The sequence below is a fragment of the Cajanus cajan genome, chromosome 6 (genome assembly GCF_000230855.2).
Source record: "Cajanus cajan strain Asha chromosome 6, NIPB_CcT2T_4, whole genome shotgun sequence".
NCBI lineage: Eukaryota > Viridiplantae > Streptophyta > Magnoliopsida > Fabales > Fabaceae > Cajanus > Cajanus cajan.
The window spans coordinates 46843305-46915393 of NC_138522.1; the positions used below are offsets into that span (position 1 = coordinate 46843305).

Genomic DNA, 72089 nt, shown 5'->3' on the forward strand with positions numbered 1-72089 from the left:
TAAAAAGTCTGTGATGGAATGATGGATGAACATTAAATCAAAGGGATGTCAGAATTCTGGTGATAATCATTATACGTTTAAATACTTTTTTCATTCATGTGAATTTATTATTATTTTTAATTTAATATCAGGCATATATTGTATATATCAAAGTGATTTTTTTTCTTTTTGAAGTGGTAAAAGGAAAGTACATCAAAACGAAATAAAGATACCCCGTAACAAGAATGAAATCAAGCGTAAAGATGATTCAGACAGAATTCAGTTTGTTTTACTAGTGGGTTAATTGGCGTACAAGTCTTGAGCACCAAGTCAACACGTAAGATAAATTGGATCTGACTAATCCCCTCAAAAAATGAATTTTGGGGTTCCCTTCTGGATCTGACTAATCCCCTCCCAAATAAATCTTATCTTCCATCTTCAATCGTAATTTTTGGAGTACATGCTATCTTTAAAGACTCCTTCTCTCTCATTCTAATTCTATTAGTTTTTTTTTTCTTAATTCAAATAAAAGCCCTTGATGACGTTGGTGGAAAGATTGCTATTTGCGCTTAATGATGGTTGGTATTGACTAATGCTCAACAAATTTCTACAATCTCGTTCGCAGATAACTTTACATATGATCTCAACCAAACAAACAACCAATATCATAAGACTTAATTAAAAGAGAAAATAGTCAAATACATCCCCCCAAAACAACATTAATAACATCCTACATTACTTTTTCTTCCTAGATATATTAAAAATTAAGAAAATATATATAATTCTAGCCCACAGTTTTCATCTGCATCCATCGTTTCACGTGTCTTCATTAAATATGCAGCTTGTTATGTCAATCCAGATCAAGAAACCATTTCCAATTAAGACTCGAATTGGTTAATCAAAACTATCATATTACTCTGCTTCCAAAATTAACATTTTTCTGACAAGCATAAGATCATAGCCAGATAGATGCCCACCAATTGAACAAGAGAGGAACTAAATAGATGAAATCTTAATTGAGAACTCTCAAGATATATTCCACTAGTGGTAATTATTGTTGTTGAACTTACAATGCATACATATGAAGATTCGAAAGGCTAGAACATCATGATGTAAGAACAGCCATGTTGGGTAGTGTGGAGGGTGAAAAAGCCAAGAAAAAGAGAACCCCCAAGATGAAAACGGGAACAAAGAGAAGCAACAAGGGTGGTGGTGGCAGAGGGGGCAACACCAACGGCAGCAACAAAATTGACAAAGTGATTAGAGCCAAAATCAGCACCGAGTAACTTACCATGCATGCACAACTATTTCTCGTTTTTGTTGCGTTTAGCGCCACCAAATCCTTGTGTGAATCTCCACCTACTTGATCACGAGGATGCACCATCATCATCTTCACCTAATAATTGAAAAAACCACATTGAGAGTGAGGTAGCTAGTGAGTGATATTGAGGCTATGAAAATGGAAGTTATGAGAGAGAGAGAGAGAGGAATAAAGGAAAAGGGAAGGGAATTAATGAAGGAGGAGGTGATGGAGATGAAGGGGGGTTTTATTGGTATAGAAAGGGACAAGAATAGAGGGTCAAGTCCTAGTCATTGTATATGCCAAAGGGGTCACTATCCAAGATCAAGCAATGTCTCGGTTCAACCAACTAAAATGTACGTTGCATCGAAAAAATTACCAATTCTTGATGATTCAATGTGCAGGGTCATTAATTTAGATGACTTTCCTTGCCCACCTTTTTTCTTTCTTTACAATCCAAGAATATGTGCATTGGCGTTGGACCCATTTTGGCTTTTTGGATTTTGGGATAGGAAAGGGCTAGAAGGATCATTTTCCTCACTAAGCCATGACTTAATGCTTATCGTATATATTTGTGTAACAGTGTTTTGGGCCTTGAGATTTTGTTAGTGTGACAGTGATGTCAATGGCATGAATCATTGTCTTGACGTGGGCAATCTAGAGGGAACATTGTAAAACCCTCAAATTTTACGTTTTGGCTATTTTCTTATAAGCAACGCCAAATGCCCTATTCAATGCTTTCTCAATTGCTCCCTCCCAACACTTCTCCGACACATTCATTCGTCTTGTACATACGCGTGATACAACCCTTCCCTCTATTTTCTTGCACAACCAAAAATAATACAACTTCATCATTATCGGGGTGAATGTTTTAAATGTCAAACATGAAAATGATTAGAATAGATTGCACCGAGAAAATTTATAACTATATTCGATTTGGGATGGTAACTATTGAATTTGATTGGAATAGATACGAGTATGTGTAATATTTAATTTATTATTGGGTATAGAGATAGGATGAGTATGCACATATAATCATATGTACCTATTTTAAATTTTTAAAAATTAAATTTATTTTTTAAAAATTTACTTGATATTTATATAATTCTTACTTTATTTTAAATTTGTTAAATAAAACTTAATTAATGTAATTTTGTTATTATAACTTTGTTGAAATTCTTTTTTTTTTTTAAATATTTTTTTTTTAAAATATTTAATTAATTTATAAATAAATATAAAATAAATAGAAATATATCCAATATCTGATATAGACTAAAATTAAATTATAATACAAATCACATACCGTCTATTATATATAGGGTATAGAGAGACGAACATAGAGATAGTGAAATCTATATCCACCTTGCTCTATTATCATCCTTATAATTTATATTTAATTTAATTTTCCTTTTTTATATTTTTTTTATTATATCAAAATTTTAACATCGTATCATAATCCAAATTTATGACTTGGATATTATTTCAACTTTCATGATTATTTATTTATTTATTTATTTTAAGATTGGCTATTGGTTTGCAAATTTATTAATTAGTTCAGATTTTAACATCTATAAAGTTGAATCATTGTGAGCGGTATCAAAAGCTACGTAAGAAACAGAATTCGACAGCGAATATGTTCGTGCCGAATTAAAAGAGAGGGCTTTGTTACTTTGTCTATGGCCTCTAGGCTATCAAACTCAAGTTTTAACTACTATTTTAATATCACCTTAACACTGGTCCGTGAAGCTTGTTTTTATGTATTTTTTATTTTTTATAATTAGAAAATTTCAAAAGAAAGACTTTAAAGAAGTTATGAATTGAAAAGCTAAAAGTTTACAAGTTAAGTGATTGAATTAAAAAAGTTTGGTAAAATTAGTTGATGTTAAATGATCAATGTAAAATGATTTATAATGACATATAAGTACAATTGTTTTAAATTAAAAAGGGTTAACAAAATATTTCAAGTAAATTAATAAAGATAAAAGAAAAACTAAAAACTAGGTGATAAGTTATAAATTACAACTAGCTTGTTGTAGGTGTAAATTGGATAAAAGTCCAAGTTATCAAATTTGATTTGAGTTATAATTGTTTTAATTATAATACTAAATAGATGGATTATAGGAATATAAAATTGTTTAATGTGAAGTATAAAAATTTATTAAATGATAAACGTAAAAAAAATGTTGCAAAACAACGAAGAATTTAAATTTAGATAAGAATAAGAACAATTAAATATTGATTTTACTAATTCTTTCTATATAATTCTTTCTTAATTTTCATTCAGAAATTATACAATTAATTCAATAATCCTCACATATAATTAAATATTAATTTTTTAAACGAGAAACTCTAGATTATATATGAAAAATCTCAATTTCTTAGTAATTTTTGTTAAAGTCAATGACCTAAAAATTGACTCATAAGACTTATCCTATGTCATCAACATTTTATTTAGATCATAATTCTAAAAGGGTTTTCTAACCTCAATTAAAATTATAAAATTGTGCATTAGTCAAAGCAAACATTCAATATAAAAGTAAAAATAATTAACTGAATAAAAAAAATGTATCGAATAAGAATATGAAAGATTACACAAGTATATATAACAACTACATTAATATTTTCAAAAGTAGAGACTTGGTTACTCACAACTAAAGATTACATAATATAAAAAAAAAGACCTTTGAACAATCTATGATTATAAGAGTGACCTCACAAGAACTCTTTAATCTTTTTAAAATTATGTTCGTCAAAGGTATGATCCAAAGAACTTCTAAAAAACCTTATTTATAATTTTTGTAATGGGCTCTTTATTCATGCTTGCTCGCTTAAAGTGCTCAAATAGCTTACTTTAAGCAAGCTTATATGATCCTTTAAGTGTGTTCTTTGTCTTGACTTGCTCAAAATACTCTTGTAGTGAGCTAATTTCATTCGTTTAAAACAAAAAGTTTGCTTGCTCTTAAAAATAATTATATGAGAATGATAAGTGCATTTTGCTTATAATCTGGGCAAACTATCAAAGATTGATTTATTTAGTTAGTTAGTTAGATTCAAGTGGCTGACTCCTTCATTAACTTAAGTTGGGATTTCCATTCTTGCCCAAGTGACCGACTCTTTCATTAACTTAGGTTCTTTTGTAAGTTTCATTATGTCAAATCACATTAAGTAACTTATCTAAATTTTTAACAAATCATATTATTATACTTTTTATTTAATTTTTACTTCAATGATTTTGTTTGTTTGACAGTGGTGGAGTTCTTATCCTTTAATCACATCTATATAATGACAACATTAAATATGATAATCTCGACCACCCAACTTTCACAACCTTTACCGTACATTTAGATAAAGAGAAAAATACGAAAGTAGAAAACTTTTGAAATTTCACATTTCTCTAATTTAATTTAAGATAAAGCAGAGGAAAAAAAACGCTTTAAGAAGTTTAAATTTCAAAATTTTCCTTTCTCATTAATTTTTCTCCAATTCAAAATTTGAAATTTTCTTACTCGTTTTCTTTCCCATCCTCTAAACAAAACGGTCGTGTCTGTCTCAACTTATAATTTTTTTATGGTGAATAAATTAACAATATTAATTTGTTAACAACATCATATATGACGATGAGTTGTGGAATCATATGTACTTGACGATAGATAAAAACTGTAATTAATGTTGTTAATTAAATACTTAAATGGCAAAAGGATTTGAAAGCATGACCAAGATTTTTCGCCTTGTTCAATGTATCAGTGACCTGGATAAACTTTATCAACAACTAGCATTTGTTTAATGACTCGTATTTAATTGGTCCCTATCTTTTCAATTCCAACTTTAGATATAACTACTCCAGGTTTAGATACTGCTCCTCGCATTCCCATAAGTGAGAGACCAAAATTTAATATCAATGTAATACCAAATTTAGAGATTGCGCCTTAATGCATGTCTTTAATTGACTCCTTAATTTTGTTTTATGCTCATTTGCAGGCTGCATACACAAAAATTGAATATTCTTCACATGTACAGTTATATAAGATACATCAACGGCATGCCCCTCCACTAAATTCCTACATATGCATACAGACCCTAATTAAACGGGTTCACACGGTATATGCTGCATAGTCAAATATAATATGCCTTAGGCCGCCTGAAAATCATCAAAATTTTGGGCACATATAAATTAAACCTATAAATATTTTTTTGGATCCAAAAACCATAAAACCCCTAAAATATTAAGGTTATGGAAGATAGGTTGGAGATATATGTTTTCTTGCATCAAAATATCATACAACATTATATAACTTAACTTGTATTAGCTACTTAAAATTGAATTCCATTTTCTTTTTGATGACTTAAAGATTGAAGTTTAAATGAACATATTCCTGGTAAAAACAATTTTTTTTGTTTAAAGATCATATATAACATCGAGCATGCATATCAATTAGAAAGAGAAATTGTTTCAGTTTAGAGGAAGAATGTTTATCTCTCTCAATCTATATATATACATATATATAGAGAGATAGAGAGAGGGTTCAAACAATATGAGTATAATTTTTACTAAGTGTTCTTACCGAAAATCTGCTGTAGAGATGATCCTCCGAGTAAGATTGGTGAGCCTCATTCGCTGGTACGCTTGATGCTCCAAGATGGGGGTGGTACCTGCAAAAGAGACTCCGATATAAAGTTAGTGTTTGTGGGTGTATGAGTCTCGTATAAGTAATGCACGTACCTTTGTGTGTATTAGGGTTTTGTTGGGCCTTGGACCCAAGATCAGTTTATGACCTAATTGGATAGCGAGCCGATGTCGCCTAGCGCGTGTCCGAGGTCACTCCGCGCTAGTGATGCCGAGCTCAAGCTCGGCATAGCGGTACGGATAGTACACTAGCCCCCCGAGCTCCGAAGACCGTAGGTCGAGGAGTTAAGACCGAGCTTGACAAGGGGTCGTGACTTTTCGTGTACACCTATTTGTCATGACGCCATGTGTCATAACCGTCACCTCGTTCCCATAACGCGTGGGCAGCACGGTGACAAGATTGTATTTTTATTTGTTTGATGACGTGGCCTCTTTGGGCCGATGTGGTGTTTCGATGTCCATGTTTCATGGTCGGGCTGAGGAGCTCGGCAATAATGAGCTTACTGCTTGGTTAGGCTGGTAAACCTTTGACCGAGTCAGCAGATTGGTGAGGGACAAGTCGGCAACTCGGCTGGCCAGTACACTAGCCCCCCAAGCACCGAGTGATGTAAGAGCAAAGGGGCTTCTGAGGAGTTCCCAAATTTGTTGTTTGAAGGTTCAAATTCGACCTTGTTAAGTAGATGTGATCTCAAGCTTCGGACTCGACCTTGACATATCAAGGTTCGAACTCGACCTAGGTTAAGAAAATGTGATCTCAAGGTTCGGACTCGACCTTGGCATATCAAGGTTCGAACTCGACCTTGGTTAAGAAAATGTGATCTCAAGGTTCGGACTCGGCCTTGGCATATCAAGGTTCAAACTCGACCTTGGTTAAGAAAATGTGATCTCAAGGTTCGAACTCGACCTTGACATCAAGGTTCGGATTCGACTTTAGCATATCAAGGTTCGAACTCGACCTTGGTTAAGAAAATGTGATCTCAAGGTTCAGACTCGACCTTGGCATATCAAGGTTCGGACTCGACCTTGACATATCAAGGTTCGAACTCGACCTTGGTTAAGAAAATGTGATCTCAAGGTTCGAACTCGACCTTGGCATCAAGGTTCAGATTCGACCTTGGCATATCAAGGTTCGAACTCGACCTTGGTTAAGAAAATGTGATCTCAAGGTTCAGACTCGACCTTGGCATATCAAGGTTCGGACTCGACCTTGGCATATCAAGGTTCGAACTCGACCTTGGTTAAGAAAATGTGATCTCAAGGTTCGGAATCGACCTTGGCATATCAAGGTTCGAACTCGACCTTGGCATATCAAGGTTCGAACTCGACCTTGGTTAAGAAAATGTGATCTCAAGGTTCGAACTAGACCTTGGCATCAAGGTTCGGATTCGACCTTGGCATATCAAGGTTTGAACTCGACCTTGGTTAAGAAAATGTGATCTCAAGGTTCAGACTCGACCTTGGCATATCAAGGTTCAAACTCGACCTTGGTTAAGAAAATGTGATGTCAAGGTTCGGACTCGACCTTGGCATATCAAGGTTCGAACTCGACCTTGGTTAAGAAAATGTGATCTCAAGGTTCGGACTCGACCTTGGCATATCAAGGTTCGGACTCGACCTTGGCATATCAAGGTTTGAACTCAACCTTGGTTAAGAAAATGTGATCTCAAGATTCGAACTCGACCTTGACATCAAGGTTCGGATTCGACCTTGGCATATCAAGGTTCGAACTCGACCTTGGTTAGTCGTCATGGTTAATGTGCCAATATCGAAAATGTATGGGAATGGAGTTGCTTTGTTTATTTATTTCTGAGGGGTGCCTCGTTAAAACCTTCCTTGGCCAAAAACCCTTTTATTTAGTGGGAAAAAAGGCTGAGGAGGAAAAGGAGTACATCCCCTGAATTTACAAGTTAAGAGAAATAAAATTTGAGGTGGGTGGAATTCCAAGTTCCAAATTTTCCTTTGGAGGGGTCTGTTCTTGTTTCTCCCTGTAATCGCCAAACAAGGTCGCCAACTTTAAATGTTCGTGGCCTGACCTTGGTCTTGCTTTCCTTGTGGTTTGTCGCGAATTGTCTTGCGGAACTCGGCATGCTCTTCCATCTGGATGTACCCAGCAGTACGAGCTCGGAGCTCGTCCATGTCGGGAGGAGGTCGTCGGCAAAGGCTGTCGACGAAAGGTCCTGGCTTCAACGCCATGAGCATGGAGTGCAATGCAACCTCGGGGTTTAAGTTGCGGATTTTGACTGAGATGCCAGCGAAGCGCTCCATGAATGTCCTTAATGGTTCGTTGTCGCCCTGTCTGAGGATGGCCAAGGCTGCGGATGAGATGTGATGAGGTCGGCTCGTTGCGTATTGCGCCGTGAACCGTCTGACCAGGGTGCTGAAGCTGTCAATTGACTCGGCAGGTAGCTGGGTGTACCAGTTGAGCGCGGCCCCCTTGAGCGAGGTCAGAAAAACCCTACTCAAAATAGCATCGTTATTGGTGTAGAGGTTTACCTGTGTGGTGTACAGGTTGATGTGCTCGTCTGGGTCTGTCGTGCCGTCGTAGCGGTCGAGGTGGAGAGGCTTCCATCCGAGAGGGAGTGGCGTCTCCATAATGCCATCCACAAAAGGATGACGACGGAAGGTTGGTTGATCCCCCGCGACATGAGTAGGAGCATTGCTGACCTCATGGGCCGATTTGTGTGTCGGTGCATGAGATCGATGCGTGGCAGGCTTTGGAGTCGATGTCCTACGCGCTATTGGCGGTTGAGAAACCGAGTGCCCCTCTTCCTCGTTTAAGTGACTCGGTTGAGGGGGTTGATCAGAGGTGCGCCGTGGTAGCTGAGCGCGGATACGCTCATTCTCGGCGCGCAGCGCCGCTAGGTCTGCTTCATTGGCGGTTCGCATCGCGGCTAGGTCAGTTTCGTGTTTGGCACGCATGTTTTGCAGATCGACGGTGTGTTGCTGCCGCATCTGCTCGACCTGCTCGATCAGCCTTCTCAATGTTGCTTCGTTGTCCATGGTAGTTGCGTGATCTAGGTCGTCTGTTGTGCGTCTGCTATGGCTTCTGGTAGAAACCATAAGAGTGGCCGATAAGAGCTGTCTTGATCGGCCCCACGGTGGGCGCCAAATGTTCTTACCGGAAATCTGCTGTAGAGATGATCCTCCGAGTAAGATTGGTGAGCCTCCTTCGCTGGTACGCTTGATGCTCCAAGATGGGGTGATACCTGCAAAAGAGACTCCGATGCTAAAGTTAGTGTTTGTGGATGTATGAGTCTTGTATAAGTAATGCACGTACCTTTGTGTGTATTAGGGTTTTGTTGGACCTTGGGCCCGAGATCAGTTTATGACCTAATTGGATAGCGAGCCGATGTCGCCTAGCGCGTGTCCGAGGTCACTCCGCGCTAGTGATGCCGAGCTCAAGCTCGGCATAGCGGTACGGATAGTACACTACGTATTACATTGATCAATTATTTTATATTAAATGTGAATTTTGTAAATTCAATTGTTAAATTATAATTTCATATCACTTTATATTTTTATATCAAATTTTGTTAAAATTGAATAATAACTTAAAAATAATCAAAGTGTTTATATTTTATTATATTTTAAAATGTATATATTACGTCAATTTTATTTTACAAGAATGAAGTAACAAATCATCTTGAATTAATATAAAATTTTGTATATATGATGTAAGAGTAAAGAATTTTCAATCTAACAGTTAAATTTACAAAATTCACATCTAATATAAAGTTATTGAACGGTGTAATACTTAATAAAAGTTATACTAATATCATTTGAACCTTCTTTTATATACATATATATATATATATATATATAAAAAATAAAGAAGACCATGTATAGAATCAAATAACATCATATTATGTGATTGAATATTGTTAATTTTCTTTATAAGATAAAGCCAATAATTTTTAAATTTACCTCTTCGTTCAAACTAATCATATTCTATGTCACTTGACCGACTATAATAGATTTTTTTGAAGGCTACTTGATGCAATAAAACATCACAGTAAAAATGAAAATAAACCAATAAAATTGACCTAGTAGTAATGAAGGGAATAATATGTACAAAATCTTAAGCTACAACTTTGATGTCACCATTATTATCACATCATATTGTTCCGTTTTGGACACAAAGTTATAATAAGGGTTTGTTTAGTTTAATTATAATGAAAAATTAAAAATGAAAAGTTTCATGTTGTTTTTATTTATCTATTTTTATTAAATTACTCTTTCTATATCTTTTATTTAAATCATTAAATTAGATCTCTTTATTTTTAGTTTTTATTTTTACAAAAAAAATTATATAATGTTATCCTTTCATCTATTTCATATTAACAAGGTTATTGTACACATGCCCAGTTTTGCAAATTGAAACATCATTGACTTGTATTGTTGTTAGTATTAGTCCCCTATATTATAATAATTGTCATATTTGAAGAAAAATATAATTCTTAAAATAAGTGTGCTAGTTTTTTAATGAAGTATATATCAATTACATTTTATTATTCATATTTTTTATAATATTCTTCAAAAATTGATATTATATTGCATTGCATTGATTTTAACAAAAAAAATAATTATGAGGTTAATTTTATAAAATCATTATTATTTTTCATATATTTATTAAATTTTTTTAATCTGTATAAAATAATTTAAGACAACATATTATAGAATAAAGAGAATATTAATTTACATAGCAGAATAACATTGCACATTTTATAAATTTTATGACTAATTAAATTGAATAATATAATTAAAAATAGGGAAAAAGTGATTTAACCTATTTTTTCAATTGTACATAAAACAAATAACATATTTTTATTGTTTTGTTTGTCCCTTATGCAAATACTTAAATATCAGGAAAAAAAATAAGACATAGTTATAATTAATTATGAAAAATAATTAATCAGACCCTAATTCTTCTATGTATTCAAGCCAAAGCTTTTGCTTGACCAAAATCCCAAGTGTAGATAAAAAAGTTCAATCACTCTAGCTAGGTTTGAATATTCTAATGATTGACTCCAACTTCATTATGGGTAACTGATGCATATGTTTCCAGAAAAGAAAATCCATGTCTGTCAAGGTTCATGCATATACAATTGAAATTATATTTTATTAACCGCAACATCCACCATACCTTTCTGCTTATTCGCTTCCACGCCGGCTCCATTCCCAGCTCCTATCAAACACTATTTTCTTCACACGTCTTCGCAAAACACCACTGAGATTTTTATTTCTATTTTTATCGGCAACTAAAAAAATATTCTATCAGTACAAAGTACAAACAAAGAGTTTGAGGAGTAATCCAACCCTTGTATCAAAAACAGTTCACAAATACGAATTAAAGAGTATTCTTCCCAGCCATTACCTAGAATCGGTTCTCAAGTTTTTATTATTTTTTTGGTTTTGGGCTTAGGCTTACCAATTGACAAAAGTGAAAGAATATGATTGAACCTTTGGTTTTAATTATTATATTGTATTGATTAATTTCACGATAGAGAAAAGCTGGAGGACTGTCTTGTTGAATGGATTCTTGAATCAAATAAACAAAATACAGGTTATATTCGGAAACTGTTGCTTCCTTCACTTGATGTAGGATGAATGCAGTGAATGTGCTCCACTATTTCTTTGCATTACTTCAACTTTTCTGAGAGAATAATGGGTGTAAAATCATAGTTACTTTGAACAATTTCTTCACGAAAAGGAACTATTAAATAACAAATATCTTTAATTATAATTTCAAAAACAAGACCGATTGGAATAGAAATCAGTTATGTTATTTAATCTGAATAATACAAGAAACCGAAGGGGGTAAAAATGTAGTCAGGAACCAGCAAATCAAGAGTTGGTACGGAAAAATCGGTTAAAGTGTGTGTGTATGTTTTTTTCCTGACAAGAAGTGTATTATTATTATTAGTAATTATTTTTGGCAGAATACCTAATTTGGTCCCTTATAATAATTAATAGTTCAATTTCGTCCTTCTATAATTTTTTGTTTCAATTTGGTTCCCAGTAATTTAAAAAGTGTCAATATGGGACAACTTCCGTCCAAATTTTACAAACGATATTAAATGTAGATGACATGAATGCCACGTAGATACACAGGTGGCAATGTCCCATACTCCTTCTTTAATGCAGCTGGAACGGACCGTTCTGAAATCAGAACGGACCGTTCTAATCCCACTCGGTATGTGTTAATTTTGTATCTGAAACGGGTCATTCCAAATGCAAATGTAACACACAACGAGTGCATCAGAACGAGCCGTCTGGTTTTGGAACGGGCCGTTCTGGTTTCAGAACGGGCCGTTCCAGGACGCCAACCAAGATTTATATTTAAATTTAAATTTAAGTATTACATTAAAGGAGCATTGACTGATGTTTAAATTTAAATGTTACATTTCAACAAAATGCAGCAATGTGATTCAAATATTGAAAACAAAAATTCATAGCATAACATAAATTCAAATATTAAAATATGCACAAGAGTTGATCTTCTTATCCCTATTTTTCATCATTGCCCGTATAAATAATAAATGAGTTAGGCGTAATTAACTGTCTGAGCTGCCACGACCTAGAACAGTAGATGTAATAAACTTATGCATAATTCTAATAGCAGAGTGACGAAATGTAGATGAATTACATTTACCAGCCTCCCATTGTGTATGACCTGTTACAATCTCCAAAACATGTATGGATTAAATGATCTTGAGTTGTTTTTCTCCTTTGGTTTGAAATTCAAAGAAACCATTGAATTTCTCTAAATTGAGACGATACTCTATATTAAAAAGTCTAAAGAAAATCAATCCTGGTTCACAATTTGTCCCGGTCAAAATTTTAATAGGGAGAGAACTAAGAAATCAAGAACAATCCTTGGATCTGGAACGGTCCGTTCTGAAACCAGAACGGTCCGTTCCGCTTGCATTATTTGTGTGTTAATTTTACATCTGGAACCCGCTTGCATTATTTGTGTGTTAATATTCTGGTTTCATAACGGGCCTTTCCAAATCATTAAAAAAAAGGGGTGAGGAGGCATGCCACCTATGCATCTACGTGGCATCCACGTCATCACATTTAACACCGTTTGTAAAATTTGGACAAAAAGTCTGAAATTGACATTTTTTAAATTATTGGGACCAAATTGAAACAAAAAATTATAGAGGGACGAAATTGAAACTATTAATTATTATAAGGGAAAAAATTAAGTGTTTTGCCTAATTTTTTTTACTAATTCCTAAAAAAATATTTTTAAATAATTAAATTTATTATAGATAGTAGTGTGCAATTATATATTATAATGTAAAACTATTTTATATGTTTAGTATATAATTTATTTTTTAAATTTTATGTATTTATTATTAGTTATTATATATATATATATATATATATATATATATATATATTATCAACAAATGTTAATAATCAGTATGTTATGTTAGTTAAAAGATTCAAATTCACTTTGTCTTTATCACTTTAGTTCTATTTTTCTCCCATGCCACTTTATAACTTCCATTTCATAAAAATATATAATATATACCTACACAATTTTGTTTCCATTCCAATTAAACCACTATTAGAATTTCTCTTATTACTTGCAAATTTTTATGAAAAATTTGCAGGAGCGTTGTTCATACAAATTTTTTTGCGAAATATTATCTGCAGGTAATACCTTCATGGATAATATGTTTTTGCAAATTTTAAAATTGCAAGAAATTTTTCTGCAAAATTTCTTGCGAAAAAAATTTGCAAGAAAGTTTCCTACAAAAAAAATTCGATAGCATGAAAGTTTCTTGCGGATTTTTTCACAAAAAATTCAGCAAAAATATTTTTTAAGAAAAAAATTAAAGAAATTACTATAAATAATTTTTCAACTTTCAAATGCTCACAATGAATTTATCAAAAGCATTTGTATTCACACCTTCAACATGTGATACATAATCTTTTAAATTCTAAGATTGTAGATTATATAAATCTAACACTCAACCATATAAATCAACTTGTAAGGTAAGTGTTGTCCTAACTTTTATACTCTTTAATTGTTTTATTTTCAATCGATGTGAGACTTGAAGTTTTTTTAAAATATTAAACTTATAAATTTAAATATTTTTTTATTTTTCCTGCGAATTAAAATTGGCAGGAAAATTCATAGGAAAATTACCTGCTAAATTTTTCTACCATTTAGTAAACATTACTTGCGAATTTATTTTTGCAAGAAACAAAATAAAATTCTTACAATATTTTTTGCAAATTTTTACCATGAAAAAAATTTTCTATGATCATTAAAATTGTAGCAAAATTTGCAAAAAATTTCTTGTAGATTATTTTTCATAAAAAAATTTGTAAAAAATATCTGTAAATTTATATCTATATCTATAATGATATTTTTCATATATCATATATAATATTTCTTATACTACTTTCTACATTGGTTAGTACCTACGGGTCCATCCAGTGATCCGAACAAGTTTGTATCTATCTTGTATCTCCTACATAGGTCCGACTATAATGTCTCAGTGTTCCTAATCTTGGTTCATTTACGTGCCCTTGAAGGATCACTAAGAGGCGGTAATCAAGCAGAAATTTGGAAGCATGATATGTTTGTAAATGTAAGTATTTAAGGAGTTTTTAGAATTGAGACGGTAGGTTTTACTCTTTGAATGTTCTGAATTAAAATGTTGCTAGGTAATTTAGATTTTCCATACCAGAACAAATTCATATTAGAAAGATATTTTGCGTGCCAAAAAAAAAAAGAAATTAAATATAAATTACTCGTATTTCACTTAGAAGATCAAAACATGAAGAAAAACAATTCTATTTTTTAGTGTTTAGTTCCTATCCTTTTATCGGATTTATATAATATAACAAGCATTAATACGAGAATATATCAACCTACAAAATTCCATGCTTCATTCTATGCCCACTAAACTAAGGAAATTTATGCTCTTTTGTGAATAAATTATCAATATTTTTTAGTACTGAGTACCAACAACTTTTGTGGATTAATTTTTCTACTCTATAACATCATACATGACGAAGAGTTGTGGATTCATGGCAACTAATTGACAACTAATAAAAACAGTAATGATGTTAAATATGGGAAAAGGATCATCCCAAAACTTCTGGCTAGGGTTTTTTCGCCTTGTTCAATGTATCTGTGAACTGGATAAAGTTTACGTCAAGTGCAACTAGCATTAGTTTATAATAAGCGGTGAATGAAAAGAGGTCCTATGTTTTCAATCGTAACTTTAGATACAATAAGTCAAGTTTTAGAATTTGGATATATATGGCTCCCTGCGTTCCCGCAAGAGAGAAGGGACCAAAATTTAATTAATAGCATTGTTTGTCCATCTGCATCAACCATTTTAATTCACTACAAAACCTAAATTTTGTTTTAGGATCACTTGCAGGCTGCATATAAAAAAATGAATTAATTCTTTGCAGCTAATATAAGATATAACTACCTCTCCACTTTCTTATTCGGTTAAAAACCTCTTTTAGTCCCTAATAATATTTTTTTTTTCAATTTAGTCCCACTTCCGTCCAAATGATTTAAATGAGATTAACTCCTGTTGACGTGGATGTCAGGTGGATGCCACGTAGATGCATAGGTGGATGTCAAATGGCATGAATACACCTGGAACCAGAACGGCCCGTTCTGCATGCACATTTATGTGTTAATTTTGAAACTGGAACGGGCCGTTCCAAATGCAAATTTAACACAACATGAATGCAGCAAAACGGGTCGTTCTGAAACCAGAACGGGTCGTTCTGCTTTCAGAACGGACCGTTCTGAATTCAGAATGGCTCATTCCAAAACGCCAACTTCATGCTTTTTATTGTATTTTTTTTATTATATCTATTAATAAAAATATAATAAATAAAAATTACAATAAATTAATATTCATTTATGAATAAAACTAAAAAAAAGGAATCAAATAAAATAAAACCTTCCAAAATATTTCTTTGATTTGAACTTATCAAGTTCAAAATCTTGGCTAAAATGCCGCAATGTGATTCAAAAATTGAAAATAAAAATTCATAATATATCATAAATTCAAAGACAGAAACATGGTTCAGAAACTGAAAACAAAAATTCAGAACATAACATATTCTAAAAAAGTTCAAAGAAATTATTGAGAAAGGAAATCATCTAGGTAATGCTGAAGGGAAACCCTAAACCACAAAAATTCAGGTTGTACCTCCTCAAGAATAGGTTGTTATTGTTGGGGTACATCGTCAATGACTTCAAGGGGAAACATCGTTTCGTTTCATCCTTGACTGTATAGTGTCAATTTGGTAGTAAGTGGTTCACTCCAGTTTGACAAACAATGAAATAAAACTTGTTACCATTATCCTTACTGATACACTGCATCATCCTTAATGATACACTGTATAGCCCAAATGTTTAGCAATTGAAGTTATCAATCCCCATTAACAATATTACCAAATCTAGTATTTGAAATGCTTTATACTTTGGTTTTTTTACGAAATTCTGGAACCAGAACGGCCCGTTCTGGTTACACTGTTGGTGTGTTAATGTTGCATCTGGAACGGCCCCGTTCTAGGTACAAAATTTACACACCAATAGTGTAACCAGAACGGGCCATTCTGGTTTCAAAACGGGCCGTTCTGGTTTCAGGTGTATTCAAGTATTTTGGGATCCACCTACGTGGCATCTACATGACATCCACCTGGCATCCACGTGGCCACCAGTTAACTCCGTTTAAATTATTTAGACGGAAGTCCTAAATTGCAATGATTTAAATTATTAGGAACCAATTTGAGACCTAAAATTAAAGTGGGACTAAATTAAAACAAAAAAATATTATAAGGGACCAAAAGAGGTTTTAAACCTTCTTATTCTTATATGTGTGAATTAGTTTAATTTTGCTTGCTACTTAACAATCATATTAATTACCTTATTACTAAGAATCATTAATATATCATTAATAGATAGATAGACACGAATGAATTAAACAACTCATAAAAATGATAAAATTGATAAGAATAATTCATTCATATATCAACTTGAAGTTTTGATAGAAAGATTAATCGAATGAACACGAAATTTAGGTAGAAAAAATCAAGCAAAAAATTAATGGTCGAGAAAATAAATTATGAGATGAACTCTCAATTACAATTTATATAGATAACAATAAATTATTTATAGCAAAATAATTTATAAAACTAATTAAAATACACAAGTAGTAACATAAATGTTTTATATTATCAATTATATATTTTAATTTTTGAAAATCATTAAATTTCATAATAAGTATTTTAAAATTTATATTTAGAGTGATTTCTAATTAATTGATAATTAAAAAAAAATACTGTAAAATAATACTTCCTATTATTTTGAATTATTTTTATTTAGTATATTATAAATAATACTACATTGTTTATTATTATATTGTAAAATATATAATTATATTAATATATATATATATATATATATATAGTATTTTGCCTATATGACTTTATAATATAATTATTATTATTATTATGAGGAAAAAAAAGAAGAAAAAAAAAAAGGTATGAGGCGATAGTGTTGGGAAAAAGAGTAAAGTGAGAGTTGGGTAAACGGGAATCCTTCAATTATAATATAGATATAGATGAGACTTCTTTAAATAAATAGAATATAAGGAATGTGCCGGGTAATCAAGAACAATTTTCATTTTTGTCCTTGTTATGTTCCTGTTTATTTTAAGAATGTCAATTATTTTTTTAAAAGATTTTAGGTAAAACAAATTAAATTTAGATATGGGCGAAATTTGTTTAATTTTAAAAATAAATAGACAATTAATTTTGAGAAACTTAGTGTGTATTTGGTTTAGATTTTCAACGCGATAAATTAGGTTTTTTGACCTCAGTAAATTAAAAAAAAAAAAAAATACATGAAATAAATTAAAAAAAAAAACTAATTACCGAAATAGGTGATTTTGGACAGGTAAGCATACACGTGGCACTGAAAACGCCTGGGGGGTGGGCGTTTTTTAGAAAACGCCTCCACCCCAGGCGCCATCTATGCTGATGTGGCACGGTGAAAAGAAAACGCTGGGGGGGAGGCGTGTTGTACACGTGGCAGAAGATTGTTGATGGCGCCTCCCCCCCAGGCGCCATGTAAGCTGACGGTAAAAAGAAAACGCTGGGGGAGGAGGCGTGTTGTACACGTGGCAGAAGATTGTTGATGGCGCCTCCCCCCAGGCGCCATGTGCAGACAATGTGCCACACACTGAAAGCGCTTCCCCTCCAGGCGTTTTGCCATGTCTGGGTGCGCACCTCAGTACAAATTTACAAAAACGCCTGAGGGTCAGGCGCTATCAAATTAGTTAAATGTATTGGGTTGCACAAGATTCATTTGTTCGGTGTGTGGTCCAACGTATTTTTTATTTGGTGGTCCAGGTGCTTCAAGTAAGTAAGAGTTTTTAAATATTTGTAAATTTAAAATTTAAATTTTATATGTTCTATGTATGTATCATTGTTAGGTTTGTATAGTAGAGTGATATAAAAATTAAAAGATAATTTTTTTTTTAGTTTGAAGTTGAAAACGAGAATGAAACACGTGGAACGGGCCGTTCTGAGAAAGCACGTATTCAGAACGGGCCGTTCCTGTTTGTAACGAATGGTTGGTAAAATTTGGTTTGGAACAGCATAAGAGTAATATTTAATTTGATTTGTATTTGATTAGGAATGTCTCGTAGAGGTATTGATTACGTACCTGATAGTGATGAAGAAGTAGACATTGTTCCATCAAATGAATTATGGACAGATGAACAATTTTTGGCGTCAATGAGAAGTGCAATGGTAGCAAGACAGGCTGAAGAGGCTCGAGAACAGGAGCCATTGTCTCCGTGGTCACCCCCTACACCAAAACTTGGGGATGATGACGAAGAGACATCGAGTACACGTGACATTGGTCGTGTTATTCCTGGACCAGCTGGTTTGGTCCAAGCTACAATGAGGAACAGGGAAGCTGGCTTGGTTGAATGTTGTCCTGGGTCTGTGTATAAACTTGAAACCACTGAGTACGTGTCAAACAATATAGTGGATCCAAATTTCCGTCAATTTCGTCGAGTCTTTTGGACATTTAAACCAGCATGTGATGCCTTCAACTACACTAAACCCATTATACAAATAGATGGGACATTTTTGTATGGAAAGTACCGAGGCACACTACTAATCGCTACGACACAAGATGGAAATACTCGTGTGTTACCACTTGCATTTGCAATAGTAGAAGGAGAAACACTAAGCGATTGGTCATGGTTTTTGTCTAACATTCGTCGGTATGTTACGAGAAAACAAGGTATTTGTTTAATAAGTGATCGACACCAAAGCATAAAGTCAGCAGTGGCATGGATGGCGCCTGGGGTGGAGGCATTTTCAACACAAACGTGCCACGTGTGCATGGCGCCTCCCCCCTGGGCATTTTCTTTGCACAATGCCACCTCAGCATGGATGGCGCCTGGGGGGGAGGCGTTTTCTATAAAACGCCCAACCCCCAGGCGTCATCCATGCCCAGTCAGCGCTGACATGTCCAAAACTACCTATTTTGATAAATTGTTTTTTTTTTTAATTTATTTTGTGTATTTTTATTTTTTTTTAATTACTTGGGTCAAAAAGCCGATAAATTACGTTAAAATGAGAACTATCAGTTATAACTTTTACGTTTTAAACATGATTTTTGTTCTGAATCACGTTTTGGACGTGTAACCAAACATACACTTAGTGAAATAAAATTTCACGTCAACACCTAATTTAATTTTATTGTAACACTTATAGTTAATTAATTACTAATAGCTGTGAACACTTGATTTTAATTTTTCTTCAGCCAAAAAAAAAAGATTTTAATTTTTAACCAGCTAGGATATTGTTTTAAAAGAATATATAATTAAAAATATTGAAAAAGGTATAAAATAATAAATAATATCATTTTTCTGTTCCTATAAATATCTAGGTCAAAAGAAGGGTAAAGGAAATGATCATATTCTTCCCTTTTCAATTTTTTCAAATTAAAAATGTATTGAAGAAAAAAAAAGTTAGGTATTACGAGCGACTATATATGACTTATTAGCAACCATGACGGCTACTACGAGCTTTCTCCCCTATAAACAATACACATCCAACTCTATCTTATCATGTTCTTCTATGGATGAATTTCTTCAAGCAAAAGGTGAACAATTAGGAGTCTGTTATTTTCCAATGTCAAGACTCTCACTAAATATATATATATATATATATATATATATATATATATATATATATATATATATATATATATATATATATATATATATATATAATACTTGTTATTAAATTTTATTTTTACTTATATTATAAATACACTAGTATATTATTAAAAAATATAGATAAAAGTTATAGTGACATATAATATATGTTAAATTTCATTTAAAATTATCATTAAAATTGTATATAATTAATTATATGTCATATAAATTAATATTATAACAACATAATATTTGTTATTAAAAATTATTTTTACCTATATTATAAATATATTAATGTATTACTAAAAAATATAAATAAAAATTATAGTGACATATAATACATATTATTAAATCTCATTCACAATAAATACTAAAATTATATATATCATATAAATATATATCTATAAATATTATTATAGTTGTACTTTTTCTATTATAGTATCTTTTGCTTTGGTCACATAGGACCCATTATGATTTCAATAATAATTAAAAGCATGGAATCGAGACACAATTAAACAATCGATTGATTTTGTATTTGGATTTTTCGACACAATGGTAACGTGACTGAAAATGTGGAGGCGATTACGAGCTTGGGGAAAGCTATTAGGAGCTTTGTGGAACAACATTGTCTTCAATAATGTAGTTCCTAATATTGAGCATGTATTTAATTTGATTACAATCTTGGTCATAGTTGTCTAATAGGAAGAATGGATTTTCCTTCTCGATCTATGAGTGGATGATGAACCCCATAGTTTAGAGTGTAACGAGACTGTGTGTTAGAGTATATATTAGTGCTCGCAGATCTACTATAACATTAGGGCTTAATTGAGTGTTGATGAAGAAGGTAATTAATAATAGAGTATGATTGCCTACCATGACCATCGGAAAGTAAAAGGAGAAAAATGTTATTAGGTGATTTTGTTGGATCATATTTTTAATTAATCTTTACATGATATGTAATTATGTGTTATTATTTTTTCATAATTAAAGTTTAAAAAACTAATTAAATACATATTATGTAGTAATTCATTAATTAGTATTATAAATTTGATGATTCTAAACTACATAATAATTTCTCAAATATATATATATTGAAAAACTTAAATATATATCATACAGTAATTGCCTGAGTTTATAAGTATAATAATCTTAGACTACCTAATATTTTTCTCAAGTAGAAGTGGAAGACAAGTTGCCAATCATGTAAATAAAGGCATATCAAAGGATTAAAATAAAACCTTTGGAAAGTGATATCTTAAGCTAGAGTGAGGACTAAAATAAAAGAGAATTTGTAGTATTATGAGTATCTATATTTATAAAGTCAAAAACTAATTTTATGTATAGTATTATGATTATCATTAGTTCAAAGAAAATAAAAGAAAATGATTTATAATACGAAAAGAATTATAATAAGGATACTATGACAAAGTAATTAAGAGAATACTAATAAAGATTAATATGAAAATAATATAATTAATAAAGATTTTTTTAAAAGTAAAAGGATTAAAAAAATCATGATAAAAATTTATTATAAAGACTAAAAATATATTTAAATTCTTTTTTAATTTTAACTTCACATTATAGAAGTGTTACTTTTTATTTTTATATTAAGTAATTTATATACAAAATAATAAAAATTACTTTATATTATTTTCATTATTATTTATAAAAATATTTAAAAATAAAATCAACATAATATATTATGTTTATTAAAAAATTATAATAAAAATATATTCTCAAACTAAACTGAGCTTATCATTAAGATAGGTTGGTAGGTTACTATAATAATTCATATCATAAGTTAAAATTAAACACTTAGTGCGAATTTAATTGAAGATAGCAAACAATATTGAGATTGAGATTTAAAGAAATGCATTGTAAGCGTAACTTTCCCTACTTGTTATTTAAAACAGTTCAAAAGAGAATTTTTATTATTTTCTATATAAATGTTTAAAAATATAAAATAAAGTGAAAAATAGCTTTTTTTGTAATTATTTATAAAAACAATTGGAAAAGTTGTCTAAAACTAAATAAGCAATCTATCATACACAGCAGTTGTTTTGTAATACGAGATAATGATAAGTAACATATTAAAATATTTTGTTATCATTATCTCGTTTTCAGCAAAATTAGATGAAATATTAGAATATTCAGTTAGTTATCATTTTCTGGTATTATTTTGCTAATAACCATAATCCCTCTAGATGAGTAGCTCTAGGTTTGAATTTGGTAATGATATACTCAAACTTGATCATCATGGGTGTAATGCATGCATGTTTATCTTACGTTTCCTGAAAAGAATGTTTGCCAAGATTCATGCATATTTCATAAACATCGTACTTCTGCTCTTATTATTCAGTTCGCCGCCTCCCTACCCCATCGAAGATTTGTTTTCGCTCTATTTGTCTGTTGAAGACCCATAACTTACAAAGACTCATTCATATGTAATTTACTTCTTTCATATTTTTTTGAGGTAGGCCACAATTCATTTAACATGTTGCAGACGCTATCCTTTACTTATTGACTCGCTCCAGACATGTCCCTACCATTATTTTTAGTAACAAATTAATTATACATTATTATTATTATTCAGAGTTGTTGGCATTGAATTTATCAACTGAGAAAGTGAACAGATATGGTTCAATCATTTTGTTGCACGATGGTGAAAAGCTATGCAGCCGTGTGTGTGGACTTTACTTGTTCATTGAATTCTTGAATATCGAATATACAAAACATAGGTCATTAGGAAACTGCTTTTGCTTCCTTCACTAGATGTAGGATTTGTGCAGTGAATGTGCAAGGGAAAGGTATAGTAGTGATTAGTGGAGTCACATTTTCGTTAATTCAACGTTTGAGTAATTTCTTCATAAGGAACTCTTAAAAGTGGGAAATATATATCTTTATATACTGGAACACTACAATAGTTAGGCTTGGATTTGATACGAGTATTGTGGGCCATACTTAAAATAAAACCAAAATAAATTGCTTGGAATATTCCACAAATCTGATATCTCAATGTTAACTGTTTAGGAAGCCTGGTTTATGACAGTGTTACTGGTTCTTATATATTCTATAGATATAAATAATATCTTCGATTACTTGACTAAGGGTACTCTCAATATACTCTTTGCTTTATCTTGAAAACAATAAAATTGTTGGCAGACTACGTTTTTAACTACCACACCCAATGTTCCACTCAAAAGATGTAAAATATTAACAAGAAATCAAATATAGCATGACAAAATTTGCTGATTTATGGAAAACGAGCATACTCCACTCTTTTCGTACATTTAAGGGGTATCTATTGTTTGATGTTTGTTTTTTTGACTGTTTTTTTTTTTTTTTATTACACTGATACGAAGAATTATATATATATATATATATATATATATATATACCGCGAGTGCATTTTCAAATAAATTGTAGTTTAGTTTGAGTAGGTTAGAAAGTTATATTAAGATTGACAAATAAATCTGGATTAATATTTGTATTTGTAAGTAATGTTTAAATTCGTTTTAATTTTAACGAAAAATATATGATTTTATATACATGGATACGGATACGAATTAGATACAGGAGACGGAGATGTGTATATACATATATGTTTAAAGTTTATAAATATTTAATTTAATTTAAAAAAAAAATTAATTAAAATTTATATAATTTCTTACTCTATTTTTAATTTATGTCAAATAAAATTTAATTTATATAATTTTATAATTATTATTTTATTTTGAAATTCTATTTTTTGTATTTTTTTACAAAAAACTAATATTTAATTAAATTTTAGACGGATACGTGACAAGTACGAGTATATTCAATATCTAACAGATATAAGAATGAAGACACAAATTTTATACCTACCAAATATGGAAACGAGAATAGATATAAGTTAGACAAAGACAAATAAAGAAAATTCCATACTCATCTCATCTTATTATATCATCCCTATTATATATGTATTTTAAAAAATACTGCACTTTGCTAATATATTCTTTCTTTTTAATGTATACTTATTTTTTTAGTTACAATATATTAGTAAATTATATTAATTGTATTTGTGGATGTATTTTAAGGTAATAAAAAAAATTATCATATCGGTAATGATTGAAAATTTTGGATGAGTGCATGGAAAATTATAATTTATTGGGTCCCAGTTTTCATAGGTCATTTTGAGAGCAAAAAATTGTAATGAACAGATTACATTACGGAGGTGGGGGCAATTGTATATGGCATCAATATAGTAGTGCAGATAAGCTTAATTACGATTTTAAGAGTGTTGGGTATTGGAGTCTCTTCCTGTGTGGAGAAAATACTCAAAAATTAAAAAATTTAAATTTTATCTCACTTAAAAATTAAGTAGAGAGGGGTCTCTTAAGGAATAAGAAAAGAGAAAATTACACGGCCATCGAGAAGAGAAAGAAGAGAGAAAGAGAACAGAAAATTTGGTTCACATACACATAACAGTTTTAGTAAAATTGTGATCCCCAATTCGTTTACCTTTGAATCGGGTTGGAAATTTGATAGAAAGTTCTTAACACAGTGATCTTCTTTTTTGAGGGGTTTTTCCATATTAAAAATATTTGTGTCTTTTTGTGATTATTTTTTGCTATTTATTTGTTTTGTTACTCCTCGTTAATTTTTGTAAGTTTAGAGAATTATTTCCGCTGCGTAGTTTGATACTCTTGATTATTGTATTGTTGTTTCCCTATCAAAGAGGTGGGTAACTTAGTTAGGTTATAATTTGTATTTTTCAAATTTAAATTGTAGCTCACCAGAGTCAAGTAGCTCACCAGAGTCAAGTAGCAAGAGAATTGAAACATTAGATCGTGTGATACACATTTGATAAATATACTAATTGTTATAAGTAGAAAAGAGGATAGAAGTTGAAATATTAAATTCATAAGAGTTTGAGTTTATAATTATTTAACATAATTATAGTATTAAATAGATGAATACGAAACTGAAATTTGTTCAACAAAAAATATTTAAATTTGATAAGAAGAAAGTAAGTAGTAAATAGTGAATAATTTGAATTTATACAAAAAAACAATCAAAGGTTAATTCACTAACTTTTTCTACGTAAAGTCTATTAGTTTTCCATTCAATATTGTAATTATACAATTAATTTGATAGTCTGTAATTATATTTAAACCCTAATTCCTTAGGTGAGGAAGCTCGGGTTGTTTAAGAAAAATCTCAATTCACTGATAATTTTTGTAAAATAATATTGTATTTTAAAGTCAAGGACCAAAAGTCAACTAATAAGATTAATTTCAATTCATTGATAATAAATGTTATCAATGTTTTATCTAGGTTGTAATTTATAAAGGAGTTTTTCAACCTTAATTAAAAATTATGAAATCATGAAGAGGTTGATTAGGCCACAAGCTTCAAGTACAAGAACACAATGAATAAATACTTTATTAAAGGAAAAATAGAGGGAAATTACATATTTCAAATAGTTACCTCAATCTTCAACAATAGAGATTTAATCATTCATGACTAAGGATTACCCAACAACAAAAGGACCTTCGAGGAATCCGTGATTACAATAATAATCTCACAAAAACTCTCTTTAATCTCTTTAGAATTATGCTAAGATGAAAAAATATGATAGGAAATTGGATTGAAAGACCTCTTAGAGACCCTGATTTATGTTCTTCCAAGTGTGCTCTCAATCTCTAAGCTCACTCGCTCAGAACGTCCATGTAGCTCACTTTGAGCAACCATATGTATACTTGTAGAGGTGCTCTTTGACTTCACTCATTCAGAGCGCCCATGTGTATGCTTTCAGAGTTGCTCTTCAACTTGACTCACTTAGAGCGAATTATTAGTTGCTTTGAGCAAGTTTTCCTAGCTTGGAATGAGTCTTTGGTGTAGTTTGGAGTAATGATTCTCCTTTTAGACTTGTAGTTTTTAAATTATTTTGTCGTTATGTCATATTTCAACAAAGAAAAACATGAAAAACACCTAATATTTAAATAATTAAATCCTAAAATGAAATTAATTTTTGACTATGTGTTTTGTGAACAAAAACAAGAATTAGAAACATAATATATATTAATAATTGTCTAACTTGAATAAAATATGTATGCATATTCATTATTTATCAGTCTGCTTAATGGTGGGGAGATTGGGGTAAAATGCACAAAATTTTAGGTTCAAACTCTAGTACTATCATTGTAATTCTAATGGATCAACCAAAAAAAAGATAGTAAGAGAATTACTTACTTTGATCACTTGTAAATGGATTTTGGTACCTTTTGTACCTTTTAATATATTTCCTTTTTGCTTATAAAAAATAGCATATTTTTTTCTCTCTCCCTCCATTTTGATCTATTTACATATTTGGGTTGTTACCTTAGGGTTTATGATTTAGAATTTAAGATTTTGGATTTTAAACCCTAAACCTTAAGGTTGAAACAAGAATCAATAATCACAACTATTAAATCAAGATTAAAAATAATAAAATGTTAAAATTAAACTCAATTATAATTTCCTTTTAAGATATCATTATTTTTGCTAGTTGCTATCACGAGGTCAGTCTAACAAAATGTTAGACTTAAAATAAATTTTAAAGTAAAACTTTTTAAAATTTAATAATATTTTTTAATAAAAAATAAAAAATAATTAAAATAAGTCTTAAAAAAATAATTATATTTATATATTTTTAGAGATAGACTTTTAGAGTAAATTTTTAAGAATATAAAAAATAACTTTTGAAATATGGATCTTGAAAAAAGTATATAAATATTATTATAAAATATATTTTTTAAAAAAGAAAGTCTAAAACAAGTATTTTATTGGTCTCATACTGTGGTATAACTCTATTATTATTGTTATTACCAACACTAATATTTACTAAAATAATAACGATAATCAGAAAAATTATAATGAAAGTAACCATATCGGTGATAACTCATTATGTGTATACTAGCAAACTGTAAAATGAGAATCGCTATTCCATGATAACTTCAAAAATTATTAGCCTAAATGTAAATACATTGTAGTTTAATTTGGTCTTAGAGAGTGCTACTTTCCAAATGGAACGTCGAGTTAGATTGCACTTTATGGTAAACACAGATAAAGCCCTCATCTACATCAATTCTAAGGCTTGCCCTGTGGTTAGATACATGAACCTAATGCTTAACGGTATCATGCTAATTAAATAGTAATTAACGTGATAAATATAGATGAATAAGATAATTTTTTAGATAAATGATAATTACTAATTAATTTTTATAATTGAAAGGTTAACTTGTATTTCTGATTATTTTATTTTTCTTCAATCTATAATTTTCATCATTTTATCATAAAATAAAGATATTTAATCATTTTAATTAATTTCATAAATATAAAATGTTAGTTTAATTTTTATCAAATTGATATTTATTAATTATTAAATTTTTTATTTATATTTAAGTAACATTTAATAATATGATATTTTGATATAAAATGTTAATATATATATAATAATATTTATTAATAAAATAAATAAATATTAATTATTTATTAAAATATATAAAAAAGATTTTTTTTTGTACGGTTATTTTTCGATTTTTATCTTTACATGTCATGTTAGTTAAATGGTGACTTATCATTGAACAACATCAAAATTGAATGATAATAAATATCAAATTGACAATAAGATAAAAAATCTACATTTTTAACAAAATTGATGACTAAATATCTTTATTTGAAAATAAAAAGATCGAAAGAAATTATAAAATAATAAAAATAAAGAAATTAAAAGTATAATTCAGTATAATTAAAAAAATTTCCTTTTAATCTATACATATATCATTTTTATCTATTTTATTTTTTTTATTCATTTTATAAAAATTAAAAAGAATATATATATGTAATTACAAACACTAAAAAATAAAGTTTACATAATTATAATAACTAAATAAAGAAATAGTATACATAGACTAAAAGAAAACTTTTAACTACATATACTACAAGATAAAATTCAAAAATTATAAATATGAAAAGTACATAAAATCGTATAAATATAAGGAAGGTAGAAAAGATAAAAGAAAAAGTGAATAATAAATATAATTTATACTAATATATGAAAGAAATAACTCTTTTAAGTTTTAATAACTATTTACTCGTTATATTTAGTAGATTATATTATTTTATTATTAAAAATTAAAATATTTTTATTAAATTTAAAACTTAAAATTTAAGATTTTAAAATTTAAAGATCAATTAAAACATTAATTAAATTAACATACTTTTATCATTTGATTTAATTTTTAATAAAATTATAAAATATATAGACATGACTAATATATAATAATATAAATAATGAAAGAGGTAGCAATCAATGAAGGTGAGTGGTATATCGTACGTAGACATTTTCTGTGGAACATGCAATGCATCTTCTGAATGTCTGACTCTAAGCACTTCCACGGGTCACAAACACAAACAACTCTTATTCTTATTACAGTACTCAATTGTCAAACACACAACTCTTCTTTCTCTACTCAAATGCCCTTCGTCTCTCTCATTTATTGCCCCTTTTTTCTTCCTACGTCACCTTAATTTATGGACCCTTACTTTTTCTTTAATATTTTTTTTAATATTCAGTTACTACGAGTTATCTTTTTAGATAAAAATATGTTTTCATCCTTTAAATGTTTTTATGTTTTAAGTTTATTATTTTTCTCCATCTTAAAACACTTTACTCAATTACTAAATTAAGGCATTTTTTATGATGGATTAGTAGCAAAAAATGTGCCTCATAGATAAATTATTAGTTTTAGCCATTTAATATATTAATAAAAAATCAACGTATGAGATTGAAGGAAGACAATCCACATACCAGTAAAATAATTTTTTTTAATCAACTCATCCCCGTCGAACCACCACCATAGCGGCGTCACCATGACCGCACGCGTAACAACATCACCGTGATCGTACGTGTAGCGGTGTAACTCTAGCCACACTCATAGTGTCACCATGGTCACACTCGCAGTGTTACTATGGTCGCACGACTGCACGCGCTGTGTTACCAATGCAATTACACCTACGGCGTCACCATGGCCATGCGATCGCACTCGCAGTGTCACTATGGCCGCACAAGTAGCATTGTCACCATGGTTGTACCCGCAACGTCACCGTGGTTACACAAGCAATGGTCAGCCACACTTGCAGTGTTGTTGTGGCTCTCAAATATTTTTGTAATCTTTTTTTAATATTTTTTGGTTAAAAATCTCTTATTCTAGGTCATTTTAGTGTCTCATACATAAGGCACATTTTTTTTCTACTTCATGTTAGAATCTGTCATTTTTTACTGATAAAAAAATTACGAGATTGTTTTCCTCAATGCCTAGATATCCCACTTTATATATATTTAACGTCACTTTGAATAGTGAAATTTTACTATTTAGAGGTCAATTAAGAACAATATGTTAATGATATTAAGTTATTAACAGAAAAAACGTAAAAGGATATGTTTACTCTAGTATTTTTACTATTATCTCGTCACAATATTTATCATTTTCTTACTCTAATATCTTTATTTATTTTCTCTTTCATCTATCTCAATCGATCTCATTTTGGGGGTGGACGTTCAGTCTTTCTCATAAATCAATTATTACCCATCACATGTCAAACCAAATAGTTATACAAGTATCAGGCCTGTTGAAAAGAAAATGATCCAAACATTTTTTCAGGGTTTCAATTACTATATTTCTTTTAGGGGAATTGCTATATATTTTAAAATAAATATATTTTCTACATCAAATTTTAATAATTTAATTATTAAATTAAATATTTTAATATATAAATTAAGTCTATAATTTTTTTTAAAAAAAAATTAAAATTATTTAATATTTTATTTTATTAATTAAATATTTTATATGTTAATTTTAAATTAATGAAATAAAATATTAAATAATTTTTAAACTTTTTTAAAAATTTAAAATATTAAATTTTTTTAATTCAACTGTTAAATAGTTAAAATTTAATATAAAATATAAATTATTAAATAAAATAAATATAAATAAAATTATTTTTGAAATAAATAAATCTCTCTTCAAATAATATTATGTTAAATTTTGGTCATAAATATGAAAGATGGGACGAGGCAATAAAACTAATTCCGCTACAAAGGAATTCCGTTACAAATTAGTGTGGCAAGAATTACCAGAGAATAAAGAAGCTCTATTTCTATTTTGGTCCAAAGTCTCTATTTTTTTGTGAATAGCCTAAACATATATTTGACATTTGCAAAACCTAAACTTGGGCTACTTGCAAAATTTAGCCCAAGTTTAAGGTTTATGATATATACACCTCTCTTTTTTTATAAGTATACCTTCTTTTTAAAAAAAAATAATTAAAATTTAAAATATTTTTAATTTTTTTAATTTTATATTTTGTATTTTTTAATTTTACATTCACAATATTTAATTTAATATATATTTTTTCACATATTTTTTCTCTTTTTTCAATTTTTACATGCACCTTTTTACCTTTCCTTCACCTCACCTATTTTAGTAGCATGTAAAAACTAAAAGAGAAAAAAATATGTAAAAAAAAGAAAAAAGTAGAAAATTGAAAGTTAAAGATATAAAATTAAATTTTTTTAAAAAAAAACTATAATATTTTATATTATTTTTTAAAAATAAAGGAGGTGTACTTATTAAAAAAAAAGGAAGTGTATATATGATAAGTCCAAGTTTAATGACCAAAACTTTTCATGCTGGGCCCAAGTCAAGAACTTCTCTCATTCTCTTTGTTTACGGATCAAGCCCAGGCAAGTAATCCTGCCCCCGAGTTAGAATTAGAAGGTGGTTGATGATATATACACCTCTTTTTTTCTATAAGTACACCTTCTTTTATTATTTTTTTTAATTTTAAAATATTTTTAATTTTTAATTTTTTAATTCTACACTCGTAATATTTAATTTAGTATATTTTTTTACACATTTTTTCTCATTTTTTTTAATTTTTACATGTATCCTTTTACCTTTTCTTCACCTCACTTATTTTGGTAAGTAATTTTAATTCTTTTGGTCTTACATTACTCTTCCTCCCACCTCTTTCAGTTTTCTTACTCTTATCTCCTCTCTTCCCACTTTTAATTTTCACACACATATAAACGTAAAACTAGTTTTTAATAATATTATAGGTGTGTGTAATTTTTTCGACAACAAGTATAAAATTAAAGAAAGACGAAATAGTACATATAAAAACTGAAAAAGAAAAAAGATGTGTAAAAAAAGAAGAAAATAATAAATTAAAAATTGAAAATATAAAATTAAAAAAAAACAAATATTTTATAAAAATGAGGTGTACATATCTAGAAGTTCAAGAAATTGAGCAAAGTTAGGTACACCTTCCCTTTAAACGGAAGTAACTTGTTTGGTAAATTGAGCCATGAGCCCAATCCGAAACACTTTTGTTACAAATAAAAAAAAGGGAAAAAAGAAACATGCTTTCATACATTTTCTTTATTATGATTATGAATTAATTATTTTATGTTTTCTAGTATAGTTTACTAAATCCAAATTATTTGTTGTCCTCTAACTTTTATTTTAATTTTAATTTGTTCATTAATTAATTTTTGTTTTCTGACACAATCTCCGTTAGTGTTATATATCTAGATATATTAAAAAGACATACAATCTTAACATAAAACTGATTATTATTTTTCTTTAGGTTTACAAAGTATCACCGGCAATATGCTTTTTATTATGAGTTAAATTGAAAAGTCGGTACTGACTTGAGTACTTAACAGTTGACACTTTTTTTTTTAGTATAGCCTCTGCTTATATGAAAAAACTTTACACTTTAGTTTTTATATATAATTCTCTTTTACAAACTAATTAGTTCCCAATGTCTACCAGCATTATAACAGTGTCAAAATATTTTTCCAAGCTCGAGAGATTAAAACTGATAACATGTACACTTTTTTTTCATACCGGAATCAGAACGAAATGTAAATTTATTTTATTTAAAGACTAACATGACAAATATCAAGTTAATTGCAATTTTATTCTCTTATAATATTAAATATATAATTTTATATTTTCTATTTTTATATTTATAATTTTAATTTCTTAATTTTATAAAATTTATAAATTTAATTCTCTCATTAAATATTTATCCGTTGATCATTAAAATTATAATTTTAATATCATGTCTAAGATTAAGTAGATGATATGATCATTGATATTTAATAGTATTTATATTAAATTCACTTTTAATACTCTTTTTTTCCTCATAAAAATGATAAAATGAGATAAAATTTGATGAAAATAAAAATTAAAAGTGTAATTTTAGTCTAAATATTATTAAATATTAATTATCTTATCATTTACTTATTGTTAAGTTAGAATGAATGTTACAAATTTTAATAATTAACGGATAAACATGTAGCGAGAGTACAAAAATTGTATATTTTATAAAATTGAGAGATTAAGATATCATAATTAAAAATTAAGAAACTAAAACTGTGGATTTAATATTATAGAACCAAAAGTATAATTCAGCTTAAATATTACTCTCTCCAATCTTATTATAAGATACAATTTAAAAAGAAATAATAGTTATTTTTAAAAGTCACTTTATAATCTCTATAAAAATATTCATCTTTTACTCTTATTAAAGATTGTGAAAATATGTATTTTTTTGTTATTAGATAATAATCAAGAGAATATAATAAATAAACATTCTTTCTCATCTCTTAAATTTTTCAATTGTCAGTTATTAATTTTATTAATATTGGTGTATAAAGTTTAATATAGAGTAATATCTTTCATTCTCCTATAAAAATTTAATGATAAGTAATAAAGATAAAACTTGTACATTATAATTTTATTTCCTAAATTTAATATTAACTACTAATATAATTATTTATATTTGTATGTTTTATTCGCTTATAAGTGTTCCATAATAAAGAAGGTAGAGCATAATGTATAACACTAAATCTTAAATATAATACCATTGTAAGTTTGCAACATCAACGAATAGCAAAATATTATACCAAAAACTGACCATTTTATTATAAAAAAAATCATGTAAGGACTAAGGAGTAATATGTAAAGAAAATCGTCTACGAATTAAAAGGAAAATACGATGTTAATTAACTATGAGACTAATTTTTTAAAAAATTTAACCGTGGATCCAAAATTTAACTGCTATATAAAGCACTGCTATAATTCTAGTATCACAGATTTTATCTTTAATAGGTAAGAAGATCGATGTTACTATTTGATAAGGTCATATCAGACATAAATTGAGAAAATGAGATAGTAATAACTATAAAACTACCATGATATAAGTCAAATTTAACAAACCTAAAATTAAACTCTATAACCATCCGCGTTCTTTTCGTAATAAAAGGAAAGAGACACATAGAACATTTGCTTGGCAAGGCTGAGTATAACATTTATGTTTACACAAAACATTCAATCATATTCCTTAAATCCTAAAGTGCATGCACTTTCCTACCAGTTGCTTTTTTACCAAACCATATATAAGGGGCATGTGATTACTCCTTTCTGATCTTTCTATCCGTACATATGCCAAATATGTACAGATATATTTAAGTGTCAAATTTAACATCAGAAGCATTGAAGATCGTTTGATCATCACAATTAATTAGTGCCAACTTTAGTTCGATCAGAAAATCCTTTGCTTCTCATATATTGACAAAAGCTTCTCAGTTAGAATCTCGGGCTCTAATCTATGAGTTTTTTCCACCTGCATGCAGAAACAGAAGCACTACTTCATTAGCCCTCAAAATTTTTAAGGCATACGCATACCCCTTTTTCATGCATTTTTAATCATTAACCAATGCCATAGGACATTAATTAATAATAGGATTGTCCTTTATTAACATGTCTTTTTCTGTCTTGTTACTTTAACAGATCCTACTCCATTAAATATTTCTCTTTTTTTCTTGATTAGAATAAAGGTAAGGATATAATAATAAATAAATAAACTAATAATTAATGTTTCTTAACTTTTTAAAATAATAGATAAATTGAAATGGAAGATTTTCTAAACACACCTGGAAATGCAAGTTGTAGAAGACCCTCCCTCCAAAGGTTTCAGAGGAAGAAGCATTGAGTAGAGAGAGGCCATTATTTTCTAAACAGTGCAAGATTTCGGATAGTGGAGCCTTGTGAACCTCATAAGAGGAAATGTGAACAACAGCTTCACAATCATTGAGCCTACTTGTTGAAACAACAAAAGCAGAATTAACCTTCCTTTGAGATTCTTTGTTCACTGCTTCTCCTTGCAATTGCCGAGAAATTCTGCGCAGAAGCTCTTCTTTTTTCTTTGTTAGTCCTTGCACTTGCTGTTGTAACTCAGGTATGTATTTTAAGACTCGTGAAACTGTCGCTGGAATGCTCATTTTTTTCTGCAACCACGTTAACATGGAATCAGATCACTATACAAACATCGATGACACTTTAATTATAATAGGTGAAGTTTCACTTGCTTTTTGTTATAGTTTTGTGATTATACTGTTATATTGATAGGTATTAATTTGTTTATATATAATAAAGTAATCGGATCCCTAAACCTAAATATTTACTACCTTTGTTCATAGTCATACCAATTACAAGAATTCAATTACCTTTACTCGAACCAATAACAACTAAATTAGTTTGAATATTGATCCAACAATAAACCATAACAAATAAGAAATAGAAGAAACGAGTACATATTTTCTAGCATAAAATTATGAGAAGCTAATATTGAGGAACATGGTTTATATTTGTCTACTTATATATTTTTGATGAATAAACATCCCAGTTGATAATTAATTATATGATAGAAACATTGAATGTGGCTGGAATTGAATAAAGTACCGTTTGATCTGCGAGTGGAAGAAGTGAACGAAGTGAAGAAACCAAGTGATTGACCTTCTTGCGGCGATCACGTTCACTAGCATTGTGGCTAAGCTTCTTGACCATGGCAGGGTCAGGGGATGATGGTCCAATCTCAACCTGTGCCTCAAGTGCTGAACAAAATTCCGAGGACGCATCATCTTTGTACAAGTACCTCTCGTTGTAGCTCAATGGCTCCTCCTCTAAGAGCCACTCCATAGCTGAGAATACAGGAGGGGAGAACAATGCAACCATGATGATGATGATGATGATTTCTTGGGAGCAGTTAACAAGTTAGTCAGATAGATAATAAAATGGTGATGATCTCGACTTGTCATTGTGAAATATATATACACACCATGTCGTTATCCTTTACGTAATCATACATTATAAATAAGTGGCTGCTAAAATATCAATAAATTATATATTTTATTTTCTTCCCTTGTGTTATTACATATGAACTCTTCTTTCAGGTAAGAGTTGAGACGTAAAATAATTCATGGAATTATACCGGCAGGACCACTACGCATCATAATAAAATTATTTTGGTGCACAAGCAAGCGCGTGTCTGAAATGTGGCATCTATGTGTTAATCTATGTAGAAGAGAGGGTGAGAAGGTGGGAGAGTGTGGATGAAAACCGAACACGATACACTTCTTTAATTATTGGGTTTTGTTTACTTTCTTACTTCCAATTTTTAATGTTCCACTTTTTCCTTTCGATCATGAATGTGGTATATTCTCTGTGATGCTGCCAACATCAGTGTTCACAAAATAAAGTTCATTACAATAAATATATGTTAACTGCAGGTTTAACACTGGTGATAATACCTTATATGAAGTAGTAAGAAAAAATATGCGTGTATGGTTAATAATTTCTATTAAATATTATTTATTTAACGTGTTGCGATTTAAAATCATGTTATTTATATAAATGTTTAACGGACAAGTTAAAATGCACATCCCTAAATGACAACATTCTGTCCTCAGTGATAATTATATATATGAATAATGAATGTGTCAACGCATATTATCATATAAAGGGAACTTGCAAGAAAACCTTATTGTTTCCTTTGAATTGCACGTGCCGATGCATGGTATACACAAGCCTTTAGCTCCCTTACCTATGTTTTGCACGGGTTTATTAATTAAAGGCTTGGAATTTCAAAAGTTAGTGTTCATCACCAAATATGATGATGCAAGACGCAGTACACTAGTATTATATCCGTCACTTGTATGAGCTTATTAGGTAGAACATTATTATAAATGATAATAGTATAATTTTCAAGGCCAAGTAGTTTGGAAGTCGGTAATAATATACGTGGTTTAACCAAGAGATCGACTGTATTAAATACAGGTTATAGACGTAGATGTCTTTGTAGTCTCTCTTTCTTCCTTAATTAATTAGCGGTATATGGAGTACTAATTAAATTCATATACGAAATGCATTATTTTACATAACTTTTAATTAGTAAATTGGATTTATTTATATTTCATGATAAGAAAATGAAAAAAAATTTCAATTCAACACTTAACTATGATCAAGATCTACATTTTATAAAGATTAATACATGTGCAACAGCTACATACTCATTTTGAAGACAACATGAAGTTTATTTAGATATATTTCTCCGAAAGTACTTATAAGAAATAAATAAATAAATAAAATAACGTTTTTTAAAAGTTAAAATTAACTTATATTAAATTTTAATCTTAAATATAAACAATAAATTATTTTTTTATTTAATCTTACTTATAAGCAACAATCAACGATTTTTAGAATTATTTAGGAATAATTTTTTATATCCTTAATTTATTATTAACTTTATTCTTATGCATTCACTTATTCCTTGTACACTAGGTGTTTATGTTGAGATTTTGTGATAAACATACCAAATCTATTGTAATATAATTTTGAAATACAAGTTGTCATATCCACAAGAACTTGAAAGATGTTTTGTAATTTCTTATATCCTAATTAAAACTTGTAAAAAAGAAAGAAAAAAAAAATATATATATATATATATATATATATATATATATCACTGGATATATATTATTGAATTCTTAAAGATCATTCTAAATCAATTTTCTATCTTAAGAAATTTTAAAGATCCTAATTTAATAATTGACCTCTCAATTTACCCAACCAAAGCCCTTGCATTTAAGCTCAAGAATTTGTTCAACAACGATTTTGAATCTATTCTTGGCATTTAGAATCATCAAGCGATTTGATTCAAAACATATTTAGAAAATATTTTTCAACTAAAATCTAAATCAAAAAAAGATGAATGACCAATTCACCTCAAGAATTAAGAACAAGATCAAATAACTAACACCAAATAGTGTATCATATATATGAATCAAAAGATTTACATAAGAGTTTTATAGATTACGTTCAATCGTAACGAAGAAAAAAGATTAGTTACTCATAGTAGTCAGAGCAATCTCCATGTACAAAGAAAGTTTAGAAAGAAAAGATTAAACCCAAGATTCTTATCCCAAATGGTCTTGAAACTTTCCCCCTTCTTTAGAGCTATGTTCTCTCTGTTTCTATTTTAATGATGTTCATTTTCTCTTTCCAATCCTTTCTATATGTTCAAGAAAATAAAATAGTGTGTTATAAATGAGTAATCCACTCAGTATTTTTCAAATGTCTAAGTGGATCTTTGAATTCTTCACAGTGAAGAAAACTTCATCCATTGAGCCCTTTCTAGTCCATTGAGCGTTTTCTGAAGCCAAATTTTTTTGTTCCCTAGACCAAATATGCTTAGTTTTTTCTAAATGGTTTAGTGAATTTGATTTACAACAAATTCTTGCTCTCTATCTTTAATGTATTGAACGCATGAAAATCAGCTAAGCGAATTTGTGAAATTTAGAGGTCTTAGTACTTGATCAAATCTACATGAAAATAAGAGTTTATAAGTTTAAAATCTATTAACTCTTTACAAACTGACCTATTTACGCATCTTTTTTATTCTTACAATATTTTAGGAGTTGAAAACAAATTTTTCTTTTAAATCTAGTTAAATAAGTGTCTAAAGAGTTAAATTCTTTAAGTAAAATTGACACTTATCAATCTAGTGGTTGAGAAATTAACATATTTTTTGCAAAATATGAAATTGAAAAGACTATCTCTACCAAGAGTATGCATACTTTCATTCTACCTTTGGAAAATCAGTAATTGTGGCATTTAAAAAAGTCTAGTATTTATTCATATTTCTAGGATTAGTGTTTTATTCGTTAGATATTATGAGTATTAACATTAAATATAATAATCACATAAAATAAATAGTATTTTTGGAATAAAAAATAAATTTATGATAGAATTAATTAAAAATAATAAATTTATTTATTTATTTTAATCTTGATAATTAGTCTTATATTGTTTATAATTAGGAACAAAAGTAATACATAAATTAAAAGTTTTTGGAAAAATTAATATGAAAGAACTTTTACAAATTAGTTTATATATAAACTAATTTTAGCTTATTAAAAAATAATTTATTTTTTCTTTTTTTTTTTTAAATTCTTTTAAATTTTTTTATCTAATATAGGCCAATTGTTTCTTTGTAGCCATAAAGTCTAGTCTTTGGGGCATGACTACTTGAACTGCCACCCAATTGTACCATTATTTCCATATAGTAGAAGAAAATAACAAGAAAATATAAGATAATAACCAATTAGTTTCTTCAACTTGACTGAACAACGTATATGATAATTATTTAGTATCCTCAAGTACACTGATCTCCATGAAAAAGCTTAGACTTTTTGGTAACAGCTGTTAGTATAGTTATATGAATAACTTGATTATAGGAGATTTTGTTATTGCAATATTTTGTACTATAATATTATATTTTTGTTACAACATAACTATAGGGATAGCCTAGTTATAGGAGATTATGTTATGCAATCATATCATTTACAATAATCTTGTTTATTTTCGTAAAATAGCTAGTGTTATGTGGTATATATAAATATATTGTATCCTTCTGTTGAGACAGATAATGAGATTCACTATTTTATTTCTCCAATTCTTATGTCTACTTTCTATTAATACCAATTAGGGTTGTTTAAAAGAAAATGAATTGAATTAAATTGGTAAAGAACTCGACTAAGTTGAACTATTAAAAATTGAATTATTTTTATAAAAGTGCACTAAATTATTTCTAAAAAGAATTAAACCAAATTATTTAAAAATTAAACTAAATTGAACTATAAAAATTGAACTAATGTTGTAAAAGAGTAAAAATTCTTTAAATTGTAAGTTCCCCTACTTTATTATTGAAATAAAGTAGTTCAATTCAGATCTTAAAAAATAAAGTTGTTGAATTGAGTTTATCTTAACTATATTTTAGTTCAATTCAATTCAAACAAACTATTTTTCTAATTAATTCAGTTTTCATATAGTTTAGTTGAGTTCAACAATTTTAAATACCGCTAGTATTAGGGATGAAATTTATGAGAAAAGTTGTGACATTGTATTTGTCAAAGAGGTCCAGTTATTTACTGCACCAAATTGAATTTCAAAACAACAAATTTGTAAAACTAATTTCAAGGAAACATATTTTATGTCAAGAGGAAATTGCTTAGGCACCTAAATGGTATTGCTCATGCACTCCTTCAACGTGTAAGTGATTACTCATGGATGATCGCAACAGTAGATATTTTCGTGGTACAACTGTTATGCATAGGAGGAAGAACAGAGTAAAGATACTGCAAAATGAGTTGGGAACATATTGTCATCATTTAAAACATATGCGACCAGTTAGTCTTTGCAACATGTTGTATAAGGTTCTTACTAGAACCTTAGCTCACAGTCTCAGCCAAGTGATGGAAAAAATTGGTACATCCTAATCAATGTAGTTTTGTTCCACATAGGAACAACAGAGACAATATAATAGTTGCTTAGGAAGTTATCCATTCAATGCAAACCAAATCTGGTAAAAGAGGGTGGATGGCAACTAAAATTGGCCTAGATAAGGCTTATGAAAGGTTGCATTGGGACTATGTTAAAGACACTTTAGAAGACATTGGGCTTCCTCAGAATTTTGTGAATCTGGTGTGGGCCTATATTTCATCTCCAAGGATGAAGATGCTATGGAACGGTGAAACTTTGGAAGAATTCTTGCCTTCAAGAGGGATAAGGCACGGAGATTCTATCTCCTATGTGTTATGTATGGAGCATCTATTTCATATTACTAACATGGTAGTAGGTCAAAATCTCTCGAAGCCTATACGTTTTTCGTGGGGTGGACCTCCTCTATCTCATCTAGCCTTCGTAGATGATCTCATCCTCTTTGCAGTAGTCTCTATGGAATAGGTGAATCTTATTTAATCCTGATTGAATTTATTTTGTTGTTGCTTAGGCTAGAAAATTAGCCAACATAAAACAAAGATATTTTTCTCCAAAAATGGCTCATGGAACGTTAGAGTAGAAATCAGTGTTGCATTTGGATTTCAGCTTTCTGATAGTCTAGGAAAATATTTGGGAATACCCCTTCCCCATACACATGTTGAGTATGCCACTGGTCACGTGGTCAACTTGGACAAATCAGATGTTGTCTTCAGCAAAAATACTCCTATTGAGTTACGTAGCACCATTACAGATGTTTTGGGAGTTCAGGAAAACAGCACACCAGACAGATATCTCGGACTCCCTTCTTTCATTGGGCACAACAAAAGAGAGGCTTTCAAATTTGTTAAAGATCGTATTTGGAAAAGAATTAACTCTTGGAGTAGCAAATCTATATCCAAAGCGGGCAAAGAAATCCTTGTCAAATCCATCCTCCAAGCTCTTCCAACTTACACCATGAGCATATTTCTCCTCCCTCACTCTGTCACCGACTCTTTAGAGAAGATGCTCAACACCTTTTGGTGGAGTTCAAATGGCAGTAACAAGAAAGGCATCAATTGGCTAAACTGGAACAATCTATCAACCCCTCGCAAGGATGGTGGACTTGGCTTCAAGAATTTGGACACTTTTAACATGGCGCTTCTAAGTAAACAAGTATGGCGCATTCTTACTAACCCCGATGCTCTCGTGAGTCGTCTGTTGAAGGCTAAATACTTCCCTGATAAGAGTATTCTTGAAGCAAACTTAGGTCACAATCCTAGCTACACTTGGAAGAGTTTTTGGAAAGCTAAACACTTCCTCAATGATGGCCTTAGGTGGAAAATCGGTTCAGGTAAAAGCATATCTATTTGGAATGAGCCTTGGATCCTGCACAACCAAACCTATATCAAATCTCCTAGTTGCACCAATGACGTGTACAAGCACCTTCACGTTAGTGACCTCATCTCTTCTGATACCCTCGAATGGAATCACAACATCATTCATCATATTTTTTACGAAGCCACAACTAAAGACATCCTAGCCACTCCCGTTTACAGCCACTGCACAGATGACTCTTACGTGTGGAAATGGTCCAATGATGGATGCTTCACGGTCAGGTCTACGTATAAAGCCATAACAAGCTCTCTCCTCCCAACAAACACTATGGACCCCGACAAAACATGGAACATCATTTGGAGTCTTCCTATTCCTGCGAAAGTGAAACATCACACATGGAGAGTCTATAAAAATATCCTTCCTACTCGTGCCCAGCTTCAAAAGAAAGGTGTGAGCTGCCCCATCAGTTACCCAAGATGTGATGTTGGTATCGAGAATTCTTGGCATGCGCTGTTTGGATGTTATGATGCGAGAATTTGTTGGCTGGCTAGTAACCTAAAGGATAAGATGAGCTCCAACATTGATCAAGCTAATGGTACTTCTGATCTTGTGAACAAAATCCTTAATCTTTGGTCCAATTCTGATGCGGCTGACTTTTGCATGATGATGTGGAGTATCTGGACTAGCAGGAATAATCTCCTATGGAAAGATATGCCTTGGAATACATCGTAAGTTGTCCACCGTGCCCGTAACTCCAGACAAAATTGGACTTTGGCTAACCAGCGGCCTCTTGATGTTAGAGGTATTCCTGGTCCCACCTCGACTACCCAATGGTCTCCCCCACCCCATGGTTCATACAAGTGCAATTTTGCTACATTCCCTAACTCTGATGAGAATACATTTGGAATCGGTTTCTGCATTAGAGACAGCTTGGGTTCCTTTGTGGGTGCACGTACCCTCAAGATCCCTGGTCTTCCTCCTGCCAGTATTAGAGATGCTATTGCTCTCATGCAAGCCATCATTTTGGCTTCGGAAAATCAATATTCGCCCATCCTCTTCGAGTCCAGTAGTAGTAGAATTGAAAAAATTTTCCTTCATCCCAACCTGAAGGATAGAACTAAATTTAGTGACATTATGAACCATTGTAGAAATAAGATAAATTCTTGTGCCAACTTTAATGTAAGTTTCACTCATAGATCAGCTAATTTGGTGGCTGCCAACCTTGCAAAGGCCTCCAAATGTTATGCTAATCTTAAGGATTTTGCATACATCCCAAATTGTATCTTCTCTCTTATTGTTAATGAATTGAGCTAAGGCTCAGCTCTTCAAAAAAAAGGTATTATTGATAAGATCAACCAACGTTTGAGTAGCTAGAAGACTAACAACCTCTCACAAGCAAGCCGACTAACTTCAACCAAATTTGTGCTTGCTACTCTACCGGCATATGTCATGCAAACAATTTACCTCCCACAAATATTGTGTGATGAGATGGACAAAAAATGTTGGAGCTTCCTATGGTGCGACAACAAGGAGCATAAGAAAGTTCATGTGGTTAACTGGTATTTAATTTGTCAACCCAAAGAGGAAGGGGGGATTGGCTTGCACAATACTAGAGATGTGAGAGCATCTCCAATGGGAGTTGCTTATAAGCAACTCCCAACCACTTTAAATGGGTCTCATTGTACCACGTCACTCTTAAGCAACTCATAGTATATTTTTACAAGTTTTGCTCCAATAGAAATTGTTTATAAGCACCCCTACTTTTTTACAACTCATACTACATTTTTTGACACCTCACACTACACTTTATTATAAATTTTTTAAAAATTAATTATTATAAATACTATATAAATATGAATAACAAATAAAAGAAATTATATAATAAAAAAATTATAATAATAATAAAAAGTAGCTTAGTATATTCTATAATAAAAAATTAAAAGACTATTTTATTTGAGAAAATATTTTCTATTTTTATCTTTAAAAATAATTTTTATTTTTAAATTTTTAGATTTAGAAAATTTGTTTAGTTTGAGTTCTTGTTTTCTATTTAGAAAATAGAAATACTAAAAATGTGTTTGATTTAATTATTTTTTAATAAAATTTTACGAAATGTATTTTTTTTATTATAAAATATAAAAAATAGAAAATAGAAAATAAAATGTAAAAAATAAAAACGCACGCGGAGGGGTCAAGGGCGGAGGGGTTGCGGGGGGCGGGTCTAGGTATATGGAGCTGCGCAAACGGTGGTTCTGCCGCACGCGGTGGTTCTGGCGCTCGTGGTGGCACGCGGTGGTTCTGGCGCTCGCGGTGGCACGCGATGGTTGCGGTGGTGGTTCTGGCGCTCGCGGGGATTGTAGTGGTTCTACCGCTCGCGGTGGTTGCGATGGTTCTGCCGCTCGCGGTGGCACGCGGTGGTCGCTGGCTGGCCGTTCTGGTCATGCGGTGTCCGTCGTGCAGTGGCGCGGAGAGACGAAGATGAGGTGAGGTGAACACGTTTTTTTCAATTTTTTTATTTTCTTAAATCTGACCCATATTCCACGTAGATTCCGTTTAGCCAATCAGATTTCTCTCCTCAATGCTAAGTAATGGACCTTGTAGAAGCAACACAGAAAATTTGTTAAGCAACCTAAGTGCCATGTAGGATGACTCCAATGGGAGTTTTTAATAAGGACCGTTGCTTAAGAATAAGCAACACACTAAACACCTCCCATTGGAGGTGCTCTGAATGCAATATTCATGATAAGAATTATTAGAGTTTGACTACGGAACTAGAGAAGTTGTGGGTTAATGTGCTTAAGGCAAAATATGGTTGCACTAAGTGATATCAGTGGGACATAATAACTTTAAAATAACTCACGCACAACAAAAGTAACAGAGGAGGAAAAACTGAATTCTTCACTTAATATATTTCATTTCCTAACATGATCAATAAAACAATACAACATATGGCCTTTATATAGGCTTTACAAACTAATATAATATTATATTTAGGAAACTCATTTGCGAAGGAACGAGAAAGTTAGTATGTAAATTGGCTTTGTCCACCACAATTAATGGTGTCAAACTTTGCTACTGCAATTTCAATTTCGAATTTTCAGGTGCGGCAGTACGGCTTTGTAGGCACCTACAATCTTGATTTAATCAATTCTGACATTGTCTCCCTTAAATCAAGCTTGTATCATTCCAAGCATTCTTTTTAACTTATAAAATAACTCAGCTTTTAGTGGCTTTGTAAAAATATCTGCAACTTGTTCTTCAGTTGGACAATATTCAATTGCTACTTCTTTTTCAGCTACCAGTTCTCGAATTTTATGAAACCGAATATCTATGTGCTTGGACCGTCCATGAAATACTGGATTTCTGCATAATGCAATTGCTGACTTGTTATCACAAAATATACTGTGGGAGTATCTTGCTTCTGATGCATCACTTCAAGCATTCTTCTTAATCATACTGACTGAGTTGCACAACTAGCTGCTGCCATGTATTCTGCTTCGGCTGTTGAAAGGGTGATAACAGGTTGTTTCTTTGAGGACCACGATACTGCTCCTATTCCTAGATGAAATGAATACCCTGACGTGCTTTTCCTTGTTTCAACATCTCCTGCCCAATCACTATCTGTATATCCAACAAGTTTCACAGCTTTAATGTTAGCATAAAAAATTCCCTCGGTCAGAGTACCTTTGATATATCTGAGAATTCTCTTTGCTCCTTGTAAATGACATGCACGTGGCTCTTCCATGAATCTGCTTAGCAGTCCTACTCCAAATACAATATCTGGTCTAGTAGCAGTCAAATATCTGAGGCTTCTAATCAAGCTCTTGTAATATGTTGCATTAATTCTTTTTTCATCACTATCCTTTTTCAGCTTCAACTTCTCTTCAACAGGTGTTGAGATTGGCTTTGAATTCTCCATCTTGAATTTTTTTAAAACGTCAACAGCATACTTCTTTTGAGATATAAAAATTCCATCATCCTGCTTAATGACCTCAATGCCAAGAAAGTATGACATTAGGCCCAAATCTGTCATCTCAAAACATTTAACCATAGCCTCCCTGAATTCTTCAATCATTTTTGGATTATTGCCAGTAAAAATTAGATCATCAACATAGAGGCACACAATAAGAATATTGTTAGGGTCAACAGATTTGATATACAAAGTGTGTTCAAACGGGCATCTCTGAAAACCATTATGCACAAAGTAAGAATCAATCTTCTTATACCACGCCCTGGGTGCCTGCTTCAAACCATACAATGCCTTCTTCAATCTGTAGACTTTATCTTCTTTTCCTTCAACTTCATATCCTGCAGGCTGCTCAACATATACTTCTTCTTCCAAAGTGTCATTCAGAAAAGCAGATTTAACATCCATTTGATGAATTTTCCAATTATTTTGAGCTGATAGAGAGATAAGCATACGAATTGTATCTAATCTTGCTACAGGAGCAAATACCTCAAAATAATCAATACCTGGCTTTTGTTTGTACCCTTTTGCTACCAACCTTGCTTTAAGGCGATCAATTTCTCTATTGGACTTGTACTTAGTTTTGTACACCCACTTTACTCCAATTGGCCTTTTGTCTGCTGGTAAGTCTATCAGCTCCCATGTTTGATTCTTCTCAATGGCATGAATTTCTTCATCCATTACTTTTCTCCAATGTTGATTATTTGAATTTTCTTTAAAAGTTACAGGCTCACAATCTGCAAATAAGGCAAAATTGATAATTTCTTCATCAGATGGGTCATTATCATTACCCACAACATAATCCTCCAATCTGGATGGTAGTCTCCTTTTCCTTTGTGGTCTGCTTGATGTTTCTGGCTCATCAGGTGTTGGATCTATATGTCCATTCTCTTCTTCATAGTTTTCTAGGTTTACTACAGGCTCCTTTTGAGCATTGAAAGACCAATCCCACATTCCTTCTTCATCAAAGGTCACATCTCTGCTGATAATTACCTTTTTGTCACTGGATTGTAAAGCTTATATGCCTTTGAGTTGGTGTTGTAACCAATGAAGATGCACTTCTCTCCTTTGTCATCAAGTTTCTTTCTGAGTTGATCTGGTACATGAGCATATGCTATACAACCAAAAATTCTGAGATGCCGGATTGAGGGCTTCCTTCCACTCCAAGCTTCTTCTGGTGTTTTATCACAAAAACTTTGTTGGACACCTGTACAAAATATACACAGCAGTAGAAACTACTTCTGCCCAGAATTCTCTAGGCATTTGTTTTGCCTTTAGCATGCATCTCACCATATCCATGATTGTTCTGTTCTTCCTTTTTGCTACTCCATTTTGTTGAGGAGTGTATCTGGTTGTCATTTGATGTTGAATTCCATGGTGGTCAAAGAAATCTTCACAAGCAAGGTATTCTTGGCCTCTATCTGTCCTCAATGCTTTAATCTTGTAGTCACTTTGTTTCTCCACAAATGCCTTAAATGACTTAAAGGCATCACAAGCTTCTGATTTCTGTTTCAATAAATACACCCAAGCTTTTCTGCTAAAGTCATCAATAAAAGTAATGAAATACCTGCTACCGCCATGTGATGGTATCTCAACCATGCATAAATCTGAATGCACAATCTCCAATGGCTTTCTTGCTCTCCAGGACTTTCCAGTTGGAAAGGATTCTCTGTGTTTCTTTCCAATTTCACAAGTCTCACATATACCTTCAGGAATGTTTATAACAGGCAAACCAGATACATACTCTTTTCTAGATAAAAAATTTAATCCAGAAAAGTGATAATGTCCAAAGCGCATGTGCCACAGCCAATCATCATTCTGTATAATGGAACTCAAGCAAGGAATTTTATCGTGTTGAACATTCAAAGGGAATAGTCGATTAGGATTCATTTTTACCTTGGCAATGAATCTCCTATTTTTGTCAATCAACATACAGTAGCCATCATGAATCTGCATGTTATAGCCTTTCTCTGATAATTGTCCCATGCTCAACAGGTTATGATGAAGACCAGGAGCATAGAAAACATCAGAGATGAAATTTTGAGAACCGTCCTTCAATCTAATTGCAACTCGACCTTTTCCCAAAATCGGAATGTTAGAGTTATTTTCGAATTTCACAGTAGATTTTACCGTTTCATCTAGTGAGAAAAATAACTCTTTTTTCCCACACATGTGGTTGCTGCAGCCAGTATCTAGGTACCAAATATCTCCATCGCCTGAAAAATTATTTGCTACTAGAAGTAAGGTTTGTGGATTATTAGAACTCTCACCAGTATGCTTATATTGATTTTCTGCTATATTTTCTTGTTGTTTGTATCTACAATCTGCAGCTTTGTGCCCGAACTTTCCACAGTGGTAGCAATTGAAATTTGTCCTCTCTTGGTTGGTGAAGCTACCTCTTCCTCTTCCACGGTTGGTAGATCTAACATTGTGTCCACCTCTTCCTTGATTAGGTGGCCTGAAATTTTTGTCTCTCCATTGTTGACTAAAATTACAACGACCTCTTCCTCTGAAACTACCATGACCTCTACCTCTGAAATTTATATTTTCACCTTCACGACCTCTACTGTCTTCACTTCGGCTGGGTTCTGCTATGTTGGTAAAATTCACCTGGCTTTTCAATGCTTCTTCATTTCCTTTTTCAGTTTTCTCCAAGATTCTGCTCACATGGCTTTCAATGCTACCTTGCAATTCTGCAACTGTCATGATGTTTGTGTAATGGGACTCGATTATTGTAGTCACCACATGATCAAACTTCATCGGCATGGTGCGTAGAATTTTCTCCACCACCTTGCTTTCAGGGATGTCTTCTCCATACACCCTCATCTTATTGACAAGATTTGTTACCCGTGAAAAATATTGTTCCACTGTTTCTGAACTAGACATTTCATATCTTTCATATTCTCGACGCATGGATTGCAGTTTAGATTTCTGAGCTTTCTCTACTCCTTTGTATGATAGCTTCAAAATGTCTCACGCTTCTTTGGTTGTTTTGGCATTTGCGATTTTGCCAAAAATTGAATAATTTATACCTTGATGAATTTGTGATAGCGCCAACTGGTCCTTTCCTTTGAGTTGCATCATCTGCTCCTTGTTGTAAGTCTGGTTTAATAAAGCTCCAAATATTGTGAGCTTTCAAATGGGTGGACATCAACAATGCCCGATAATTATAATCTAGTTTCCCATCTAATTTGGGACCGGACCAGACAATATTGTAGTTTGTGGTCATCTTTCTCTCTCAAATAGACTAAAAATTTTGATAAAGTGATAACTCTCTTGTTCCTCACACACTCAAAAAAAATTTAAATCTTTTCACTAACTCCCTCATAAACTCACAAAACCAATGCTGGATCTAACCAGTTCTGATACCAATTTGATATCAGTGGGACATAATAAGTTTAAAACAACTCACGCACAACAAAAGGAACAGAGGAGGAAAAACTGAATTCTTCACTTAATATATTTCATTTCCTAACATGATCAATAAAACAATACAACATATGGCCTTATATAGGCTTTACAAACTAATATAATATTATATTTAGGAAACTCATTTGCGAAAGAACGAGAAAGTTGGTATGCAAATTGGCTTTGTCCACCACAATTAATGGTGTCAAACTTTGCTACTGCAATTTCAATTTCGGATTTTCAGGTGCGGCAGCATGGCTTTGTAGGCGCCTACAATCTTGATTTAATCAATTCTGACACTAAGAGTATATTAGCCCATATTGAGAGAAGACAAAACATGTCTAATTTGTGGCTTGGTATGTGCGAAGCTTGAAGACAAAATATGGTTCCAATGCAGCCACAGTTCGTTCTTCCAAAAGAACTTACGAAAACTGTTAAGGATTCTGTGAACACGCAAGGAACTTGAGATATTGATCATATCTAGACTTTTCTTCCTCAAGATATTTGGGTGTTTATAAAAGGTCTTTGTACTCCAAGTGAGCAAACTGGGGCTTATACTATAGATTGGAGTAAGTCTAATGATGAGACTTTTAATAACAAGACAACATATAATGTTATTCGGAGTCAACGTAATGATAATCCAGATCTTGTCTTTAAAAACATCTAGAGGTGGAAAGAACGGATTAGAGTCTTCCCAAGGAGGGTAGCCCATATAATAGCCTACTTACAAATGAGTGTAGAGTCAAACGGGGGTTGGCAGTGGATCAAACTTGTCCAGCTTGTATGCAAAAAAAAGAGCGAAGGACATTCTACATGTTTTACGTGACTACACAGTAGTTAAGGGAGTTTGGTAAAAGATAAAAGAGGGAGCTTATGTGAAATTTTTTTAATGAGAGCTTGATCAACTAGTTACACTTTAATATATTTGCCTACTCTACTGTGTCACCAAATTGGAGTGTTATTTTTGTTGTTACTTCAGACACATTATGGAACTTATATTTCTGAACTCTGAAGTCCCTTCAACTCAAATAGTTGTTGAGATTCATTCGTGTGCATTAGAGATTATCAACAATAGGGGCAAATTGATAGAGCTACTCAGTCACCCACAAGTTTAGAGGAGACACATTCTCTTACTCAATGGCGTTTTCCCCCAAAAGGTTGTCTTAAATTGAATTGTGATGGTGCAGTCAAAAGAGGAAGTGCAACATCATGTGAGGATGTTAACTATGACCAGAGGGACAATTTTGTCGCTTCATTTTCATGCATGTTGGGATGTTGCTCTATAGTGCAAGCAAAACTATGGGCTATTCATGGCTTGCACTTGATATGGGACAAAGGTCTTTGTGGAAGGATCTATGTCAAGAGTAACTCAACCTTAGTAGTTAAAATTATGATGCATCAATATAATACACGTATCGGATATGACATGTATCCAATACAATGATACAATTATTTTAAAATATATAGGATACGATATATGTAAGATACGTATTATCATATGTATGAATATTTATGTAATATAATAAATGTGTACTTGTAATTTTGATCAAAATTCATAAACATTAAATATATAATTGTTATTTTACAAATCCAAATTAAAAACATACTTATTATACATTACTAAAAGCAAATAAATTATAAATCATTTCATCATAAATTATTTTTTATTATTTATAAATAGAAATAATATTAGCAATTTCATTTCTTTCTTAAAATTATCAAATATAGAAGACAATTTCCATTTACTATTTATCAATGACCAATATTTCTTTGTTTCTACATTAAACATGTTTACATATCTTATTTAGCTGTAATGGATATTTCATAATTTTTAAAAGTTTGGATACTTTATCAATATGTATCACCAATAAATATCGATAAAATATCTTAGTATTGGAATTGAAAAAAAAATTTATAATATTTTTAAAGGTTAAGATGCTTCACCGACACGAATCAGTGAAATATTCAAGAATATCATATCAGATACATATCAAATACGGATACGTGAAACAAAAATTGAAGTATCAATGTTTCACAAAGTTAAAATGAAGGATGTAATGTCTCTCACCCTGTCACACATGCTACTAGCTAGTTCAAAGTGTGACAAGTATTTTGGGGCAATAGTGCTTTATATCCTATAGTCACATTTTCAAAGAGACCAATCAAGTGGCAGATGTTCTTACGAAATGAGAGTTCCGTCTTGAAGAAGAGATGATGGTCTTTAATAACCCTCTTTCTTATATTCAAATTCCTTTAGTTGCATATATGTCCTCTTTCTTTTGCTAGGGGGGTGTAGTTTGGACTTTTGGTCCCTTTGTTTACCTTGTTTATATACATGTATATATTATTGGCAGATGATAAACACACCTCCACTCTCATATAAACACACCCCCTTTTTAAAAAAAAGTATATAAAATGTCTTAATTACCCTTTAAAAAAAAAAAGAAATTCCTAAATTTACACCCCCTTTCCTGCACTCCCGTTCCCCGCACCTCTTTCCCCTCATCCCACACCTCCCTTCCCCGCTACAATCTTGCACAGCTGCAGAGAGAAGTTTCAACAGAATTAATAAACAAAAACAATGAAACAAAACTAATTAGCCTAAAAGTATAACAAAAGAACGATCATGATAAATATTCAATATTAACCGACAAAAATTAAGTTTCAATGAAATTCCAAAAGAAAGAGTCTCAAACAATACCATTATCAGACGAAGTCTGCCCTCCAATTAAAACACCGAAACCAAGGTAAACTGAAAGCCAGACATAGAACTCCGTTAACGGGATCCACAACTTCTTTATCTATGATAGCAATAGCAGCAAATGAAACTTCAAAAGATTCCACTTGAGAGCGGCATCCATCCCCTTGGTTATTTCGACAATAAGGTATTCTCTATAGCACCGTCTTCTTCCCTCAAAGCGGAAAGGGATTGTTCTTCTTGGCCTCTGTTCACATTATCACATCACTTAGTGATATGGGACTGTGCTCAGAAAGTGTATCCTAGTCAGCACTTTAGAAAGTATGCAGTGTTGGGTGATGACGTCTGTATAATGGACGCCAACGTCGCCGACGCTTATCAGCAACCCTTGATAGACTTGGAGTTGAGATTTCAGTCTCATAGTCTCTAGTCTCTGCAGCTGTGCAAGATTGTAGCAGGGAAGGGGGGTGTGGAGTGAGGGGAAGGGGGGTGCTGGAACGGGAGTGCAGGAAGGGGATGTAAATTTAGGAATTTTTTCTTTTTTAAGGATAATTTAGATATTTTATATATTTTTTTTTAAAAAAAGAGGTGTGTTTATACGAGAGTGGAGGTAAATTTATCATCTGCCTATATTATTTGGTTCATTGTAGTTTCGCTGCCCCACCACCCCTGTTGCGGATAAACCAATACGGCAACACGTACATAAAGCCCTATGAAAATTAAAGCCAACAATCACGGCATTCTCATTCTGGCCCAACCCAATATTAGGAGACATTAATCGTACTTCAAGTTCTCTGTTGACGGCCCAATCATCTGAACCCAACTTTTGGTTTGCATTCCCATCATTGGACAGTCCTTCAAAGAAACTTTTGATTTTAGTGCTCTATCAATCTTTCTCTCTACTCCGTTGAATAGAATGATAAGTTATGGTTAGTGGTGAGTTTTCCCTAATATTTCCAACCTCCGCTTACTTTTGTTTTATTCAATTTTATTTTTCTTTTTCACTAATTTTCTTTGTAATTTTAAAATAAGCTTTTTTGGAAAACACGGATCAATGAAAAGATAAAAGCTCCTACCTACACCTTCCATTGACGGTTTTTATAGGCTCACATATATGTACATACATTGCAAAAAGGAGTAGAACGTTTACAGCCTTAAAGCTAAAGCCTAAAGGACTCTATACATGCATAACATCATACACATACTTATTGTAAAGAGATCGTCTTTCAGACCTGGATCCCAATCCTCTGTGCTACCTGCATCAGTAAAATATTCAAGTCATTTCGTGCATGGATAGATAGAAAGACCTCGTTTAGTTGGCATGAGAAAGATGGGAGATTTCAACATCACAGTGAACCGATTATAATACTGGTAAAAAGTTAAAAACAGCAAAAGATATATTCGTACGAGGTTAGCATTCTTCCGATCATGCTAATTACATTAAATTGCAAACTGCCACAATGTTGACTATTTCCTTTTATATTTCTTATTTTATTTTATTAGTTATATTTAAAAGAGTACCAATAAAGCATAGTATAACAGGGGAAACAGAAAAGAAAACGAAACGGATGATGTCTCTTTTCCCCTAGATGCTTTTGGATAACTAGGAAGATCACTATTGGGAATTTGGAATCTAAGGGGAAGGAGCAAAGGGCGTGTGGGGGATCAAACTCCCACCCAAAAGCAAGCACCTGAATCCTGATTTTAAATACCAAAGGAGGTACCTTCTTTGGGATGGATATTGATATTTTATTCTGCCCAAGTTATGATCACCTTATCTCCAATAAAGTTTCTGCATAGTACTAAAAAGAGGTAAATATTTTAGATACCTCCTTAAAGGAGTGAACATCGCTTCCCCAAAGCCAAGCATCACAACCTGCATCCCTGGCACCCCATATATCATTTCTGCGGTCATCCCCAACATGAACAGCTTCCTCAGGCTTTACATCCAATAGTTCACATGCTTTGAGAAATATAGTTGGATTTGGTTTCTCCGCTGCAACCTAATTGAAAAAAGCATAACCCATGCACACAAATTTTAGAGGAGAGAAGTTTATAAACCAACGATGGTGAAGGAAAATCATTTAGTATGAAACCTTTGATTAATGCGTGATAAACGTCACCAGTATGCCAATGCATGCATGCTCAAATGTATTTGAGATACAAGAACTTAACCATCTAAATAATTGTCAAGACTCAAGGATCTAAGAGGATAATTGCTAATTTTTGAAAGTTGACATAGGCAACAATAATACATGTCATAAAAATATGGTTTGTGCTAAAGCATTCATAAATACCATTAACTTTTAGCCATCAAATTTCCATTTCATTTTTTACCAAATTTATATAGCTTTGCCACATATGCATCCAATACTTGATATTATCTCCAAGGCTAAGTAATGTAATTTTTGTGTAGGTTCATTGTTTCAAATGCAAGCATTCTAATTCACCAAAAAAAAATGCAACCATTCTTGGTTCAATGGTGAAAAAGCTATGCAACATGATTCTGAAGCCCAGAATCATGTTGAGCTGCTTCCTTCACTAATGTGGTTGGGGAAGCTTGCTTCTAGAATTGACATGCTACAATATTAGCTTGACAGTGGACATATTTTTAGTTCTACTAGAATGATAATTTTAGTAATGAGATTATATAAATAAAGATTTCTGCACTTTCAATATCATTGATTTGTTTTCTTTATCATAGCACGTTCCTGCATGATGTGAATCAGTGAGACAATGAATGATTAAGGTTTGTTTCCACTGTTTCCTTTTCAAAAGATTTCTCACATTAATGAAGTATCTCCATTGTGAATGACATCAGTACAGTAAAATTGTGTGCATAAATGGATGGGAGACGAAGGAGGAGAGCATAATCTATAGTAAAACAAACTGATAAATCAAAAGGCTAAGAAGGAAAAGAGCAATTGGCTTACCTCAGCTGACACTGCCACAGCATCAAACCAACTGTCACAATTTAATGCCCGCAGGAGAGGTCTTAATCTAGTGTCAAAATTTGACACAACAGCTAATTTCACACCAGATTTTCTAAGAGCTCTGAATACTTCTTCTGCACCAGGATCATTGAGGTGCCATGCCTATATGGATGATAGACAGACAAAAATATCAAATATTACCCAATTTATTATTAAAAAAAAGTATAATACATTTTAAAAAATGGTAATTAAAAGCGATCTTACCTTGTCTGTCATATAATAGTTATACAGTTCTTCAAAGTACTGGGGATCTGAACAGCCGGTAGAATAACTAACTATATATTGCCAAAAGGGCCTACCATCATTAACATACCTGCAATGTAAAAGAAAACAAAGAATCTTAATTATACAAAACACAATAAGCAGTAAAGCGTCTCAATAGCAATGTGTGAGAGATTCCTTTTTTTTAGTCACAATCTTTTATTGTTGTTTAACACAGAGGCACAAAAAAGGAGGAGAAACATTTCATTACAAATTAAATTTACCCAAAACAGAGTGTCTTGACCTAAAGGCAAGTATTCTTAAGAGACAAATAGCAAAAGTGAATCCTCAATTTCATCACTTCACATTGTCAACATTAAAACCTCCAATTTTGAAGGTAGACACATAAACAAGGAAAATTCCAATCCCATAAAGAAAGCCATTGTTGAAAATTGAGAAAGCAAGAAATTGATAAGCATAAATGAATGAATAACTTTTGCCAAGAGAGACTTAAAAAGCAAAAGCAGAAACGAACCTGAGACGAGATTTCCCCCAAGGCTGGCTGTACGCTGTTCTGTATCTGTAGAGTATCTCTTCCTCCGAATACGCCACACCGTACTTCTCCCCAATCGTTCTATATATCTGAGAAAAGAAACGGTGCCGTTTGAGTAACAGAATGTGCCGTTAAGATAACAGAATCAGTTAGGCGTACCTGAGCCATGGGCTGGGAAGGGAGGACGAGTGTGCCAACGGCGTCGACGAGGAGGGCCTTGTGCGTGATCTGTCCGTACAGGGAGCGCCGGTAGTCGGCGTAGTCCTTCACCTCCGTGCTCTCCGACTCCGCCACCGCAGCCGAGGCGGAGGAGTACGCCGGCCACCGCCAGCGCCGGAGGGGAACCGCGAGTCTCGAATTCGAACCAAGAATCCTAGCAGCGATTAGAGCCATGTTTTGGTCTCTTCACATTGGAAAGCAACAACAACAACAAGAATCAAAGAAAGGGTCTGAGTGAGAGAATTGAGAAATGAGAACAATACAAACTGAGGAAGTGGGAACCAATGAAACTTTTTGGATGTAGCTTAAATAACAATTAATACCAACAAGACTAGTTCAAGAGTAAGGTTAACAAAGCCCCTGCATTAAGTTCCTTAAAAAAATTATTTTATATTAATATTTATATAATTTTTTAAGACTATATAACTTAAAAGTCACCTTTTACATTTTTAATAATCATCTCTAAAAAATATATAAATATAATTTTTTTAAGTGCCTGTCTTTAAAGATTTTTATTTTTTTAATCAAAATATATTATTATTAATTTTTAAAAACTTCATTTTAAAATTTATTTTATACCTAATAATATATGTTGGGTTGGCCTGGCTACCAATTACACCTTCTTCACTATATATAGGACTCTTGCCCCGTTTTATAACATATAATTGAAATTGTCAATTGGATTAATTATTTGTTTTTTAAAATACACTTACTCAATTAATAGACAAAAAATAATAAATATTTCAAATTAATGGGACAACAAATTTCTCTCTTATTAGGATCATAGAAGATGAATAAATATATATAACTCTCCCACCAATTTTGACATTATTATCTTTCCAAATATTAATTAATTATATGATAAGTAATGAAGTGAAAAAAGAAAAATGTAAATTTAAGAAATATTAAAGGTAATTTTAGAAAATTAATTTAAGTTATTGACAAATTTAATATTTTAACTAAATTAACTAATTTTCTCAAAGAGAATAATTTCATCAAAAGGATTACAAAAGTAATAGTATTTATCAACTTCATGGAACTGGTCAATTAGACATTAATTCTCCTTTCCTAATGTGTACACATCATAAAATATTCATATTCTCATGTTAATTGTTATTATAAACTTGTAATGGAGTAATCAAAGGGTCAATTTTTTAAATGAATTTTTTTTTATTGTGAGAGATATTTTTAGTTCACTTACTCAAAAACTAATCTCACTTGTAATATTGTAATCTCAAAGAGTTTTAACATTTGATAAAGATCGAATAGGGAATTATTACAAAATAGATCATCCATATAAGGTATGAGCATGTGACATATATTATGTCCAAAAAAAATTTGTTTATTTAATGAATTATAAATATTTTTTTACACTAAATTTGTAACAACTTGACAAATTACTATACTTAGGTTCAGCTACTTTGCAACAAATAATAGACAACAAACACCTAGCCTAGGGTTATTCTATAACAATGAACAATCTCGTGCATATAGGTATATCTAAGGAAAAGAAATAACATGATTAAATCATGTACACATATATTATATACACCAAGAATAAATACCGTGAATACAAAATAAAATCTTAAATCGTCGGTCTAACGTCTATACAAGACATGACTTCATTAGAGTAGTCATCAACAAAATCAAGTCACCACTAGCGTAACTCACCAACAACGACACAAGTCGTCCTACTAATTTTGTCTTACTCTTATAACAATTATGATCATCATTATTTCAACCACAAGAAAATACAAGATAAGTTTGTGAATAGAAATTTACATATATACACAACATTAATATCAGCAAGAACACCTTTAATCCATACAACTTATTTATCACCCATCAACTATGAAACAACTTTAATCAACGAGTTTTCAACATGCATCTCATGTCCAACGCCACTCATAGGATGTTCGATGCCATCAAGGTAGAGGGCTCCCTATTTCGCCCATGGTAGGTGTCCTTCAACTCGTGCCCGATGTGAGTTAAGCAAAAACAACTTCATTTACAATATGCAACCACTTTAGAGCAAGAATCATCATATTCTTCTTATACAAAATCTCCGTGATACCACAATTCATAAATCACCAACATATGAGTTCAAACCATAAATACACAATATTTAAAGATTTTAAACAACAATCATAATGAAGCAATTGAAGAAATCCAATCACAAGCTTCTTTTATCTTTTGAAGAACCAAATCAACAAGAGGAGGAGAGAAAGGCTAACTTCGTACAAATTCCAATTTGAAATGCCAACCCAAAACTTGAATTTTTAGCTATTTGAATGAATCAACTAAAAGAAGGAAAATAAGATATTTAGAATGTGAATAAACATTTTTTAGTTTATGAGAGTTTCTCTTTAATTCCTATATAGAGTTTCTCAAAAACAAAAATTATGAGGCTCGAAACTTCATAAAATCATTTTATACCTTCATAAACAGACTCCATTCATCTCTTATTTAGCTATCTAGAGACTAATTTACTATTAGAATTCCTTGACCTGGAGTTCTTAACGGCAACTAACATCTAAACAACAAAATTAATATAATTAATAAAATAATTGTAAAATTAATAGTGTTAAAAATTACAAATAAATTAAAAAAATAGCATTTAATTCATCAAATTATAGTTATATGTTACAAGTTTTAATAAGAAATGATCTTATAATAAATCAAATCAAGTTTAAAACCATTTTTTTTAAATAGTCTATACATTTTTTTAAAATTATGTTATCGGTATGAAGTATTAATTAATAATCTCGAGAACTAATTTTAAAAAAAAAAAAAAAAAAACTTGTATGATCCACTTTTTGTAAGTTTTTTTCTTTTAATAATTTTTTTTTCATATATAAGACCCAAATTCAATGATTTATTTTAAAAAAATAATTCTAATATTAATCAAATCAACGACATGCATTAATTCTATAATGAATTTTTATATAGTGGTTTGATAATAAAAAATAACTGTATATCATAAATTTATTAACTTTCTTAAAAACTACTTACTAATCGTAATTATATTTGATTAATATAAAAATGTTTTACATCATAATCTGGCCGGCCTCTTCTTGTATTGTTGTACGGTATTTTGTTAAATTATTTCACTGATTTTACATTTATTTTTAGTTACATTAATTGTACTTATTCTGAACTGAAAGTTTTGGATACGCGCGGTCCCAAAGTTTCGTAAGAAGCAGCAAAAAAAGAAAATACATCGATGGAGGTGGACTGTACCAAATCATGTGGTTCAGTAACCGCACCTAAATTACTAACAAATAACAATCCATCATTTATGAGATTGTTTAAGAAATATAATAATCTTCTATTTCTTTTTTTTTAATTGTTTGTAATATATATATATATATCGAAACAATATTTTAAATTTGTAAATAATTCTTTATGAAAAATAATTATCTTTTAAGAAGTTGAAATTTATAAAATTTATGATTATTTTTCAATAACTTATTTTTTAAAGCTAATTTACTGTTTTTTTCCTATTGTCTTCAAAAGGAGTAGGTGCAATTAATAAAAGTGAGGATTTGAGTTGAATTTTGTTATTTATACTGTATAATATTGTACTATACAACATATATCTCATGTATTTATATCTAATATCTTTTTGTTAATTAATTTGTTGTATAAGCTATCATATAAATAATATTTATTAATTTCACTTGGACAATCATTGCGTAAAATAATACTATAACAAAAACTTTTGGCACGAAGTCTAAACGTCCTCTAGTCGATATAAATAATTGACATTGGTATGTGTGGGTGTAACTAACTATGCATACACACACCAAAGACAAAATTTTATTAATAAATATCAAACATACTTTAAAAACAAAAATAACATAAATACTCATACAGGCATAGGACATCATGAAGTCCAACATAGTTATCAAATCCTTGTCAGCAGAAGTCATAAAATTCATCGAAATCCATGCACGTGAGACCCACTCCCCATGTTACAGCGTCTTCGCTCCTCAGATCCTTCACTCGCCAAAATCCTTTCGGCATTTTGTGATCAAATTCTATCGCAGATCGAGACACGTTACAGCGTGAGGGTCTCTTTCTGCTACACGTTACATTAATTACATGTTTATTATTTTTATCTCAACCCTTGATTTTGTTCTTAGTGAAGATTGTTTTGGTTGGGTTGCTCTCTTCTTTTCATTATTTATTTATTTATAGCAATGATTGGGTTGTGGAGTGAGAAGTGAGAACAACGCTTCATGTGGACAAGAGTGAGAGATTTATCATGAGTGCTGTGCTGGAATTTATGGAATATGGTATGGGGTGTGACATAGACAATAAAGTAACAAGAGATGTTTCATATAATTGCAACAAAACTTTCATCAATTTATACATGACCAGATCACAAATCCTTCATTTTACAATTTTCTGAGGATTGAAAGAAATTTTAGACCTTGTATTAAGTTTGTAGCAATTGTGGTAAAATGTGACTAAAACAAGCTGAGAAAAGAAAGCATAAGAATACAAGGTATATATGTAATGGATGTGCAAGAAACAGAAAGCATAGTGAATGGAGAAGTGGTGCATACTGCATATTATTATAAGTGAGTGTGCATTACGCATTTTGAAATGTTGTGGGGAATGGGATAAGGTTTTCGTCCACAAAATTTGAATGGCGGGCCCATTGAGGTAAACCCATCACCTCGCTCAGGAAAGATGGCCCAAGTAATCTAAATTACGATTTGCTGACTTTTTTCTATTATTTGGCGGAATCAATTTCAATTCTCAACACACAAATATTTCATCTAACTAAGTATGAATAATAAATTTAAATGTAGATATACGGGCATTTATTATCTGTGGACATGGTTATTGAAATTATTATTTGCATAAAGTTAAGTTTGAATACAAGTCGTTTTCAAAATTTTAAGATATTGTCATATAGGGGACAAAAACATTAATTTCTTGAAATATTAAGATTTATTCAATAGATTGAATTTTCTACATTCACGACCTAAGGATTGAATTTCTACCATATTTTTAATGAAAAACATTACAAGAACACGAATATGTTACTTAAATTTTACACATTGTCGTATCGAAAAGAAGCTTCAATATTTGCTTAAGCCTTAAACTCTATTACTTACTCTAACTGTTGGATACCTAGTTTCGTCAGAACATGCGTACTTTCCTAAGTCTAAGTTTGGTGTAGACGTGTTAACCCATTCATTTGTCATGTGAAATCACTATTAAAAATAAACATATACACAACAAGTGTTTACATTTGGTATAAGACTATAAGAGAGGCTAAGGCCCAAGGCTATGTTATTTCGATTTAAGGCATGTATAGGATTCAACAAGTGTTTACATTTTACAAACCTACATGAAAATAGGTTGGGTTCTCATGGCTACTTATAATTATAGATTAATTATTTTAAAATGATTGATAGTTACATTTAATTAGCTTTTACGCTAATTTACAAAAAACGTTCACTAAGTCCCTTCTCTAATCCTATCCATGTTAGGACAAATAAATTCATAATTTGACCTTACTCCTCTAGAAATTGATAGATCTAAGATTCAATCATTCAACCAGTTTCTTTGTACATATCACATCCTTATGTGCCACTAACCCAATTCGTTTGGGCTCAAAAGTCGTGAGTTAGAAGTTGGAACCTTTATGTCCACTCGTTTTCTTTTAGTTTTTATCAAACCACTTAGTTCATTCACTCACATCTTAAATTGATCTTTACTTACTTGATTTTTCATTATATTTCTATCTCGTTACTTTGTCAAGTTTTTTTTTTTTTTTTTGCGTTTAAAAATAATTTTTTATTTAATTATAGATATTTTATTTTCAATTTTAAATGCATTATCTCTTTTTAATTTATGCCACATAATACACCAGATATTCGTAAATTATCATGATTCACTTGTCAACCTCAAAAAAGAAACTAAATTATCATTCATTCTTTTAATCTGATCCATTTGTTTTAGCTTTCTTGTTCCTTTAACACACCCACATTTGCGTGGCTTGGATTAGCCAATTGACTTTTTAGAACAAACATGAATAGTGAAACGTCTACACAAAAACTCGAAGAAAGGAGAATTTATATTCTAACCCTCGCCACTATTTTCATACTTAAAATTTCTTAATATTCAAATAAGTTACTTCTAAATATTTTAAATGTATTTATTTTTAAAATTTAAAACATGAAGATAATAGTTAAAAGAAAACGGGGCCACGACTAGCAGACAAGGATCACTAAAGGCCATTAACCATGCTATGGGCCACAACTTGGTGAATGACAAAAATAAAATAATAATGTCATATAAACGACTAAGCCAAGACTATTAAACTTCAATTTCATTTTTTTTTTTTAAAGTAAGATTAGAAGAAATTTTATACAAATAGAATATTAAAAAATTACGTTTAATTATTTAGAAAAGATATAAGTATTTTTTTTAACTTTTATCATTTAAATGATATAATGATTCATTAAAAGTGAAAACCGGTTATATATTTCTTTTATAATATTTATAGATGTATAGATGTTAAATTTAAATCTTATATATAAAATAATGTAATTAAAAATTAAAAAATCGGTTCGTCCACTTTAAGTATTAACAAATGCGGTTATATTTTGTAAAAGATTATAAATCCGAACTTCGTTAGTCTTCGATTTCCGTTCCAAAATCTCCGCTTTTACATTTTCCGCCACAAATTCTTTGTGGAAGAGGCTCTTTGTTTATATATATATTACCAGTATGAGTGTATGTTTGTTTTTTATACGAGATTATAAATATTTTTTTTATAAAAACAATCTTATTTGATTCGTAAAAAAATCATACTATAATTAAATTAAGATCATTATAAACTATAAATTTTATTTTTAAATATTGAATGCTATACCTTGTTCAACGTTTATCTTCTTTATTTTATGTTCTTTGTGATTTGATCATTCATAAATTGATTTTTAAATTGAATAGTAATATGGAAATTCTTCTAAAGCTTGCAACCAAAATTAATTAAACACCTAGTAAACCTTATACCTAAGAATGAAATTTGATTTACCAGTCATTTTTTAATCTTTTCTCTTGATACAAGTTTGTTAAATAAATTTAGTTTTGTATCATTAAGCGATCAAGGTATGAGAACTTACATGAATTGATGTTGATAAATGAAGTATAACTTAGAAGAAAGTATCTTAATTTTTTTCTCTATAATTCTAATCCTTTTTTTATTATTATTATTAGAATTCATTAAAACTTCAATTGTTTCATTCAAAGACTTGAGAGTGCCCTACCCCTGCATTTTACTTCCATAACAGAAGGAGTTCACTTCACAATGATGCCCGTATCCATTTCCCTTTTTCTATACAATCAAGTAACAGCAAAGAGAAAGAAGAAAAAAAATTCAAATCCTTTTGCCTTGTTCTTTTGCATCAATGATATTATACTTAGCAACAAAAGGTGCATCTATAGATCCCACCCATAATATTCCATCTCTCTCCTCCACTTCACTAATAGACCTCCCTCTGTTCCCAATTTTGTCTTCAAAAATTTCTAATATATTACCCTGCTCACTTAGCCTAATTGCTAATCCAGTACTCCTTTTCAGCTTAGCCAAATATGAATAAGCTTTTGTAATGTCCAAAGGAAGCCTAAGCAAAACTTTTCCAATCCAAGGATATGATAGAATCCATTGGATAAGCTTTTCCCTTCTTGAGTAAATTCCCACCCAAAATCCCCCTCTTGGACTCCGTTTGATGTTGTCTGGGAAACCTGGTAAATCGGCAAAGACTTCCAAGGTTCCAATTTTTGGTGTTTCTAGCCAATACCTTAGAACTCTACAGGTTGTGGTCTCTATTATTAGAATATAGTCACCATCTTTGCTTAATGCTACTCCATTTGCAAACGATAGATTGTTTACAAGAATGCTAACTTTTTCACTTTGTGGTTCATATTTCATTAGCTTCCCCGTTTTTTCTCTGCTTAGGATCAAAGAGATGTAATTCCTGCAGTTTGCATTTGACAAATATTATTAAATCTTAATGAGAAAATACCATTGCATAAACCCTGGTCTCCATGCAAGTAACTGTAAGACCAATAGAAAAAGATAAAGATAGAGATTGAGAAATAAGTTGATTTCAAGGTCTCTTGGGATAAATTTCTCCGGAAATATTTTTAGGAGAAAAAAATAATTAAAAATTGAAATAAATCTTTTTACATATTAAAACAAGCTTAAATATAAGTTAAAAATAAAATTTTTAAAAAATTAATAAAAGAGAATTTTTACGAATTAGTTTATACATACACTAATTTTACATTACAAAAAAGTCCCTTTCATTTTTCTTCTTAATTTTCTATTTTAGAAGTGTTTTTAAGTAATTTTATTTGAAAATATTGATAATCTTATTTTTTTAATGTAAAAATGAGGATAAAGAAGTTTTCAATTAAAAATTCACTTTAATGTGGAATAAAATGATACTATAGTGAAAAAAGAAAAACGCAAAACGTCTTTTAACTTTTGGATTTCATTTGAATTTGCTAATGCCCATGTCCTATTTTGGAAAAGCACATGGATGATGACTAATAATTTGTGGCTTGAATTTTCATGATAGAACCATAAATTACGTTAATCCACCAGTCAATTAATAATTTGCCAATATGATGTGCCATAAAATATTATAATTTATTTTTAGAGTAAAGTTAAATTATGTGTGGCTAACAATGGAGTTGAGAGAGACATGGGAGATTATGAGTTTAGAATGAGAGGGGTATTAGGTTCATGAGTTACCTCCTTTGATGTTTTGAACTACTGCTGGTGAAGTACACTGCTCCAGTTCGTTGATCAACATCCAAGCCATTTGTAAATGCCAAGGGTTCACCTTTTACAGTTGATATGAGTCTTCTAGCAGTGCCACCATTGAGGCCAACAACAACTAAGCCTTTGTAAGCATCAGCGATGTAAAGGTCACTCGATGGAATGCTAAAGCATAACCCAAGTGGACGCCCACATATGTGCTCTTTCTTGGGATGCTCATCACATGCTCCTCCACATTCATCATCCCTCCCAAACATTAATAACAACCTTATCAACCTTCCCATAATGACAATTTTTTTTCGAGAGAATAAGCATATTTTATTGAAGACAATCTTACTTAAACACAAAAGACTTATTGTTAATGACAAAACTCTTTTGCCTCTGGATATTTAAAATAGTTACATAATGATCTGTTATTTGGTAATAATTATGTTTAGATCTAATTGTTTAGAAGGGTTATTAAGAATTTTTTTTATTTGAAAATACTTTTATTTTTAATAAAAAATTCAAAAATTCTTTTAAACTTGTATCTAAACAAATTCAATATATATTTTTTTAGTTATGCAATAATTTTACATAACTTTTTACAACACTATTTTGCTTTCAATTTTTCTCCGTCACATCATTTGTAATATCCCACACTTCTCCGTCTATCTCTCTAATATTTGTATAGAAAACACTGAAAATAAATTTTTTTTTCTCTATTTCCTGTATAAATATTTAAAAACAAGAATAAAATTGAAAACAAAGTATAAGTTTTGCAATTAAAAAAGAAAATAAGAAATAAAAACGCAAGTGAACAAACCCAATATTCTTTATTTTTGCAGAGGCCCTTTCTTTTATCCTTGGAATAGCCTGTGGAGCTAGAAAAATTGAATTAGACACGGTGCTTGGTTAATTTGTGGTTTTCAAGAACATCTCTAATGGTAAATACCAATATTTTCTGAACTCGTTTTTTTTTAATATTTTTTTATGTGAGCTGTTATGTCATATTAGTTTTAAGAACTTTAGCAAATTTTTATCTCAATAGTGTAACTCTTTAAGAACTTAGGGACCCATGTATTACCTCATATGTTTATATTTTAATGGTTTTTCCAAGAAATCATTTTTTAATGTCAATAACAGGTTCTTATAAAAGAATTCTTACATGAGATTTCCGCGTCATCTAACTCTAATGATGAAATTGTACAAAAATTGATGGAATACAAACAAGTCCTACATTGATAAAATAAAACAAGAAATAACAACTTATATAATACTAACATATTTCAATAATTGAGAAGCCTTTTAGGTGATGATCAAAAGCAAAACCGTGAGAGCTAAGGCCCAAAACGGATAATATCTCATCATTGTAAAATATGTTTGTTTAATAACCTTATAAAAATAACTTTCATAAAATATCTCCTCAAATAAATATCATGAAAGGTTATGTGAGATACAAACAAGTCTCTCATTGATAAAATAAAACAAGAAATAACAACAATTTATATAATACAAAAATACTTCAACTGATTGAGACAAGTCTCACATCGATAAAATAAGACAAGAAATAACAACTTATATAATACAAACATACTTCAATGGCAGGTGAGATACAAACAAGTCCCACATCGATAAAATAAGACAAGAAATAACAACTTATATAATACAAACATACTTCAATGATTGAGACAAGTCCTACAGCGATAGAATAAAACAAGAAATAACAATGGGCTAAAGTCCAAAACGGTAATAATCTTATAAAAATATCTTTCATAAAATATCCCCTCAAACAAATATCATAAAATAATCCATCAAAAACTAATTCTTAAATTTAAAAATTCCATAAGCAACTTCAGTTAGAGATATTATAACAAAAAAATAGAGACAAAGTTGAAATATAATTTCTTGTGATCTAGTTCCTCTAAAATGAAAAAATTACACTTTAAAAAATAAAGTAAAATAATAATAATTGATTAAAAAATTATTCGTTGATATTATGATTAATTTTAAATTTTATTTTACAAAAATTTGATTTTATCATTAATTTTATAATAAACAATCATAAGTACACCTTATTTTTTTAATTTACGATCCTTCACAAAAGTCAAATCTGATTTCTATATAATTTCTATTCTCGTTAATAAATACCCTGCAGAGATATAGAATAAATACCTCGCGGAGATATAGATAAATAGATAAGTAATATAATAAGAGAAAGCAATTATAGGAGTCACAACAGGATTTAAACCCATCATATACTCACACACAGAAAAATAAAAAGGACAAGATTGGGAAGAAAATTACTTACTAAATATGGATTCGAGCTTCAGTATCAGTATTTATCCGTAAAAAATTTGAGAAGGTACAAGTATTTTGTTTAATATCCAACTTACTCAGTACTTAAAGCATTAAATATATTACTTTTGAATTTTAAATTAAAAAATGTATATACTGATACAATATAGATTATGAATTAGGGATGGATGCATTCATATCACTCTGGGAGCAGTTGTTCCCACTAAAATTTTACACTTATTTATTTTTATATATATTATTTATTTTTTATAATATATAAAAATTATATTTTAATTTATTACAAAAAATTGTTAAATAATGACACATATTTTATAGAGATATAATACTTATTACTAAAATTGTTTTTATATATACAATAAATATAATATATGTTGAAATATTATTAAAAAGTGTAAATATAGATTATAATAACATTTTTTGTAAATGATTATATGTAACATTTTTTGTAATGATTATTTTTATATTTAATATGTTAAAATATATTAATATTGTATTTATATTTTATTTTATCATGTAATTTTTTATTTTATGACAAAATTGTCCTAACTTTTTATTATTATTGTTATTATTATGATAATATACTTTATTTTTTTACTAAAAATTTATTACTTCTTTATTCATTAAAGATGTCGTCATAATTTAATTTATAAATATAGGTTATTTTTAATTTTTATTTTAATTTTTAATCCTTTTTATTTTGTATATGTACATTGTGTGTTGGTAGAAGAGGAAATTAAGAAGAATGAGAGTAATTATCACACAAAATTTTTATTTATTTTTTACTTAAACATATTTAATAAAAAATAGGCGTTGTTCTCATAAAATACTTTTGTTTTAAATGAACGTAAAAATTTAGAAAAGATACAAAAAAAAATATATAATAATTATATTATCTTTATCTTAATAATTTATACCATTTTGTTCCTCTAAAATTAAATAAATCACTAAAAGTTACAACATCATACTTAAATATAATATTAGACAGAGAAAAAAATTTAACAATTGTCACTCTACTTATGAGAAAATTTTAATTTATAAAAAATAGGGATGTTAAATTTTTATCATAAAAATATACTTTTTAAAAAATTATTATATTTTTAAATTAATTATTGATAGTTAGTTTGATTTTTAAAATATTACGTAGATTATATTTATGAGAAAAAAATTTAATCACTTATACACTACTAATATAAAAAAATTTTACATTGACAACTAATTATATTTTTTAATAATTAGTTAATCACTAATAAGTATTTTTCACGTTGACCATGTGGTGGTGCGAGTTTCTACCCTAAAGTGGGAGTGGGAGTTGTTTGATTCGTGGAGAAGATTAAAGAGTTTGCAGAAGGCAGCACGTTTCATCTAAATACACTTTGCACATGCAGCGTGAATCATGAAGAGAAGAGAGAGGGAAAACGCACCTGTGCGAAGAAGTTGCGGAAAAGTTGAGCCAACGATTGAGAGCGCGGTGCCACTTGATGATTCGACCGTCGGAAACCCCCGTGTAAGGGCCCTCGCCGCGAGGATCGAAGGCCAAGCTCTCCGGCCCGACGGCGCCGTCAATCGGAACAGCCTCCAACTGCGGAGCCTCCTCCTCCGATGGCCCAAGGCCGCCGTTGTGCGCAATCCAAGCAATGACGACAACCGCCGCAAAGGACGCCGCGATGTGCAGTTGGGACCTCATCGAGTAATAATGCGAAAAAAGTGTCGTTTGGTTTCGTGCCAAATGATGTAATACTTATACCAATGCTTGCGCTGCGGAGTGCGGATTCTCACATATCCCTGGCTTTAATATCATATTTAACCATCTTTACATTATTACTATAAAAAAATTTTATACCGACAAATCATATTTTTTTAATAATATTATATTATTTTTTATTTAATTAAATAAAAATAAAATATTAAAAATATAATTAATTGTTAGTGTAAAAAATTTTATATTAGCAATGTATGAATGATTAACTCTTAATATTAATATAAAGATGTACTCAATATTTAGTTGAAAAAATAAAAATTCACATAAATTTAAATACTCATTATTTAAATTTTAAAAATATAATAATAATAAATCATATTTTATTGTTATCAGATGAATTATAAAAGTTATGCGGCCACCCAATGTTTTTCGAGAGTTGTCATGTCATGACATTTGACTTCCGCTTCACAGATGCATAGAGCCAAAATAAAATTATGGGAGAACTATGCAAGTTATTATTTCGCCCTTCAATTTCCAAGTTATAATTTATTATTCACTTAATTATCCTACCTTTACAAGAGTAGATACATAATTTTATCATATATTAAAATTTATTGGTATTTTATTAAAATATATTTTAATTAAAATTATGTAACATGTAACAAGTATTTAAATATTTAAGTCAATTTTTAATTTCAAGTTGATATAATTAATATTGTAATAATAAATATAGTTAAATATTTTTTTTTTATTAATACATCATTACTTATATTAATTTTATTGGATCTGAGTTCTTATACAAGTCTAATAATCCTATAATTATCTTTATAAAAAGTTTTACATAATTCATTAAATCTCAAGTTTTTCAATCATTCGCTATTATTTGAAGAGTGTTTAACTTTACTTTTGAGTTAAAGTCTTCTAGTCTATTTATAAAATATTTTGATTTGATTTTCATTCTCTGAAATATAAAATCAATATTTTTTCTAATAATAATTTTAAGATAGATAAAACAATATTTATTTTAAAGATTTGTTTTAAAATTTATAAATATCATATATTAACATAATATCATTAATATTTATGGATGACATTATAATGGTCACTTAAATTTTTAATAAATAAATAATTAATTAAAAATGATTACATAATAATAAAAACTAAAAATAATAATTTCAAATTAAGGACTAAAATTGAAGCTTGCTAATTTTGTAGGAAATTAAAAAATATTTCACCTTCTATTATTTTACATAATTGATATGGTGAATTTTCTCGCTCTATTTTTAAATTTGTATATTTTAGGTTTAAATAACCTTTTAGTCACTGTAAAATAGATTTTTTTTAAATCTAATCCTTTATTAAAATTCAATTTTTTCTTTTTAATAAAAAATTGTTTCATTTTTGTTTTTGTCATTGAATTGTCCGTTAAATCTAATGAAAAAAAGTTTAAATTTTTTTTATCAGGATAAGAAAAACAAAAAAAAAATTATAGAAACAAAAATAAATAAAATTTGAGAAGACCCAAATGAAACAACAACAAAAAATTTGAAAAGATCAAAATATAAATAACTAAAATGAAAAGGATTAAAATGAAACTAAATATTTATTTTAAGTGAAACTTAAATTTTTTAAATCTAATTTAATATGATTTAATTTATAAAATTTAAATATAATTTGAGTCTTATTTTAATATGATGGAAATAAATTTAATTTTGACTTAAACTTTAACGATTCGTGAACACTCTAGACTTAAGTATGATTGACGAAAACTAACTCGATGTCTTTATATTTGGAGTCAAGTTAATTTGACTTCCTGTCAAAGTCTTGGTTTTGTCAAGGGTTTAGATTCTAGTCATTTCAAGTTACTAACTTTTATTTTGTTAAAAAAATACATTTGATTTAAGTTATTAGGTAATAGATTAATTTAATTATTTATAATTAATTTATTGTTACATTATAACGAAGATAAACAAATGTATTTTTTCACTTTAATTAAATTATTATTGTATTTTTTAGAAATTGTATTTTATACTATTTATTCTATACATTAAATTGACTAATAATTATTTTTGACATTTATATTTTACTTCTATATATATATATATATAATGATTCTTAAATTTTGATTTTTTTTAAATGTCTCCACTAACTTAAGAACTTGGATCCGTTACTAGATAAGATATTATGTGATTTAAAAATACATATTTTTGGGTTGAATAAGGATGTATAATTCTTTTTATGAGCTCCATTTCTATAGAGATAAAATAGTATTTACGATTGTAACTTCATACTTAAGTCAAATATCAAATCTTAATCCTTTGATTAAGGAATTTGTATTATATAAAAAATTATTAAAGTATAAGATTTAATGTAAGTGTATTACACTATGAATCATAATTCATACATTTTATATATATATATATATATATATATATATATATATATATATATAAATTATTACTTATTTACAAAGTTATGGATTTTTTTTTTTTTTTTACATTTGCTTTGAACTCCAACAAAATAATTGACATTGAAATGAGTATAAAACTTAAATCTCATTAAAATAGTAAAATTCATAATAAATATTTTGATGAAAACAAGTATTCAGTTACAGATTTTTTATATACAAAAAAACTCTTTTGGTTTTAATTATATTGTATACATGTTAAATTAATTTATTTTCTTTTATTGATATATTATTTGATAAAGATTTATAATATGAAGTAAGTTTTGGCATTTTATAATCAAGTTCTAACAATTGAAAATTTTGAATGAGGATGAATTGAAAAAACACTTTAGTAATCTTGAACCAAATTTAAGTTAATTTTAGTGAGTATTTATTTGGTATTGATAGTTTTTTTTTTTCTCTCAAAATTGATCGCACGGAAACAATATTAACAAAAAAAAATAAAATTAATGTCATGTTAAAAGTATTAAATTATATTAAAAATATTATTTTAAAATGTAAAAAATGAATATAATATTTGTTTTATTAATGATTATTGTATTTTGTAAAGTATTAATAATTAATACCTCCTATCATATAATTTCAGTTTCATCCCTAAATTCAAGAATATAAATACTAAAATGATTATATCTGTAAATTGATTAATCAACTCTTATGTTATGTATAGGAACGGTACTTTTGTGTGTAAGTGTTTTTAAAAACTTCTATGTACTAATGGTATTGTTTTTAGTGAATAATATTTTAGAAATATTTTTAACTTCTTATCCAATTTAAATTTTATTTATTATATTTATTTATAAATTAAATTTTAATATTTTAAAAAATTATTAATAACATTTAGTCTTGAATTGTTTCATAATATTAATGATTTATAATAAATATAAATATAATTTATATATTTAAAAATATATATTTATACAAATTTTAAATATAATATATATTAAAATATAATATTTATTTTTATATAAATTATTATCAATTTTTTTAGCTATATATAATAAACATTAAAGTTTTTAAGTAATGGAAAAACTAAAATACTAGTAATATAGAATGCGGTTGGTGGTGTTTTCATGTTTTGATTTTTTATTGGGTTGTTACTTGTTAGTAGTCACTACTAGTCATGTTTGATAAGAGTCTTAACTAACAGAAATTAATATTTTGCGTACATGTCTCTACAATAATAGGTTTGTGAATTGCATGGATCCAACCAGCCGAGAAACTGATAACATGACAAATCAATGTAAGGAAACCACACAACAATTCAATTTGGCCCCACAACTAGTAGAATCATGTTATTTCCTCATTAATTTCCTGCCTTTGCCTCCATAGGAAGACAAATCACACAACACTATGATATAACGGACGATTGGTACATGCTAAAATTTTTTTTGTTTATTCATAAAAATTATAAAATCTCAAAATCATCATTCTTTAAAATGATGAAAATTTATTAGTTATAAATGTTTATGAAAATGTCTATAAATGTTAACTGAAACTCAATAAAAGTGTTTGTAATTAAATAATTAAATAAGGATAAAATATCTTTTTTACTACATTAAAACTTTATTTTTAACTCAAAAATGTTAGTTTCTCATCTCCACATGAAACAATTAT

General features: G+C 30.1%; 3 protein-coding genes across 4 annotated transcripts; all 3 read right to left on the minus strand.

The window, feature by feature from the left end:
• Positions 1 to 33440: 33440 nt before the first annotated feature.
• LOC109815642 (transcription factor ORG2) lies at positions 33441 to 35305 on the minus strand. Its single transcript, XM_020380404.3, has 3 exons — positions 34975 to 35305; positions 34167 to 34520; positions 33441 to 33856 (listed from the first exon to the last, which is right to left on the minus strand). The coding sequence occupies exons 1-3, from the start codon at positions 35245 to 35247 to the stop codon at positions 33776 to 33778; spliced, it is 708 nt and encodes a 235-aa protein (XP_020235993.1). The 5' UTR covers positions 35248 to 35305; the 3' UTR covers positions 33441 to 33775.
• Positions 35306 to 52291: 16986 nt separating this feature from the next.
• Positions 52292 to 55510, minus strand: LOC109815622 (Haloacid dehalogenase-like hydrolase (HAD) superfamily protein). The gene is made up of 6 exons (XM_020380378.3): positions 55143 to 55510; positions 54966 to 55072; positions 54434 to 54542; positions 54170 to 54331; positions 53066 to 53239; positions 52292 to 52492 (listed from the first exon to the last, which is right to left on the minus strand). Exons 1-6 carry the CDS (start codon positions 55374 to 55376, stop codon positions 52463 to 52465), a joined length of 816 nt encoding a protein of 271 aa, XP_020235967.1. The 5' UTR covers positions 55377 to 55510; the 3' UTR covers positions 52292 to 52462.
• Positions 55511 to 62483: 6973 nt separating this feature from the next.
• Positions 62484 to 68071, minus strand: LOC109815624 (protein STRICTOSIDINE SYNTHASE-LIKE 2). Of its 2 annotated transcripts, none has more exons than XM_020380382.3 (3): positions 67731 to 68071; positions 63985 to 64257; positions 62484 to 63202 (listed from the first exon to the last, which is right to left on the minus strand). In XM_020380382.3, the coding sequence occupies exons 1-3, from the start codon at positions 67991 to 67993 to the stop codon at positions 62602 to 62604; spliced, it is 1137 nt and encodes a 378-aa protein (XP_020235971.1). In that variant the 5' UTR covers positions 67994 to 68071; the 3' UTR covers positions 62484 to 62601. The 2 variants fall into 2 exon arrangements, with proteins under 2 accessions (XP_020235971.1, XP_020235972.1); XM_020380383.3 differs by having other exon boundaries at positions 63985 to 64866; positions 67731 to 67870.
• Positions 68072 to 72089: the final 4018 nt, after the last annotated feature.

Bases quoted from the DNA above. Each gene is read 5' to 3' on its own strand.
- LOC109815642 (XM_020380404.3), bottom strand. From the start codon at position 35,247: ATGGTTGCATTGTTCTCCCCTCCTGTATTCTCAGCTATGGAGTGGCTC. The intron at 34,521-34,974 runs GTACTTTATTCA...ACGTGGTTGCAG, and splicing joins TTCCACTCGCAGATCAAACG to AAAAAAATGAGCATTCCAGC. The intron at 33,857-34,166 runs GTGTGTTTAGAA...TTCTGCATGCAG, and splicing joins TCTACAACTTGCATTTCCAG to GTGGAAAAAACTCATAGATT.
- LOC109815622 (XM_020380378.3), bottom strand. From the start codon at position 55,376: ATGGCTCTAATCGCTGCTAGGATTCTTGGTTCGAATTCGAGACTCGCG. The intron at 55,073-55,142 runs GTACGCCTAACT...TTCTTTTCTCAG, and splicing joins CTTCCCAGCCCATGGCTCAG to ATATATAGAACGATTGGGGA. The intron at 52,493-53,065 runs GTATCTAAAATA...TTACTGATGCAG, and splicing joins ATGTTCACTCCTTTAAGGAG to GTAGCACAGAGGATTGGGAT.
- LOC109815624 (XM_020380382.3), bottom strand. From the start codon at position 67,993: ATGAGGTCCCAACTGCACATCGCGGCGTCCTTTGCGGCGGTTGTCGTC. The intron at 64,258-67,730 runs GTGCGTTTTCCC...AATGTTTGGGAG, and splicing joins TCCGCAACTTCTTCGCACAG to GGATGATGAATGTGGAGGAG. The intron at 63,203-63,984 runs GTAACTCATGAA...TGCAAACTGCAG, and splicing joins AGTTCAAAACATCAAAGGAG to GAATTACATCTCTTTGATCC.